Here is a 72,089-nt window from a genome sequence, read left to right as displayed (position 1 = left end):
TGATGATTAGAGATTCCTTGAAAAGAATGTGTTTCGAATATTATGCGTATATTGAGGGATATTTAGAAGTGCTTGTAGTATGTTGTTGAATTGGAGGTTTGGGGGTTTAAAAAAAAATTGGAAGTGTGTATATTTTCTTTGTGTGGCAAGTAAATTTTTAGGGGAAACTCTTGTGAAATTTTCGTAGGAATTTTCTTAAACATTATTTTTGTAAAAAAAATAAAAATTAATAATACAAAAAAAAAACTGGTAATTACTTGCCTCCTTATGAAAATTTAACCACTTCTAATTTGTGATCTAGCTTTTATAGTGACATAAGATGGTGCTCCGGCACCGATTGTGGCATCCACCGTCTGGTTCTCTGAGATTGGTCTGTGGGTGTTACAACCTCCACCACCTGAAGATTGATTATTTTTGGTTCTTTTTCTTTTGCTTTCTATTTTTGATTTTTGTTCTTCTTTATATGTATTAAGTATTTTCGATATTATATTTTTTTGTTTAGTGTTTTCTGTTTCATAGCTTTGATAATTTTCAGCACCCGGCTCTTATCATATTTTTCCTTAAATCTTATTGTATTTCTCAAATACAATGATGGTAATGGTTCCCACACTTTCTTATTCTTTTATTATATTATTGATAATATGATAAGTTTGGGGAATTGCTTTAAAGCTCATTGGGGACAATGTGCTAGATTAAGTTGGGGGAGGAAAAATTTTAGCTTTAGTTAAAATTTTAATTTTCTTTTGTTTCATTTGTTTAATATGGTTGAAATAATTGTGAGCAAGTTTAAAAACTACCATAATTCATTAACTTGCAATGAATTTAGTTGTTTTTCGAAGTTAATTATTTTTAGTTTAAATTTTAATTTTTGACTTAACATTATTCTTTAGTTTAAACTATTTGTTTCTAAGATTATAAACACTAATTTTTATGAAATTTATGATATATAGGCATGTTTTAATCTAAAGTTATTTAACCTTGGCATTCCTAGAACAAATTAGAATTTCCTTTGAGGAAAAATTTTAAATGCTTACATTTAGAAAGAGATGATTTAGGCTTTTTTTGTTGAACTTCATATTTAGCCTAGGCCACCTAAGTTAAAAATATGACTTTTGCAACCAATTTGAAGCCTATAAACCATAAAATTTTCTTGTTTATCCTTCTTAAACCTAGCCATTAAACCAATTTTAATTCTTATCCTGAGTGCAATAATGTATAATTGAAGGATTTGATTTTTATTAAAACATAATGACAAAAGGGAGAAAATTCCAATAATACTAGCAAGTAAAGCAAGTAGAAAAATTCAAAGAGAAACACCCCATAGAAAAAGCAAAAAAATCAAGAATTCAAGTTTGGGAAATAAAGCAAGGAAGAAATTATCAAAAGTATTATGAAGAGTCCTTGCCAAAATTATCTCTAATATTGAGCTAGTGAAGAACTTCAAGTTAAATCTCCCTTTACAAATAAAAATTTGTTTTTAATATAAATGAAAATCTTGATATTATGCATTCTTTGTACTTTTGTCTACCATGTTAACCTTTTTCTTTCAAAGGATCCATTATATCCCTAAAACCCCATTACAACCAAAGTAAAGACCTTTTAATCTTTTAAAATTGTATGTATTTCAATTGTGGAGAAGGGAGACTAATTTTGCTTATGGAAATGTTCAACTTATATTAAAGGTTAAGTACTTTTTCAGGAAATTCATATTCTATTTGTCATAGGTTGAATAATTATTGGTATTGAACATCTTATTAACTTATGTTTAAATTAAGGAATGTGTTTTATTGAAAATTGAATCTTTGCTAGAATATAATTAGCATAGGAAAATACTTGATTTATTCTAATGTTAATGATTTTTGATACTTTTGAAATTATGAAATAATTATCCCCAACCATATTAAGCTAGCTTTGATAGTTTGTTTAGCTTGTAGTCTTCTTTAGTTTTTAGTCTTGTTGCTTGAGGACAAGCAATGGTTTAAGTTTAGGAAATTTTGATACGTGTTATTTTTATAGTATTTTTAATTAGTTTTCATTAGGATTTTTCGTATTTTATTACTTTAATTATTTTTTATTTTAGTTTTATTTCTGTTTTTGTTCAAAGCTTCCTTGAATCATAATTCACTTGATCTTAAGGAAATTTGTAGAGTTTTGGCACAGAAAAGAGCAAAATAAAGCAAAACGCTCAAGCTCTAGCACGCCCTGCTCGTGCACCTCAGCACGCCCGTGCTGGATTCAAGGAAAATCAAGTGGAGACTTAGACTCTAGCACGCCCAAGCCATGCTATTTGGCACGCCCATGCCAAAAGAGGACATCAACCCAAAGGCGTGTTTGCTTAAGCACGGCCCGTGCTGCATCTCATCCTGGAAACTCAGAGCCTAGCATGCCCTAGCCGTGCTATATGGCACGCCCGTGTCACAAATCCTTATCTAGGCATGCCCCTAAGCTCGGCTCGTGCTGAACCTTCCTTAGAACTGAAGCTCCGGCACGCCCTGACCGTGCCGCATAGCACGCATGTGCTTCGAATCATGTGTTGTCTTGAGTCGAGAATGCCAACCAGTCCCTATCACTTACATGGGCCCACCTGAGATATTTTCCTGGCACGCAAATCAAGTTCTACTCCTATTTAGGCGCATGGAAGAGTCTTAATTATGAAGAAACTCAAAGCCTAAACAGTTTCCTACTTCCAAAAAGATTTCTTACTTAATAAGGACTCTATTTCCCAAATGGAGTCAGATTTTCTCCCATGAAAATCTATATATAAATAGAAGTCATTCATTGTAGAGATATCTCGGGTTCTACCATCTTTTTGTTCTATAGTTTTTCTCTTTCTTTAAGTTTTCAAGTGCTCAAGATTTGTGTCAAGATTCAAGGAAGTCGTCCACGTTATTTGTTAACCAGTTTTTATCTCTAAACTCTTAATCTTGTTTTATCTTTCATTATTCAGATTGATTATGGAATTATTATCAAGTTTAATTAAGTTTACTTAATTACTATGTCGAACTAAATTTTCATACTAGAGATTTGATGTAGCTTAATTTCTATTCCAATTTATAATATTAGATTTGCTTTTCCTTGTTCATGATATAATTTATTATTGAACTTAATGCTTCCAGGCAGAGTTTCTCCCCTGGATTGATTTATTTCATTAATCACTATCGGGAGAAAGGTTTTTAATATGAAAAAGGTAGTAAATTACGTAAGAATAATAACTTGATGCGGAAGCTATATGGTTTGACTCGTGGAGGGTTTTCATAAGTTAATGATCTTAGGTTATGAATTCACAAAACAAACCATAAAACTTAATGATTTAATTCATATTTGATTGCGCTATTGGAAGATAGGTAATTAGACTAGGTTAAAATAGCTAACAATACATCAGGAGATCTTGTTAGTGATTTTAGGGTTGTTTCCCCTACTTGAACAATTAAAATTGATTATCAAACTAATAAAATAAATTGGATAGAATTAAGTGAAGTCAAAATCCCTAGTAGTTTTTAATCCCTAATTTCTTTTTGCCAAATATTGTTACTTAATTTCTCCTTGTTCTGTTTTATTTGTTTAATTTAATTTCTTACAATAATTCCCCTTATTGTCATTTAAATAATAGTAGGTTAACATAATTTTAGTACTTGGTATACAATCCCTGTGGATACGATACTCTACTCATTCGATATTACTTGTTGCGATTTCGTACACTTGCGGAAATCACTGTCAAAAAACAATTGCAAGAAGCTCCTTTTTAGCGGTGGCATAATTTAATGCACATCATTCAATGTATGACTAGCATAATAAATGACATGCAACATCTTTTCTTTTCTTTGCCCAAGAATAGCTCCTATAGCATAATCACTAGCATCACACATGAGTTCAAAAGGAAGGCTCCAATCTGGTGTAGCAATGATAGGAGCTGAAATCAATTACTTCTTCAACCTATTAAAAGTATTCAAACATTCTTCGTTAAAATCAAAAGGAACATCTTTAACCAATAAATTACAAAGAGGTTTTGTGATTTTTGAGAAATCCTTGATAAATCTCCTATAGAAACCTGCATGACCAAGAAAACTCCTTACCCCCTTCACTGAATTTGGAGGTGGTAGCTTTTCAATTACCTCTATCTTGGCTTTTTCCACTTCAATCCCCTTTTCTGAGATTTTATGCCCTAAAATAATACCTTCATTAACCATAAAATGACATTTTTCCCAATTTAAAGCAAGGTTCGTGTCCTCACATCGCTGCAGTACTAGAGAAAGGTTATAAAGACAAGAATCAAAAGAAGAACCAAACACAGAAAAATCATCCATAAATACTTCAATGAATTTTTCAACCATGTCAGAAAATATGGATATCATACACCTTTGAAAAGTTACAAGTGCATTACACAACCCAAAAGGCATTCTCCTATAAGCAAAAATATCATAATGGCAAGTGAAAGTAGTCTTCTCTTGATCCTCGGGAGCTATGGGTATTTGAAAATACTCTGAATAACCATCTAGAAAACAATAGTAAGGATATCATGCAAGTCTTTCAAGCATTTGATTAATAAAAGGTAAAGGAAAGTGATCTTTGCGTGTCGCTTTGTTCAACTTTCGAAAATCAATACACACACGCCAACTTGTGATAGTTCTAGTAGGAATCAACTCATTATTTTTATTAGAAATAATTATCATACCTCCTTTCTTTGGAACGACTTGAATGGGGCTTATCCAACTACTATTCGAGATTAGATAGATAATGCCAGCATCCAAAAGTTTAATGATTCTAGCTTTGACTACTTCTTTCATGTTTGGATTTAATCTCCTTTGATGCTCAATTGTAGGCTTGTAGTCTTCTTCCTTCAGAATCTTGTGCATGCACACACTTGGATTGATCCCCTTTAAATTTGAAATCGACCCCCCTAAAGCTTTCTTATGCTTTCCTAAAACCTGCAACAACCTTTTCTCTTGATCAAGTGATAAGTGAGAAGAAATAAGTAGTAAAGGGAGTTCTAATTTTGCCTTAAAGTGAATTCTAATTTGTTCTAGGAATGCCAAGGTTAATGACAAGCTTTTTTGCAAGTGAACGAAATCGCAAACATGTAATAAAGAGTGAGTAGAGTATCGTCCCACGAAGATTATATACCAAGTACTAAATTTGAGTTAACCTATTATTATTTAAACGATAATAAAGAGAATGTATTTGAAAATAAAAATATTAAAGTAAAGACTATAAGAATGAGATCAAGCAAGAAGTTGTTGAAAAGAAATCAAGGTTTAAAAGTTAATAGGGATGTTCACTTCACTTAATTCTATCCAGTTTATCCTATTAGTTTGATAATCAATTTTAATTATTCAAGAAGGAGAAATAACATTAAATTCGCTAATAAGCTCCCTCAATGTTTTATTAGCTATTTTAACCCAATTCAATTACCCATCTCTCAATGGTGCGACCAAACATAAATTAAATCATTAAGTTCTTATGATTATTCAAGAATCTACAAATTAAGACCTTTAATATTATAAAAACCTTCCACGAGTCAAACCATTTAGCTTTCACATCAAGTTGTTATTCCTATGAAATTTATTACCCTGTTCATATAAAAACCCTTCTCTCGATAGTGATTAATGAAATAAATCAATCCATGGGAGAAACTCTGCCTGGAAGCATTAAGATCAGTAATAAACTTTACTTGAATAAAGAAAATCAAATCTAATATTATAGACTGGAGTTGAAATTAAGTTACATCATATCCCTAGTAAAGAGATTTAGTTCGACATAGTAAATAAATCAAACTCAATTAAATTTATAAATAATCCCATAAAGAATAGTAAAAAAAAAAAAAGAGAGAGAGAGTTTAGAAATAAAAATTAGTAAGCGAATGGCTTGAGCAGCTTCCTTGAATCTTGACCAGCTTGAGTGCTTGAAGTCTTAAAGAGAGAGAAAACTATATAGAGAATAATAGAATAAGAGATAAAATATACAATTGATGGAATAGACCCCAGATTATGGCTAGTCTTTCTCTTTATATAGACTTTCTGGAATATCTTCGAATTCGTTTAGGAAAGTGAGTCTCTATTAAGGAAGAAATCTTTTGAAGATAGTAAATTGTTTAGGCCTTGTATTTCTTCCTAACTAAGACTTTCTCAGCATCTAAATAGGGCTCTAGCTTTAATAAGGTACGTCCCACAATATCTTCATGTGGACATCACAGGCTTAATATAAAATTTCGACTCAACTTGAACCATTCAGAGTAGCACGGGGTTGCTGGGCAGCACGCCCTATGTGTGCTACTTGTTGGAAGTCTTTGACAATTGATCTTCTTTTGCATTTTTGGCTGATTTCCTATGAAAATCTTATAAAATTTCTCAAGATTAAGTGAAATATGATTATAAATTAGGTACCCGAACTCTTCTGAAACCCATTTAGAAATTCATTTTTACTACCGAACCTATTCAAACCCAATTACAATTACTCGTTTAAAAAATCCGAACCCGTTTAGCATTAATATTTTTATTTTTAATTTTTTAAAAAATAAAAAGCAAGTAAAAATTATAAAATTATCTATTATGACTTAATAAAAAAAATAATATAATTATTTAATATAATTATAATATTAATTATAACTAAAAAGTGTGTTTGTGTGTGTGTGTGTGTGTATATATATATATATATATATATATATATATATATAATTTGTTCTTTTAAAAAAATAATTATTTTAAAAATTTTTTGAATATTTATTAAACAGGTAGTGGATATCCGAGTCTTTGAATCCAAGCCCGATCCAAACCCAATACGGATAGTAAAAATACTATCTGAATCCATCTCAAACCTATTTATTTACTACTTGAGTCCATTAAAATTGAATGAGATTGGGTCGGATATCATCGAATCAGATAAAATTCCCATCCGTAGAGGGAATGTTATAATGGGCCTAATTAAAACATGAAATACTACCCTAAATTTTTTTACTAGACGGACTTAGATATACAAATTATAGAGTTTGAAAACCTTATGCTAAATTAAAATTTAACTGATTCATTTTTTGCTTTAATTTTGTTTTTCTATTTCATATTGATATTTGTTATTAAATAATGAATTAGTTCTATTTTCACTCATGTATAATTATGTTTATTGCAAGAAAACAACTTTTCTAATAATATATTTTATCTTTTGCTCATATTTTAAAAGGACAAAATAAATTGGTCCTTAAACTATAATTAAATTAATGTGAAAGTACTCTATTTAAAAATTAATTATGAAATCCCTAATTTATAATTTCATTAAATATTTTTTTTTTTTCAAAATAGAGCGAATAAACTATTAACCAACCATAAGTTTTGAGCTCTATGAAAAGTGTTACGAACTAAAGTATTAAAACATTGACAGAAAGGGTCAATGGAATAATAAATTATCCACCTCATAATTGGTTTTTAAAGCAAAATTTGATGTATTAATTAAGTCATTTGTGCAATTTGATAATATTAATTAATGATCTTCGAGATTTACCTCCATCAAACCATTTGATCCTTTCATCTCTAGATTTTTCGGCTAAAATTTTTTAAAAAGACTAAAATACCCTGACACTTAAGAAGAAAATACTAAATTAACCTATGTTATAATACTTTATAAGGGAATTACAGTTAAGTCTTAATAAATTTACAATTAAAACTCTGCAAAAACAATGGATTTTCTTCTTCTTTTTTTTATTTTCTTTTCTAAAATATTCTTACTATTCCTATGGTTTACCTTTATTTCATTAGCTGTAGTTTGTAATGCCATATATAAAATAACTAATTTTCTTGAATATTGATACTTAAAATTAAATGCTTATTATTTTTATTGAAATTAACTCTATGTATATTTTTCTTTTTCATCTTTTTGTAGGTGGCTCAAAACAATAAAGTGATCAAAAATAATTTATTTCTTGTTTGAATATCAAAAAATCAATGTATACTCTGATTCTTAGTTTTTCCTCTACAGTAAATGAAAATTTTAACTGAAGTTGGCCTTTTTATTCTAAGTGTCAGGGTATTTTAGTCTTTTACGAAGATTTTAACACAAAAATCTAAAGAAAATTGACGGAAGGATCAAATAGTTTGATAAAGGTAAATTTCAGAAACTATTAATTAATATTATCAAACTGTAGATATTATTTAGTTAGTTTGATCAAACCTCAACCATGAATTAATTATTTTTCCGTAATTTTATTATAATTTAGGACCAATTTTAATTTTCCCTATCGCAAAACATAACGCCGGTAAACATAACATGTTCCAACCTTATCCTTTTCTTTCCCACATCAGACATCCTCTCTCCTAAGAGTCTGCAGAGGGAGAAGAGAAAGCTAATGGCTTCTATGGAAGGAGCACTGATCAGGCCATCGTTCTCGACATTATCACTCCCTTCCAAGGTAAAACTTCAATCTTCAAAAGTTTCTACAATGCTCACAATTGCTTTTCAGCCAGTAAGAACTAGTATCATTTCTAATCAGATAACAATTATTCAAACCAATTAAACTCTTGCAATTGTAAAAATAATACAATCCAAATAACTAAATTGTTTCGCAGTTATTTGTTTGGCTTTCTGGGTTTTAGTTATCTTTCTCTTTATTGCTCTAATGATTTGTAAATTTTTCTTTTTTTTTTTTTTTTTTTTTTTTTTTTCCTAAGTCATTATGAAATGATAATTTGATGTTTAAAAGATTTATCTGGGTGATTTCTTATATATGACTATGAAAGTATTCATTTACTTAGTTTACTGGTAATGCATTGTGTCACAAGTTAAAATATAATTGCAGCAGCTTTTACATTATATAATTTGTTTTTTTTCTGCTCAGACCAGCATGATATAGTTTCAAACATCCAAAATATAACCCTTTTTTTTATTGCTAACATGGTAAAATTTCTTCAATATGTGAGAATTTGATTTTAATAGTTATGTATTGCGTCTGGTTTGCAGATTGATAGTGTCTTTGAACAAGCCTCAACCTTTACATCTTCACTTATTCCAGTGAAGCAAACCTCCCATTTCCCAGTTTCCAAACAAAATTTCTACCAAAATCAATATTATTTTTCATACTCTAGGCCTGTATATGCAACCTTGAATAGCCCAAGAGGGTTTGGTCCTCCTCCAAAGAAAAGTAAAAGAAGCAAGAAATCAAAGACAGTTTATGATGATGAAAATGATGACGACGAGAATGATGAGGATGATGAAGCAGATGCTGGCATCATACCTGAGGTAGTGACCAACAGGATGATTAGCAGGATGGGGTTTTCAGTGGGAATTCCATTGTTTATCGGTCTGTTGTTCTTTCCATTTTTTTACTATTTGAAAGTTGGTCTAAAGATTGATGTCCCCACATGGGTGCCTTTTATAGTTTCATTCTTTTTCTTTGGTTCTGCTTTGCTGGGTGTAAGTTATGGTATTGTGTCCTCTAGTTGGGATCCATTGAGGGAAGGCTCGCTCTTGGGTTGGAATGAGGCTCAAAAGAACTGGCCTGTCTTTTGGCAGTCTCTTTGGGGTAGATCTGGCAAGAAATAGGGCTTAGGTTTCTCTTGTATGTTTCCCTAATTTGTGTTGACATTTCCTTTCCTCATTTCCTTCTATGTCAACAAGTTCGAATGATAAAGAGAATTTTGATAGCCTTGAGTTTGTAAAATTTTGACAGCCTTCTGTATGTGAATTCTCGTGTTTACACTTCTTGCTCAAATATATAAATAAATTGGCACTGAGTGATTTACTTGACTCTATTGCACAGAATTCTCCATGTCTAACCAACATCTTGTGATCAAAAGTTGCAAATAAATAACTGTGATAGCTTGCCGCTTTCATTCCAAATAAAGTAAATTAAATCAATATTGCTGATGACGGAGCAGGAGCAGTATCACCTCTCAAATTTATAGCCTCAACTCTCCTATTTTCCCTTTTGTGTCCGTTTCTCTTTGCTCACCTTACTGTTAAAGTATTTGATTGCTCAAATTGCTCCTCTTTCAATCTCTCAGCTCTTGTTGAACAAGTTTCCAAGATTAGGTTCTCAAAGTTGACTTAAATTTGCATGTTATATAGCATTAGTAGCATATGAACTTGTAGGAATGCATGAAGTTTAAGGAAAGGGCTCAGCTTTTGATTTGTTTCACTTATTCAGTAAGCTTCTTTTGATTGTTTAATTAATTTGTTTTTGATTTTTTTGCCAGCAATCAAATTTTTTAATTTGTGACATTGTAGGATTGAGTTTGTTGTGAGATGAATCATGTTTGACTTCTGGAATTAGGGTTTGGGGTTTCAAACTTATAATGAGTTTGTAATTTTGGCATGTTGTACAATCAGTGGACCTGATTAAGTGCCAAAGCTAGTTGTTTAATTTTCAGGCAGTTCTTTTTTTTTTTTTTTTTTAATGCAAGTATAATCAAGTGTATTCCTTGCATTTTTTTTATGGGCAAACACTATTATTTGAACAATGATAAAATTTGAACATGAAATTCAAAGAACTGGTTGTCTGGAAAACATTGTCTCTATAAGTTTAGACATAGAATTGTGGTTATATTTGCAAGTTTAGAACAAGCTTAGTGTAGTGGAAGTTTTTGTTTGAGCTATGTACTTTATCAACAACTTGGATCTGCTCAATAATCTAAAAAGGCTCCCTTGGCTTCTCCACAAGTTTGTATTTCCTATTTTTGGTCTTCATTTCAGTCTTTCATCGTTATGCTTCTGGTTCTTATTCCACATATTGGCTATCAGACAGTGATTTCTAATCCATTATCTTTCCTGTACCAAAAGAAGTGCTAGAATTGTGTCTTCAACTAGTGATCAGATTACCAAATTTATAAATATAGACAGAATCTGCAAATACATGTTCTTGTGATGATAAATAATCTCAATTCCATTCCCTTACCTATAAGTTGGTGTTACAGAGAATAAATTCTTAATATGTAAACTCAGAGCCAAACAACCCCATCAAGCTCAAAGACTCAATGTCTTTAGGATGGGGGAGAAAAAAAAACAAGGAAAAGAGGCATTAAAAAAATTGCTCTAAAATTACAACTGACAGAATAGGCAAAAATGGAGACATTTTTGGACATCCCAGTGAACTTTGGCATTACAAAGTGAAGTTGTGGTGAAATGAATCATACTGAGTTAAAAACTAGCAGAGGTGGTGACAAGTCCTTTTTCACTTTAGCAGCAAGATTCTTGCCATTGCTTGGTATGAAACAAAACTGAATAAAAGATCTCTTTTCTTTTCTTTCTTTTTTGGTGAGTTTCTAGGGGATATCCAACTGCACCCTCAATTCATTCACTTCATTTGCTACTTGCTAGCCTTGTAGGTTGTGTAAAAATTGTATTTTACAGGTATTGATTTTGTATTCTCTCTCTGTTCTCTTCCCACCACAGCTTTGCGTGCACTTCCCCAAACTTTTCTCGGCTGCAAAAAGTGAACAAAAAAAATTAAAAAAAAAGGGTTTGAATCAAGTTTTTAAGTTAACTAACAAATGTAATCATGCAACAAAGGAAAAATTATGTTATAGAAGTTGCTAAAAACTTAAAAGATTTACTATTTCTGGACATTGACGAGGATGTGGCTATAAATAAAGCAGAATGGAAACAAATGATTGATATAGCCGATCTCAACTAGTTTGAGATTAAGGTTTAGTGTTCTTCTTGTTGTTGTACTAAAAACTTAAAATTGGGGTCTTCCTATCACTTCATTACACTCTGTATGCATTATAACTCCCAAATTCTAATAAATTATACTATTTTATCTTCATCCTTCGATTAGTCATGAGAATAGGTGAAACACCATTATTACCTGAATCTGACTCGTCGAAGCTCCCTAGTGCCATCAGCTAATTGTCTGATGGTAATGTAAACCCCGGGCTCATCTTGCTCAACCCATTCTGTCTCCAATTCACTTGCATTGCTAACAGAAATAGAAGGCTCATCTCTAGATGATGTAGTTGTTCTTGATGCATCTAAAGAAGACTCGCCTTTTAGACCGCCTGCACCATAGCCACTTGAACCTGCATGGTAATGTTGTTCTGCAAAATCAGATGGAAAGAATCCCTTACTCGCAGGGGGTTTATAGTGGTTTCTTGGTGTATATTGTGGAACCATGGGGCTTTCCCTTGCAGATCCCAGTCTTGTATAAGAAGAGTCTCTTTGCTGATCAAGAAAATAAATTGTTAGAATTTTCTTTTGGATTCTTTGAGGAAAATGTGCATTTTTGAAGGTATTCAACCAACAGAATATTGTTTACCTCATCTTCAGACCTTGGAGGAGTATGAAGTGCTTGACGATTAAATCTCTGCACATTATACAGCTCCATTATTCTGTCATAATTTTCGCCCCACCATTGCTGAGCTTGCCATTTGTTGAACATCTCTCGGCTTCGGAAAAAAAAAAGGCTCAGATAATGTCAGTTTGTGGCTAATATAACCCTTCAAACAAATTTACAAGTTTATAGCTATCATTATATGTATTATGTTAAAGATAGAACTTGTTTGAACTAAAACTGAAACTGTACCAAATCTCAGTTCTAAATTGGATGGAACCTATGAAACAGGAGGTACTGGTTTTTCCAATTCAAAAAAAGAAAAGACAGAAGATAGAGGGGAAAAAGGGAGAAGCGTGAGCATACCTGAAGCGAATGCGCTTTAGATCATTTCCTCCATTAGGAAGAGAGACAAAAGTAATGTGAACTCCTGGCTCTACCTGTGCCATCCACTCCTTATGTTCTTCCTCATCCTCTAACACCACATCACAGACCGACTCTGAGTCAGCAGCTCTTGTGCCGCCGCGATGATGACCGGCACTTGTAAAATCCCATGCAGGTGTAGAGCTACAGCTTCCACCTCCAAAATACGGATATGGAACACCTTCAGAAGCCGTATCAAAGTCAGGGTAAGGTCTATGTCCTTTCTTATAACTGCTTGATCCTCCTGTGCAAGGCTTACATTGCCTACCCGAGAATTTCAATGCCATATCCTTTATCTGAAAATAACATTCATTGCTAATTTCAAACGTAGCGTCGTGCAATCAAATTACTTTTTATTGAACAATAGGAAAAGAATGAATTTCGAAGGCTTTTAATTAGAATATGAATCAAATGGCGATGCAAAAGTTCCTCTACCACGAGAAACGACAATGTAGAAAAGCTCACAAAGAGCCCCTGCAAGCTGTGTGCAAAGTGCAAACAAGAAGTGGGTAAATCTTGCAAGGTAAAACCAGAGTCAAGCCAGTGGTCAACCTAAAAAAATGTGGAGACCAATGACCAGCCCACTAAAATAAGAATTTTCCTTTTTTTCCCTGTACAATATAGTACTTTTAAAGATACAGAGGATCAGACAAGAATTCAATGGTGGGTCAGACCAAAGGACATTCTAATATAAATCACCCAATCTTTTCCAAAGACCCCCACTGTTGGCCTAATCTGAGAATACTTTTGTTACCATTCTGTCCTGCACTTACATTACAATTTGCAGGGTTGAAACCAGTTCACTAAATAGATAATTCCGGTTCAATCGGATTAGAAATTAGGACTAAAATGAATCCTTCTAGTTTCAGTTCGGTTTCGGTCCAATTCGGAAATGGGTGAGTACCAAATCCAATTGGAATATTCAAATTCTACTGCACAGAGAGAGATGAAAATAGTGCAGAAATCCAGGAAATGATTTGACTTGCTAACTGGGACTGTAGAAAAGGGAATTGAAAATATATTTGGAAGGAAATAAAAGATACGAGCACTTGTGAGGCCTTATTTCTTGTTGATGTGCACTGCTACTGCTGCTTTTGGCAGTGGTTATAGCCACTCAGACTACCCAATAAGCCTCACAGCTATACAAGAATCTATAATCAATTTCAAAGCTACTCCTTTTGGTCCTTTGGACTTCAAATAAAATAACCAAAATTTTCTAAAAATATAAAATCAAATTAATTAACAACACGACATGGGTACCATATGCGTCACGTGACGGTCAACCATATCAGTTAGACACAGATTGACCAACAACATCAATCGGTTAACTGTAAAAAACAGATAATACAGAGCACAACACCCAATAATTCCCCCTCTAAATATAGATTATTTAACAATGTTTTTAAAACCCAATTGGATTGGTTGGACTATTTAGTCTAGAACTGTCCCTGATTTCTTCTTCAAATCGGACTAGACCACCGTAAGTCCACAGTTTAACCGGTTTGATCGGATTAATCTGGTCCGATTTTAGAAACACTATGGTTTCCTAAACATGCATAAATTTATAATATTTATACACACTGCAGGTGAAGGGAGCGGAGCAGGAACAGTACATAGAGCAGTAAGACATGTGTAAACGTGAAAGATGCCAAAGGGAGAGCAAGTGTGGTCCTACAGGTGGACCCCACCGTATCGATTGGGAGTGATGATTTTTATTTTTTTGGTAATTAATTAAAAAAAAGCAAAAAAAATAAAAATTAAATAAATATGATAGAATAGACGAAGTAAGGACCTGCGCCGTCAGGCTTTTGACGGCTTCTTTTGTACTTGGCGTTCCACTCCCACGCGCTCCTTCTTCTCCTTCCTCTGCCACTGGTTTTGTACACGCTATGCACGTAAACATCTTCTCCTTCTCTTTATTTCTTTGTATCTCTTTGTTACCTTTCTACCCCTGCTTGTTACATCATATTACACAATTGTAACTTTTTGCAGAATAGGAACAACTGAAAACGACATCTGCTACATACTTACAAGAATCTTGCAACAAAAAAACAATATTCCAGATGGATATAAAACAAATTAACACAAGCAGGATATAAATTTTAAAACAGTTTTCCGGCATTTATCGATTTTATATTAAAATGACCTTCTTTTTTTTTTTTTTTTTTTTTTTACCCAAAAATAATATATTCATCAACCTTTGAAATTACACTTATTTATATAAGATATACTTTATAATAGATAAATTTAAATTACCATTAGAATAAAAGGGTAGATTCTGACAAGGGCAAAATTGGTAAAACAGATATAGAAACATTAGAACATTCTGCATATCTATATACCCTTGATGGAGCAGACAATATTTGTGCGTGTCCTAATTCTAGTCCTAGGACACATAAATATAAGCATATATACACGTAATAAAACAATAAAATTTTCTACTTGAATTGATTTTTAAAAAGAAAAAGAGCAAAAGGGTCAAACAGTCCGTGTTTGTTTCCCGAGAAAACAAAAGAGAAAAAACGCACCAACAACCCATATTCATTCGAAGGAATTTGATGCCTTGAAAGCAAAGAAAACCCGACAGAATCAATCAAAAAGAAACGAAATGTGGGTTTTAGAGAAAGACAAAAGAAAAAGATTAAACAAAAAAGAAAGAGAGAAACTCGGGATCGGAGAAGAATGGACCAACAAAAAAGAAAACAATTACAACTTGAATATTAGTAACTTTGAGTCAATGATGGAAAAGAGCAACAATGGCCAAATGGGACATAGCCATTTCGAAAGTGGGTCTAATAAGAGACTCTGCCTGCCTATGTGTGTAAATGCTTTAATAATTTATATGTACAAACCCAATAAAGAATAACAGCCGAAGTTTCTGACAGATTCAATAAATTAAAAGAACAAAGAATCAATGAAAATATTGATCATTTGCCTTTTTTTAATTGTTTTATTTCCTTCAAAAATCATGAAAAAAATCCAAAAAAAAATGATGGACCAATCAAGAAAAAGAAAAGGAAAAACAAGAAATGGAAAAGAAAGATGAAAGCGTTGTTTGAATGGACAAGGAGACAAGAGTAGGGAATAATATTAGGAAGAGAAGAGCAAGCACTGATAGATTCTGTTTCAATTGGATCATTATTATTTTGAAAACGACTTATCCAAAGCAAACAACACACCCAAAAATCCTTTTATCTATTTAGTCTGTAACTCATGAATTCTCGAGCCCTTTCCTTGTTTCAATTCCCACCAAATCAGCTGCAGTGAAGAGATCTAAATCAAGAGTAAAATCAATTTAAAAACGATAAGGAAATGCAGAGCTTATCAGAAATCTTAAATGGGTGTCTGCCAAAATCTTTTTCTTAAAAAAAAAACGGAAAATTAAAGAAAGAAAGAAATGAAATACAGAATTAAAGTGATGCTCTGTTTGCTTGCCGAGAAAGTTGAAAGAAAAAGTTTTAAGCAACAGAGAAAGAGAAGGAGAAAGAGAGAGATTGAAACTCTTTTTCTTTAGCAACTCCTCATCTATTGACTAAAAAAGCATTCTAAGCAAAGAGAAAAAGAAAAAAAAAAAGGAAAGTAATGCTGTGTTTGGCTGGTGAGAAAATGAAGGAAAAAGCTAAAAAAGATAAATTTACCAGATAAAGAAATAGAAACTCCTGCCTTAATAAACTTCCCATTTAATCAAAACTGATAAATATATACACAAAATGCAAAGAAAAGCAGCAAGTAAGAGTAAGCCCACCTTGATTAGCTCAAGCCCCTTTTTACTAAAAAAAAAACAGAGCATAAAATCTCCTCTAAACCTTCATCTAATAAATTCGCTCTTCAATGCCACACCGAAATCGCTATCAAATCGAATCCCTTTAATTTCGCCGATTACCAGAAGTAAGCGGTGGCGATATATCGGCGAAATGTATTAAAAATGGAATGTTTCGGATTTGGAGAGTCTCGGCTTGACGTTTGAACAGGCTAGCTTTAAATGGAGAAAACTTAGAGAGACAAGGAAAAAAGAACAATTTGGGATCCTCTTATTTATATAGGGAGATAGACTTGACGGCTTCCAAGTATCGCCGTTAGTTAACGGTGAGTTATTTTTGGATTGTAATGTGTAAGAACATAGACATAGACAGAAGGTTGAAGAGGCCGTTAAGGAACATAGGAGCCCACATGTCCAGGTAATGTAGGGGAAGGATCTCTTACGTGTATAGAAAGTAGGCGACGTTGCATAGTGTGATTGAGGAGTTGACGAAAGGCCTTGTTTTATCTTAACATCTTTTTGATAGCTTACGTTTATTGATTTTTTGAAATATGATACACTTTTTTTAGTTTTTACCGTTTTAAATAATTTATTTTAATGGTAAACTGTAATTTTTGGAATCAAATATAATTTCTAGATTGGAATGCAAAAAGATATTAAATTTAAAAAATTTACAATCTAATGTACAGAGAGTAAAGTGAATATATTAATAAATTTCGAGAGTTATTTAGTAATGTTATTTATAGAAAAAAAGAATGTCTTAATCAAGTTATATTATACACGTGTAGAAGTTTATAAATTTAACTAATATATCTTGTGGCCTAATCTAAAATTTATTTTATTGTGAGTTGCGTAATTTTTCTTATTGAAATTTATGATTAAGAGCATTCTCGTCTCTGCTTATCGCAAAATAATTTTCTTTTTCTAGATTCATTATAACTTATTATATAGATTTATTGGAAATTTTAGCCATTTAGGAGATAGCAATTATGATTAAAAAGGAAGAAAGTAACTTACCAGGCAATACTTGATCTTAACAAAATCAATCCAATAGAAGAAGAAACCATTAGCTGAAAATAATCAAATTGCCCAATAAGAGATTGGAAGATAAAGCTAAGTTTGGAGCATATCATCCTCCACCTGAAGAACGAGCTGGAAAAAACTATTGGAAGTGGCTCAACTCTTAGAAACATTCTGCTAACAATTTTATTTATTTTACAAATATTGTACACAGTTCAGCAAGGGCAAATTACTTAGCCATCGAAAGGCTCTGATGGTAGAGACGATCTATTTTCTAAGATAATAATTGATAGATATATCAGTCAAACCATTAGGAGCTAACATTGTACAAAAGAAAAAAATCTATACATTAGAAAACTGAGGGAGACTAATTTCAAAAAAGTTCCACCAAAACTTCATGATAAAGATTTTAGTTCATGGTGAATAGAAACGAGTACCCATTTTGCTGTTCTTTTGGAAGTTATGATCTTTTGTATTTGATTTTCTTTCGGAATTTATTGGTTCAGCTACTGAGTTTTGTCTTTTTTAATTCATAGAGAATGGGTAACCATTATATAATCTTTGCAAGTTATGGTCTTTTGCAATTTTTTCATATGAGTTTTCAGTTTTGTGATGTGATTTATTTTGCTATACTCATACTTAGCTTCAACTGTGCTTGTGTGTGTATTTATTGTATTCTTGATAAAGGCATTAAACCTCGATAGGGTTTTGTTGAATTGAGTTTGAAGAATTGATGATTTTTTATATATTGGTTTCTAAGTTTTTAACTTGGAGCTCGAAGAGAAATGGGAAACAGGAAGAAAGAGGGGATTAGGTCATGAATCGTGAATGAGATGGTGAGTTGGGAAAATTGTTTGGAGCGGTAATAAATTGGGTGTTAAATGAGTCATTTTATTATTTTGCCATACTATCAGCCTATACAGATTAAATGTCAAGTCATGTAAGCAGACACTTAAGTAAATATAGGTTGCACTTCGTCTCATTAGACATTCCGACTGTCCATGTCATCATAAGCCACCAAATTAAAAAACAAAAAATACAAATTTGGACATTTATATTGTCATAATTTTCTATTCGGTCACCAAACTTTGAGGGTCATTCTTAACGTACCTTTGAGTTTAGGGGTACATGAGGATTGTCTTATTTGGCATTTTGATAAGAAAGGGGTATATAGTGTTAAATTGGGATATTACTTGGCTTTAAAGGTCTTAGGAAGGGAGGGAAGCGATTGGAGGGGGGTTGTTTGGGGGAGATTATGGAAGATGGATGTACCACCAAAGATTCGTGATTTTATGTGGAGGACCTTTAGGGGGATTCTTCCAATTAAAATAAAACTCTATAAGAGGGGGGTACATATGGAGAGGAGGTGTGTGAACTGTAACTTGGAGGAAGACAGACCATGTGTTGTTGGGTTGTAATAAGGCTAAGGAGATATGGAGAAGACGAGCAATTAATCATAATATCACTGCTTTTATTAATTTTTTTGTGCAGGTTCTCAATACCCAAGACCCTCGGCAGATTCAGGAAGTGGTCTTCCTTGCATGGGCACTATGGAGGTGTCGCAACAGGCTTATATAGACTCAAATCTATATAACTGCTGCTCAGGTGGTGTCATTGGCCTTGACGACATTACAGGGATGGTGCAACTCAGTCATAGCTACAGACCAGGCGAGATGATCCCAACCCTAGCTAGTTGGTGTTGTCCCTTCTTGGGGCTCTCTTGCATCTGATAGCTAGCAATGCTTCATTGATAGGGTAGTCTTCTACGAGCTTCACTTGGCAAGTTTTGGCGTCATTTTTGAACAAGCTGAGGGCCAGTTTATTATTACTATCTCAGGGTTCCTTGATTCCTACGGGGATCCTTTATTAGTTGAGTTCTTGGCCCTTCGAGCTTCTCTTATTTGGCTTCAAGAGCATTTGCTCTCTCTAGGATGTATATATACGGACTGTCAACCTATTCTTTATCTTTTGAATTCGGCTTCTTTGGATTTATCTGAAATTGGTATTATTTTAGGTGATTGTAAGAGATTATTAAACCCTAGACCTAACGTGGCTCTTAAATGAATAAGAAGACAAGCCAACATAGGTGTCCATTTATCAGCTCGGATATCCTATTCTTATGCTCATTTTAAGTTGTGGATTCAATTCCACCATGCTTGTTACCTTTATATGATTATTAATGTAAGGATTTTGCTTTGCTTTCCAATATATATATATATATATATATATATATATATATATTTTTTTTTTCTTACTTAGATTAAATTATAAATTAGAAAGATAATTATTGTAAGCAAATATCAAAATTTCGAATATGGTCGAAATCTTAATTTCAAGAAGGGACATTTACATATTATTGTAAATAGGTTTACATGAGGATGTAAAGGAGGCGAACTAACTCTCGAGTTTTTTTTTTTTTTTTTTTTTTTTTTTTTTGTGAAAGAGACTTTCAAGCTATTTGAATATTATACATGATGATGTCGGTTTAAATTATAGATGGTAAAAATCCATATTTTATTAATAAAATATTATCTTTTATTTTATTATTAATTTTCTGAATTAGAACTAAGAAAGAAAAATATGAGGAATATTTAAAATTAAAAAAAAAAAATTGGACATTCCTAATTTAGGGCCCTTCTCCCCGAGCATTTCCAATCAAGACACCAGAATATGGTACGCAACTATGTACTTATTGTCTTATTGGTCTAATCTTCTGATTGATGCAATTCAGACGAAGGAATCACAATCCAAATTGGAGTGTAGGAAAGATTTCTAATCACAAATAATGCTAATTAATTAATTAATTAATAACAAATTCTGACCAAAATATGGTCAATGCATGCAATTCAAGAACTCCTTTTCAATGGTCAGTGATACTTAGTACGGTAAGTAGACATTTGGTCACTGACTAACCGGCTCCGCCCGGTGACTACACAGTACAACATTGGGCAGAGTAGATTATTTAAAGACCTGAGAGATGTTTTGTTTACTGGCTATTGTCGGTTGTCAGTACTGCTTCGGTAAATAATGCGGGCAAGTGTGTATGTAGTGTACATATCTCAATGGGAGAATTACTATTTAGTACCTGAAAATTTACCAAAATTAATTTTTTCCTCTTTTTCTGGAAAGCTTAATAGATTAAATGAATATCATAGGCTATATAACAACAATAGTATTCTTTTTTGCTCACAAATTTAGAGAAAAATCTTATCATCAAGAAAATTTAAACTTGAAATCTCTTGTTTCTCGTTGGGGACAGACTGAGAGGAGGATTGTAGCCCCTCAAATTAAAATTGTTTTTAAAATTTTTATAGTGAAATTTTTGAAAAAAAAATAGTTTTACCTCCTTTAATTTTAAGTAAAATTATTTTTTGACCCCTCCTAACTATTTGGGTTGATCCTGTTGCTTCTCACGTTTAATAAAAAGATCAATTAAATCATACTTTATTAACTTTTAATAATTTGTCTTTGCTGTTTCATAAAATGATTGATTTGTTTCTAATATTTATCTCTATTAAATTATTTAATCATTTTATCTAAACAAAAGTTACTTTAACCGAAATTATTCAAACTGTTTTGGGCGAATTAATTTTGATTATTAATCGAACTGAAATTAAAGAAAATGAAAATTTAATTAACCGATTAAATTTAACCAAAATTTATAATTAATCAACTTTAATCGAAATAAAAATTAATCGAAGTTATTAATCACTACTTAATCAAAATAAAAATTAAAATATTTTTAATTTTTAATTTTTAAATTTATTATCCACGTAATCAAAATGATGTAATTTTTAAATGTCGATCAATTTGATTAATTTAGTTAAATTAACTTTTAATTGATCACCAAAATTTTAATATTTTTTAATCAAATATTTGTTCACTAAACTGTGTTGGCCAAATTAATCGTATTAGCCGAACCGAAGGCTGAATCTAGTTTTGATGAAATTTGAAAACTAAATAGTAATTCTCCAATATCTATTTATGTGCGTGCGGTGTGTGTATGCTTTGGTTGTGTGCTTTTGAACTTTAGTTTGGCTTAGCCCACTTCTCTGTTTTTGTCCTTAGCTTTATTCCTGGGGCTAACCTGTCTTTAAGCAAGGAATGCTTGGAATTGAGGGACAAAAATACCAACTCATACAATAATATTATCATATGTGGGAATATGATTTTGCCACGTGGCAAGATATAGAGATATAAGCTTTTAGCCTAAAAGAGGTTGTCACAAGATCTTCTTATGCAAGAAAAGCATAGTCAAGGTCCAAAAAACCTCCTCATGCCCATCACTTGAGGATTTTTATTTCTTTTGGAATGAAAGAAATAAATTCAAATATCCAACACTTTAAATTCCAACTTTCTTATTTTTTTTCTCATTATCTTTATCTAATACCTATGTGAGTACAGAGAGATCAATAACGGGAAAACAAAGTACTAACTTATTGTTGTCTAGCATTGCATGTTAGATCCTTGGATGGATATGTTTACCTTGAATTTTTTTTTTTTTTTTTTTAGTCTTTTTATTCACTCCTACAAACATGGGTTGAGGTGAGCAAATGGCCAGATCGGTTCAAATCGAAACGAACCAAGATTAAAAATACAAATCAAAATTTTTTGTTAACAGACCGAACCGGTCACATCCAAATAGTTTTAAAATTAATAAATTCAAAATATAAGATTATTTGGTTGTTTTAGTTTATCTTTACTCTCTATCACATCCATATAAACTGATTTCTCACAATTAGTTTCAATTGAATCACTTGTAAATATTAATTTTTATAGCAAAAAGACAAAAGAATTTAATTAATTAAATAAATTTCTTTTTGGAAGAGGCACCTTTCATTCGAAATGGGATGGGTAGAGCAGCTGAATCTCTTTAGATCAAAGTGAAAAAATATATATATATTTATTAAAAAAATGTAAGGAAGAAGGGAAACAAGAAAGGAGAGAGGTTAAGATTAGACTTTGTTTTAACGTTAGGAATGTTTGGGCATTGAAGCAATGATATAATGTACTTTGAAAAGTGATTATAAAGACATTTAGCGATCCATTCCTAAAGCAAAGATTTGTATATCTCTAACTCTCTCACTCTTTTCCTCTTTCCAATGTAATGTTTGATTTCCATTTTTTTTTTTTTTTTTTTTTTTTTTGTTTCAGATAAAAACGTTACAATTGTTGCCCCATGGCCATGTTAAAAGAAGAGACCAACTGGACTATGTTTTTTAAAACTAAAAATCTTATGTTTGCTTTTAATCTATCATGTGTCCGTACTCTTTTTTTTTTTTTTCAAATAATACATTATTTTCAAACCCTAAATTATGGAGACATTTTCACAAAAAAAAAAAAAAAGTAATAAAAATATAATGTGTATCAACAACTACAATTGTGGCATTGAAGAGTCTTGGCTCCCCCTTCTCTTTATGTAAAAAACTAATTTTTTTTCAAATATATTAAATTAGCTTTTCAATTGTAATTTTTTAAGATCATAATTCATTAATATATAATAATATTATATATTATAAATAATCGATTAGATCATATATAGAATTTTCTATTATAATTAATAAAAAATTCGTTAATTTTTTAACAAATTAAAAGAATTATATACATTCTTTTAAATAATAAAACTAAAATTAAAAAGAGCCAATATTAAATTTTTGTCACTTGAAGTTGACGACATATATACTTTTTTTATAGCAAGTCGGTTCTTTATTTAATTTGGACAATAAAATAACTTTTCTGGATCGTTTACACTTACATTGTTTTTCCAAGAACTTATTGCATATAATGTACAAAGATAGTTCTCCCATTATGCGTCAATAGCATTAATGGAAGAATATGTCGTACTACCAAACTCCATTAATTAAAAATACATATATGCAAATCAAGATCTAAATTCTTCAATCAAATGAAGTCAAATGTTATACATTTATTTAGTACCAAACTCTCACAAAAAATAATAAAAAAAACTCCAAATGTAGAGAAAAAGCAACATTAATAAAAAAAAAAAAAGAAAATACAAAAAATAATATTGGTGATGAGTTTCCTGATGATACTTATTTAGATTATACTTATTCGTATCTTTATCTATAAATAATATATTCATCATTTCTTTGTTAAATGATTCAAAATATTTTTATTTGTCCTTTTGCTTTTCTTCGTTTGATTTCAAATTCTTGATAGAGTCCATGTTGAGTTTAGAAAAGTACATTTCATTATTAAGAATAATTAATAATTATCAACTGATAAAGGTCCAATGTGCCATTACCGTGGGCCTACAATTTGGGCCTAGAATCTCAGCCCAAAAAGGCAGATGAACTCATGAAATGCTATGGTCATCGGGAGAAATCTCAAACAACTTTAACTTGCTCAGTTCCTTTGAACTTATCCTCACATGATGATTCAATGAGAGTAAACTTCCAATTTCAAGTGATTTTAGGATTCGTCACTGTAATCAAATGTAATATATATAAATAATTAAATACACTAGAAATATATTTGATTTTATTATATTAAATTCGATTACGGCTAGTTCCTCTGTTGCTACAAGTTTCAAAATCATTTTGACTTCGATAATACGTATGTAGAGATGATGAGAAAATGAGAAACCATAAATGGCAATGATATAATTGTTGTGCTCTGATTGCTTCACTGATTCTATGTAGCGAGGATTCTTTCGAAATATTCTCCGGCGGATCACCAGAATACTCATTGAATTTCAAATCTTCAGCTTTTATCAAGAATCTTTTGCTAGTTTCTTTGAAGATGAAAGAAATTTCGTGCCTAGATTCAATTATTTGTCTTAGTTCCAATCTCGCTTTCTATATGCAGATTGTTTTTTTAGTTAACTGTAATTAGAAGAAGCTTCCTCCTCCAACGATTCTTTTTCTTTTTCTTTTTTCAGAAAGTATGTGAAATATTTCTAGTATTCTGCAATCAAAGTATAGTTTTATAGCTTTTGATTTTACAATTTATTTTTTAGCTTAATGACAAAAAAAAAAAAAAAAAAAAAAAAAAAAAAAAAACTTTTTTATCAATTCTAACCAGTTCTTTTAATTTTATCGATCAATGCTGCGTATTTAGTTTTTTATATTAATTCTAGCCTCCGTTTGTGGAACAGACAATTCTAGCCTCTGGTGGATCTGTAACAATCAGAGGATTGGAGGAAGTAGTAGTCGCTTGGGGACTAGACATCTGCATCACATGTGCTTTATGCTCCGCAAGCTGTCTCTCCTGGTCATCAACACAAGCTCTCAATGCACTAATCTCGTCGGTACTATGTTCGGGCTGTGGTCGTGATGGTGGAGCACCAACAGCATTTGAAGCTGAGCCGCAGTAGAATTATGATGCCTGGAAGCCGATGCCATACACCTTTCTCTTCTTTTGGCCTCCTACTGTGTCTAAAATTATTAGGCTTCACCTTATGTTTAAGTTAAATTTATTAGGCTCAACTATTTTTTTTTTAAATTTTAAACTTCACCTTTCATTTTCCTTCTAAAATCTAAGATCCTAATGTGGGATCCTTCTTAACTGCAATTAATAAACTGAATAATAGATGAATAAAAATCAGAAACTTTTACTTAAATAAATCAATTAACAAACATAGAAGAGTTGGAGGATTACTTACCCAAATTCAAAAACAAGGAATCCATTAAACACAAATAAAATATCAACAAATAAAGTATCAATAGCCAACATTGAACACAAAAGTAATGATTAAATCATCAAAGAAATGAAATATAACTAGTAATTAAACAACAATCACAACAAAATAAAAAAATAAATAAAAACGCAAAAAAAAGGAACCTGTGCTGTGTGACTGTGGTCGCGTGAGAAGGAGGAGGCAGCTGGAACCACCGGCGGCGAGAATAATCCCGCAGAAAACCACCTCGACGGTCGGCGGATGGCGACGAAAGGTGAGGAACAGGCGCGCGGATTTTTGAAAGAGAATGAATACTGTGACTATGGTCACACGAGGAAGGAGACAGGTTTTTTAACCCTTAAAAAATTGCGACCAACTAAATCGATCTCAATTTTTATTAACGCATCAATAAAATAGGTTGCAAACTTATAAGGGTTGCGCAAATCCGTCGTAGAGTGTTAAACAGATAATTACATGTGCGACTTGGCGAAGTGATGAACTTTGCAACCAATTAGATTGGTCGCAAACCTGTAAATTTATTGGCGGTGACAAACCCGTCAGCAATAAGTGCTCACCAATTTTTCCTGTTAGAAGTCTACTTTTTTATTTGAATGTTGAACAGCTATAATTCCTTTCTCTTCTCTTTATATTCTCTCTTATCACTTAAATCACGTAATATCTTTTTTTTTTTCTCTCTATTTTCTTTCAAATCTCTTAAATCCCAGAATTTCATTTTAAATGACTATGCTTTTGAAATTTTTAAATAATTTCAATTTGAGAAATAATCTTGAATATATAATCTGCTTTTTTTATGTTTTTTGTGAAATAATTACAATTTTGAAAAACAAATGAATTTTTAGAGCTTGAACACATAAAATTCAATACTATTGCAAATGAGTTTAATGGAAGATTTCCATAAATATAGTAAGTTGTCCCGTTTCAAAACTTTCATCTTTAGAACATTTGACCATGTCCATGTATCAATCCAAGATTATCGTAATTTATATTAACATATTCACCTTACCATCACTATAAAATACAACTTCAACAGGGGAGAATAGTGGACTATTTTAGAAGGTGAAAAAAGCGCTTACCAAGAATGTGATTATCCTAATTTTCTTTTACACAATTACAAAACAAAATAGCATAATGTATAATAAAAACTAAAAAAAAATTAACTAACCTGTCACGACCCATTTCCATGGGCCGGACTGGCACTAGGGCCCAGGTAAGCTTAAGGCCCCCGAGACCCGTAGTAAGCCTGAAACACTACAAATTTGCTATCTCAATATAATTTTAAACATTTACAAATTTCACTATATTTAATAAAACAGGCTCACAGAATTATTCCATCTATAATAATACACAACTTAAAAGTATACAAATTCTATAACTGCGGAGTTCATTGACGGATGTATACATATAAGTCTTCGGACATTTATCTATTTAATTGATCAATACGAAAATTAGCAAATTTCTTTTTTTATAGTGAAGAGCAGAGTTATAGCTGAGATTTAGAAAATGCTACTTCCTGAAAGATTTAAACAAAAGAGATGTGAGTTTATTAATGAATAATAATTATTGCACAACACAAGCATTCACACCATTGTATAAATATATCAACCTAGTCATCCGACTAGGTATATGCTCACACAGCCAGTCACACAAATGGCATATCACCAGCACTCACAATTATTAACATCTTCATATAATCACATCACGTGGAAATTAGTCAGTGGAGTCACCGAACCCCCGATGAGCCGTCCTCCCGCATGGCTCATCCTCTCACATGTGCACCAGGGAGCCGATCCCCCATACTGGCCGACCGGTCTAATCCTCACTTGACCAGCCCTCTCATTTTTCTTTCCATTCTCTCTTTTCTTTTCCATACCAACAGGAGGCAACCCGGTCGTCTCCATCAAATCTAGATCATCAGGCGCTCACAACAGGAGGCCACCCTGCGGGCTGCGATCAAATCTAGATTATCCGGTGCGCCCAATAAAGAAGCCAACCTGTGGTTAACAGTAACGGTAACAGTAGGTGCACACGGGGGCGCCGATCTCCCATTTACCCGGCTAACAGAAACAGAATCAGGATCCATATAACAGAAATCAGAATCAGGATCCGTATAACAGAAACAGTCTCACAAACCCATGGTGACCCACTTCATCCCAATTCCACACAAACAAAGCACAGCAATATCACAACACAATAAATCAAACATTGCATTCAAATTCAGACATATTATTCAATTAGACATCGTAATGCAATGCACAATTAAACATCCAAAATCAATGCAAATAAATAAATAAATAAATAGTATTAGCAATTAACAACAATAATAAAATAAATAAATGAATATGTAAATAGTTAAATGAATAATAAAGATTATAAACAACCAGAGCACTATATTTATTATGTACCAAATTATAGAACTAATCTAAATAAACTTATTAATTATGTTGTTAATTAAAATTTAGTCTAATTTCTATCAAAATTTCGGCAGCATCTCCCCTAAAAATAGGACTATCTACCTGTTTAAATATCACAATGATATTATATATTAATCAATCAATGCACACAGCCCATCCGTCGGGCGATCAAACAGTTAAATTTCCCTTCCTCCATCCAAATAATAATGTCAACATTCAACTATTAATTCACAACTTATAATAACCTTCAAACATATCCCACTAATATTATTGAACATTCTTTGCTTCACATAATTATAATCAGCTTCTTTAGCTAATTGACAAATAAATGAAATCTTTCATACATATACATATAAACAGAAGTTATACCATTAAGTTAGTTAGCTTCTAACTATTATAAAACTCCTTATTAAACCTTTATTTCATCATCCTTGCTTAAGGTATAAACAACGTCTTTAAACATTTACTAAAATTCTAAACTAGCCACTAAGAACCAATGCTTCAATTAAATTACAATTTCATAAATACTTCTACTAGGCAACCCGACTCACAACTTGAACGTATAACTAAGGCTTCCTAAAATTCCTTCATCTTGCCATGAAAATACGATTTCTAGATTATAGTAGATTATGTTTACCATCGAATCGTTACCTAACAAGATTGAAGCTATTGAGCATTAACCAATGGTATCCATCACAAAAATATTGAGAATATATCCATTCCTATGTTAGTTCATATAAAAATGGCAACGATTACCCTCAATAGCTACTCCCCACCAAATGCAATAGGTTCTCCTTAACTTAGACTTATACATATATGCACAAATTTCACTCATTTCCCATCAAAACTTAGATTCTTAACATCCTATAATCCATATCAAGCAATGGTTTATAGAAATAATGAGAAATAGCTGCTGCCATTTTAAAATTGCTCTAATTTATTATATAGAATATGCAGCAAATACATTAGCCTACACATACTTTTAAAAATTTCAGTCTGCAGCTCATTTGGAATGATAAAAGTTTAAGATTTCCTTCCTATCATAGTGAAAACTCAAGCAAATAACCATTAAACTGCTGCCATCTTTAAAGGCTTATCAATTCCTCTAACAAATTGTGTAATTGGAATATGTGTGCACTGCTATTTTGTAATAAGAATAGTTTAAACATTAAAGCGGGAAAGGGACTTCGGGCTTCAAATCTTGGGTCTCTTGCACTGCTATTTCAAGAACGCCTTACCCGAGTATTCTTTTTTTTATTTTTTATTTTTATTTTTTTCTGTAGTATCAAGTTCTTTTTATTGTTGGTATATACTGAAAAAAAAGAATTTATTTTTAAAAGCAATGAAAAGCAATAATGAAAAGCAACGATTTTATCTTAGCACTATATTGTCAATAACGTAATTAACTTTATATATTAGAAGCAAATATCATTTGTTTTTTTTTTATTATTATTATTTTTTTTTATATAAACAGTACCTGAAAATTCTAACTACAAAGATCTTGAAATTTATGCAATTTAATTTGCAAAAGAGTGAGGAGGGAGGATAATCGGCTTACCTTATCGGCGATAGTCGCCGGAGTTGCTCGGAGAGAAGGACGAAGACGCTATCTCGATCGGGCTGAAGTCCCAGCCTCGCCGTGATTTTTGCGCTCACCAGAAGCAGAAACGGGGAGAAGGGAAAGGAAGGCCGGGTTGCTGCGGCAAGGAGTCGACGGTGAGGAGATGAGATCGATCGGCTCTGGTGGCTGGAAACGGGAAGGGAAAGAGGAGGAGGAGGTTGCGCGCTGGCACTAGCGCAAGGAAGGAGAAGGAAAAAGAAAAAAAGAAAAAGGAAAAAGAAAAAGAAAAAGAAAAAAAAGGAAAAGAAAGAAAAAATCTTGGGCTTCTAGACCATTCCGGTTCGATTCGAACCGGTTTGGTCTAATTCTATGATTTGGCTCAATTTGCTTGGTTTTCGAGTTTTTCGCTTGGTTTTTGAAAAATCGAATTGGGTTACGGGTCCAGTTTAGCAATAATAAAATACTAGCTGGTATAATCTCATTGGTTGAAATAAAAAATTTAGTTTTTAAATGAAAATTCTTCGAAATTAAATTTTCGGGTCGTTTCATAACCTAGGATAACAAATAGATTATAAAGATCCCTCATCATCTATCATTTTGCCGCTCATAAAAGACCAACAAATCATGGAGACTTAACCATCCTTTTTTCTTTTCCATTTTTATACAGCCAAAATAATATATTAATCTACTTTCTTTAACGTTAACAAAAAAAAAGAAAATGAAACTTTGCTTGTAAGAAATGAATAATTCCATAAATTCATTTGATTTTAAGATAATTGAAATTAATCTTAATTCTGGCATTTTGTAAATAATTACTTCACATTGTATCATTTTGTATATCATGAAGAGGAAACAAGAAACATGAAAAAATTAGTTGTTTTACTTACAAAATGAATTAGAAACAGTGATGTTATTTGGATAGTTTGAAGAGAAATAAACAGAAAGAAGAGAAAAGATCTTGGTATGAGATAAAAGCTAAAAGACATGTCAAACTTGTATTCCTACATGTTATTTTATTTTCGATTAAATTATCCCAATCAGCGTCAGTATTATTCACGCATTTCTGTCTACATGGAGAGGTGCAAGACTAATGCAAAAAAAAAAAAAAAAGACTTGGGGGTGCATAATTGATCCCTCGCAAAGTTGAGAATGCCATAGATTTTTTTTTTTGAAGTTCAAGAACAAATTTATGTATTTGGCCGAAGAAAAATTGCCCCTATAATTATAAAATAACATAATTCCATGCTCGCCTAACATGAAAAGATAAAAATTTTCTCTTACAATTAAAAATATATATTCATTTATCATGGCATTTCAGCTTTCAATGCATATGGGTTTGCTTTTGTTAATGATTTTTAATTGGCCGAATACATAAAATTTTTAGAAACTTTTTTCAAATGACCATTTGTGTCCCTCAACTTTACGGAAAGATCATATGTGCATCTTAACTTATATATATATATTTCACCCTTTGCAGTTTATAGGCTTGCTAGTTATTAGATTTTAACTGGTACCTGTTTATATAACGGTCTAATCAGAAGTGTTCGATAGCAATAACTGTTTAATTAGTTGGTTAACTTAAAATGATAAAAAAAGATATTAGCCGTTTAATTAGCTAAATTCGAAGAAAATTTTTTTTAATTATTTCATGTGAAATGTTAAAAGCTTCCTCAACCTCCAAAAAAGCTATTATAAGTATTATATTACCGAACGCTATAATTAACATAAATAGAATTTTAATTTGATCAAAATGTAAAAATTGGGCGCAAAAAATGTTGCCGAAAAGGGCCTTCTTTATGCTCATATTACTCTCGAAAACAAGTTGAGAAAGCTATCAATTCACTGGAACTCGACAACTTCTCGTTCATGATAGAACATAAATAATGTGTTAAATTTATTTTGAAGGATATATCTCCTTATTAACGATGAAGACATAAAAATGTTTAATGAAAATTTATGAAAAATGAGAAATATACCATTGATAAATAAGATTCTCAAATATTTAGTTATATATTTCATTTAATGATCCGTTTGCTATAAATGAATTTCAAATATGAAAATTCATTTATAAATGAGCCATGTTATAACTTGAAAGACATAATTCAATTGAATTCTACGTAATTATTTTTAAAACAAAATCTAAATTGAATATTTCATTGTTTTTACTTCTTAAAATACACTTAACATAATAATGTTATAAAACAAACAATAAATATCAATTATATTTATTTTATATTACATAATAATCACTTTTCGATTAAAATTTAAAAAATTAAAAATAAATTGCTTTAACAATACTTATTTTATTTGACAATAATATTACTTTGTTTATAGAAAGTAGAATAATTTTGTCAACAAAATATAGTTTATTTAGTTTTATAAAATTTATTTGCAAATTCTATCTATTTTGATAGTTGAACATTATAAAATTGAATTCATAAAGTTGAAATCTTTTTTATTTTTCATTCCAAACCTGAAAATTTTAAATTTTAAATAAATTCCATAAAATTTTATAAAATTTATTTGTTTTGAACTGGCATATGAAACTATTTCAAGCAAGAAAAAATTCCACATTGCATTTATCATATTATAATTTATAATGGAGAATTCAATTGAACAAACGTACAAGTTATGTTTGGAAAACATTCATTCAATTCACCTCTGTTTTTTTACATTTTTTTTGTCGTTTTATAAGGAAAATAGAAAAATAAATAAGAGAAAAATTTAATAATTTAAACAGTACATAAATTGGAACAATGAGATACAATAGTTTGTCTTAAGTTCCAAATAATTATAAATATTTTCCATTCAAACACTAAAATAAAATAAATTCAAAAATTCATCATTCTATTTATAGGCAATTACATAAAATGGAATTAGTAAAATTTTCAAATTACTTTCGATCTAAACAAATAAAATACAATATTCATTTCAATTCCATCAAAATTTATAAAATTCGATACAATTCATTTAATCCACATTAATTTATTTAAAATACGTAACAGTTACACCCTAAAACGGCTTTAACCCCAGATGTCCCAATTACAAAGTTTGGTTATAATTAAGCATGGCCACGGTTCCGATTCCGGAACTGGCGGTTCCGGTTCAGAAAAACTGGAACCGGAACCGAACCTAAAAGGTCCGATTCCGGTTACAAAACCGACGGTTCCGATCGGTTTTTCGGCGAATCGTATAATTTTAAATTTTAAATTTTGAAAATCGGTTTTAAAATATATATATATTTGAACATAAAAAATTAAAAGATACACCTAAAAAATTAAAAAATACTTCAATTAAATTTATTTTTTTTAAAGACTTGAACATAATTTTTTTTTTTTTTAAAATTTTCAATTGAATTTATTTTTTGTTTAAAAAAGTTTGAACATAATTTTAAATTTTGAAAACCGGTTTAAAAAAAAAATATTTGAACATAAAAAATTAAAAGATACACCTAAAAAATTAAAAAATACTTACAATTAAATTTATTTTTTTAAAGACTTGAACATAATTAAAAGATTTCACAACAAAATTTAAAAAAAAAAAAAACCTAACAGTTTGGCTAGAACCGGCGGTTCGAACCGACCGGAGAACCGACGGTTCCAGTCGGGTTCCGGTTCGGTCTGATTCCGGTTCTCACCGGTTCCAGTTACGGTTCAGGACCGGTTCGAACCGACGGTTTCGATTTCCGGAACCGTAATATGGCCATCTCTAGTTATAATTATGCCCCAATTTAAAATTCAGGTCTAAAAAAATAATAAACAAATAAGAGTTGGGACCCACGCCTGACGTAAGGTTAGTTTGTAGCCCAACTTTGGTTACAAACCAAAACGCACCGTTTAATAATTAGGAGAACCCCAGCCTACTTCCTCTTTCTCAGTAACGATGGCCTGAGGGGTTTTTAGTTCCAAAAACCCTAAAGGCTAGTTTCCCAAATCGCGTTGATTTTGTTTATCTTTCTCCAAATACGACCCCTGAACAAAATCCCTCTCTTTACCGTGAATATCGTCGACTCCATTGTATGATTTGCTTTGAAGGATAGTTCCTCCCTCCTGTGCGCGGAAGGAACTGCAGAAGAGACGTGGCGACATAAGAAGCACTGGTAAGTCGAAACCCCTTCTCTGTTATTGGGATTTCTCTCTTTTTGCATGTGTAGTGAAGTGTTTTGAAAATGTCGGTATGCTTTATAGTGTTAGTAAATACCAGAGCGGAGAAGCACGAATTTCTTGTCTCATTTCAATCTCTACTATGGCTAAAAGCTTCACATTCCAGCCTCCTAGCGATGAGGAACCCGAATTATCTTATGCTGAAGAGGAAGAAGAAGGAGAAGAAGAAGAAGACCACGACGAAGAATTAGAAGGGGAAGGAGAAGAAGGTAAAGCGGAGAAGAAACCTTCAAATAGGAGTACTCAATCACCATGGGACTTCGCTTCTTACTCCGAATCGGTCGCGGAGGAACACGCTCGTCGAAGCACTACCTCCATCGATTACAAGATCTCCAAAGCTCTCCAACAGCGCTCCTTCCCCGTTACCACCGCCGACGATGACGCGACCTCCTCCGACTCGGAACCTGACAAACAAGTATTTGAATCTCTCTTTCTCTCATTACCTCTTTTCCAATTTTTTATGCAATTGAAATCCTCACTATACAAATTTGAGTATACAGGAAGATTATAGACCGGAAGAGGATGACGATGCGCCTAGCAATGCCAGAGAAGGTAATTCATTTTTTGCACCGTCAGATGGAGCTTCATTCCATGCCAATTCTTTTATAGAGCTCAATCTATCTCGCCCATTGCTTCGAGCTTGCGAGGCTTTAGGATATACTAAGCCTACACCAATTCAGGTTTCAATTTTATCTCTAATTTCACTTTCTTATACAACTTCTTTTATATAGTCTCGCCCATTGCTTCTTATACAATTTTTTTCAGGCGGCTTGCATACCACTAGCCCTTACAGGTCGTGATATTTGTGGAAGTGCTATTACTGGTTCTGGAAAGGTACATCTTTTGTTTAGTTAAATTACAGCTCGAACCGCTCCTATTTGATTGCTAATAGTGCATTCATTTTTTTTTTTTTTTTTTCGGTTCTTTAATCTTGTAGACGGCTGCCTTTGCATTGCCTACTTTAGAGAGACTTTTATTCCGTCCAAAGCGTGTTCAAGCAATACGGGTTCTCATTCTTACACCAACCAGGGAGTTGGCAGTCCAGTGAGTGTTGCTTTCCTCGTTCTGTACACTTCTTTATCTATTTAATTGATATCAAGCTTAGATAGATTTCAGCTTTGAAACATGATTTTCTGGGTAAAGTTGTCTCTTAATAAATATATGCATCATATAAGTTATACCATTTATTTTTACTGGTTTATCATTTTATTTCGATTGGTCCAATGCTTTCTTCTCCTTTTCTTTTAAGCTTTAGATTGTTAAGTAGCTAGCCACTGTATATTTTACTCTGTATATTTATGGCAGGGTTCATAGTATGATAGAGAAGCTTGCACAGTTTACAGACATCAGATGCTGCTTGATTGTTGGTGGCCTTCCTACCAAGGTCAGCTTATTAATTTAATCTGGTCAACTTCCATTACTTATCATCTTGAATGTGAATGCAAACTGATCTTACTTTTGGAAATTTCCCTTCAATTATTCTTCTGCTCCCCAATCTTTTTTAGTTTTACTATTTCACTAGGCTTACTTAAAACTTAAGGGCCCATGCCATCTGCTTAGATTCTAAAATTTGTGTGTTTAGAATTTTTTTTTCAGATCCCTGAATTTGTGAATGTGATAAATTTTGCTACATATTTGTTTTAAAAATGTTCTCTACGTGGTGCTTTTATGAGAAAATCAAGGGTCTCCATTTTGGTTTTTTGTTTTTTCTGTGAGTGTGCCATAGAATAGAATAAATTTTGCTATATATTTGTTTTAAAAATGTTCATCTAGTAGGCCTCTTTTAGGAGAAATCAAGAGTCTCCGTTTTGTTTTTTTTGTTTTTTTTGCCGTGTGAGTGTGTCGTAGAATAGAGCATGACGGACATTATGTTTCTAGGTGCAAGAATCTGCCTTGAGATCAATGCCAGATATTGTTGTGGCTACCCCAGGGAGAATGATAGATCATTTACGCAATTCTATGTCTGTGGATTTGGATGATCTTGCAGTTCTAATCCTTGATGAAGCAGACCGTCTTTTGGAGCTTGGATTTAGTGCTGAAATTCATGAACTGGTATCCTTCACTTTTTATTATTTCGTCCATATGACAGTTGAAACTGCAAATGATAATTAGCTGCTTTGGAAGTGGGGTATTCTGCGAATCAATCACTTTTCTTTATCAATGTTTCCTAATGACATTACTAGCCATTCATATTCCTTGAGTACCATTGCATTCTGTTAAGGGAACATTTAGATATATTGTTGAACATAAGACATATCCCATGCCATTTCTTCCTCAATACTTCGTTATGCTAGCGCTCTTCTTTCCCTATAAGAACACTGAATGCACCTCAAGAAGTGTTGCCCAAATTTACCCTGCTAAAATGTTTCCCTAGGAGTTACAAAATTTATGCGTAGTATAGGTAATGGAATCAGACAAACTACAATGCTTTTCACTACCTGTTTTATGAAAACCCAAGTCTAGGTCATCACGAGGGGCTGAGCAAATGTAGAATAATCCAGTAATTGTTTGTTTCTGCACTTCAATTAACCACTTCTGCTTCATGTCTTATTTCCTTACAAGTGGAGTATGTTATTACCAATTCAATATTTTCTAAGAAGTTCCTGATTTATTGGCAGGTTCGTTTATGCCCCAAAAGGAGGCAGACCATGCTTTTCTCAGCTACCATGACTGAAGAAATTAATGAGCTTGTCAAACTTTCTCTGAACAGACCACTGCGTCTCTCAGCTGACCCATCTGCAAAACGACCAGCAACATTGACTGAGGAGTAACTCATCTGATACCACTCCCCAGCGTTTTTCTTTGCTTTTGTTTGTTATTTTTCTTTTCTAATAGAAGTTGTGTGGATGATATCATGTCATCCTTCTCTCTTGGAGAGCATGGATATGATTGCATTTTTTTTAGTTATATACATATTATTTTTTTAGAGTTAGCCCCTTCTTTAAATTCTAACCTCTAAAGTTTTTCGCTTCTCATCTGCAGAGTGGTCAGGATACGCAGAATGCGTGAAGCAAATCAGGAGGCTGTTCTTTTTGCACTGTGCTCAAAAACTTTTACATCTAAAGTGATTATATTCAGGTTGTTATGGCTTATTATAACTAGCATAACATGTTTTCTTTCTTGAATATATTATGGTTGCTGAACAATAATGTGCCTTATGTGAATGATCCAGATGTTAGAAAGGTCCATCTGAATTTAGTTTATTTGCCAAGTCATTATAATACAATGAGATAAATGGATGGTTTTTCTTAAAGTTAAAATGAGGAAAATGTTAAATAAAAATAAATTATCATCTTATGAAAATGGATTATTGAAAATGAAAAGAAAGTTGTAAATGGCAATAATAATATTGTTAAGCAAAATCATTGGTCAAATAACAAAGCTTGTTTGATGACTAGATCAAAAGTTTGGATTTTATATTTCCACATTTTGATTTATATCTATCAACATCAAAATTTATTGATTGTTTGGTCCATTTAATTTCCCTTTGGGCAGTGGTACTAAGCAAGCTGCACATAGGTTGAAGATTTTGTTTGGATTAGCAGGCTTTAAAGCTGCTGAGCTTCATGGAAATCTTACACAAGTTCAGCGTCTTGACGTGAGTAGCTTATTTTGAAAGAATCTATTGCGTTTGGTGTGGGTCCATCACAGGATTAATTTGAAAATGTTGTCCTATAATGTGGTTCCTAAATGTTAGATAGTGCTTTACCATCGTAGTTTATTAAGATCCTTATTTATCTTTAGATCTGACTAATGGTTTCCTGTTGTAGGCTTTGGAACTTTTCAGGAAGCAGCAAGTTGATTTTTTGATTGCTACCGATGTAGCTGCTCGTGTAAGTGGAGATGCCCTGTGCTATATCCTTACAGTTTTCTTGGACCTCCATATGTTATTCATCAATGGTTTTTGCTTGTTCATATAGAAAATTACTTCCTTGCTGTTTGTGCTTTAATTTTCATTTTTTTTTCTTTTTAAATGTTTAGCCCTTTTGAGGTCAATGGTAAGTTAATTACATGTTTTGAATAGTGCTCAAGTTTTGCTTTTGATATGGACTTAAGTCTATGATGCCTCTTTTGCTCATCTCTTTTATTTTTCTTCTTTATTTTGAAGTATCAACCTTTGCTTATATTTTCTTATTGCCTTTTTATAGGGACTTGATATTATTGGTGTTCAAACAGTTATTAATTATGCATGTCCTCGTGACTTGACGAGGTAAACATTTATTTATTTTATCACTAGATCATGATATATTACCTATTCTTTCTTTTTACTCCTAACTAGAAACTTTGTTCATTGTATTATATTACAATGTGTACAAGTTCGTTCAAGCATATCGTAATCATTTGTTTCTTCATGCAGCTATGTGCATAGAGTGGGTCGTACTGCAAGAGCTGGTAGAGAAGGTTATGCTGTTACATTTGTGTCAGATAATGATCGCTCTCTCTTAAAAGCCATTGTGAGCCAAGTTCTTCTTCCACCTTATGCGGCTTGTTTTTGTTTTGAACTTAGTTTTTGAAAAAGATATATCAACAGTATTCTTTTTTTTTTTTTTTGTGCATATCGGATATAACTTGGTAGGCCACAAATTTTGGCCAAAAAGCTCATCCTAGCTATTTTATCTGCTTGAGTAATGTTAATTTTGCTTTATTGAGCATATGGATACTTAGTCTAATTTTGCCACAAGGCAGATTTTGTTCCTTTTTTAGTTTGTTCAGGCAACTGATTTTGATACTTATTTCGAGAGCTAGATGGTCATCAGTAAAGTTTAGCATAGAATGATTCGTACAAATTGTAACTTTTTGTTTTAGCTTTTATGGAATATTTTTTTTTGTTCATTTAGCTATTATATTTCTAAAATATTATATTTCTAAAAAAATAAAAAATATATTCGATGTTGAGAAATGAATTTTTTTTCACATTTGTGTTGAGCATGCTAACCGTCTAGTTATTACTTGTTAATAGTTCGGCGGAAATCCAATTTAGAAATTAACTGAAGGATTTAACTAGAGAGTTGGTTAAATAGATTTATTAAATATAAATAGTTCCCTAGTTATATTTCCTTTGTCTGCATCACCAGTTGAGCTTGATATGACTCACCAAGAGGCTCTGTCAATGTAATAGGCTAAGAGAGTCGGTACAAAGTTGAAAAGCCGTATTGTTGCTGAGCAATCAATTGCTAAATGGTCTCAGATGATTGAGCTAATGGAAGATCAAGTGGCTGCCATTCTTCAAGAAGAGAGGTTTTGATTGGCTTCATCATTCTCAAAGATCTTTTGACTAAATATTGGTATTCTTATTTGGATTGAAATTGTAGATGTTGAATTGCTGCAGGGAAGAGATAGCTCTAAGAAAAGCTGAAATGGAAGCAACAAAGGTACTTCCTTTCCTCTGTCTATGCTCCTTTGTTTTCTTATTTTTCATTTTTATGACTCTGGGATACACTTCCCTTATTCAGTTGTCACAGTTCAAGCGCCTTGTCAAAATACATTTTCCTGTGATGGCATTTGCGAAGTGTCATTATTATTAGTATATTGTCGCTGCTGCCCATCATAAGCATTTACAGCTGTGAACATTATTGGCATTAAAGAGCAGTGAATATAAGTTTATGCACTTTTGCAGGCAGAAAATATGATTGCACACAGGGATGAAATATTTTCCCGCCCGAAAAGAACCTGGTTTGTAACGGAAAAAGAGAAGAAGCTTGCAGCAAAAGCAGCTAAGGTAATTTATAACATATCACAATTGTTTTGGTTTTTGGTTTGTATTGAGTTTTATAGCATTAGCAGTTTCATATGTGCATAAGTTGGCATGTAAATGTTAGGGATGATTATTTGAAAATCTTTTAAGTTATTGCTGAGAGTAAATTACTGATTCTTCTGCCAAAAAAGGTGATACAGGGCCAAATGATATTTGCTATTTGACTGGAGCAAACCATGATCTAAAATACTTTCTGTTTAATAATTAGGATATGATATTTTCTCCAACTAATTACATGGTGCTCTCAATTCATGTGACAGGCATCAGTAGAGAAAGAAAAAGGTTCTAGGACTGAGGTTGTTAGTGCCCAACGGGCTGAAGAGCTTAAACTGAAGGAAAAGAGGAAACGAGAGCGTGAGGTACTTTTATTTTTGTTTTTCAGCAATTTAATCTTATCATCTTTTGATTGTAAACTTTTCTTGAGGAATTGATGTAAGATACAAAATCGTTGGACAGAAAAATTTGCCCAGGAAGAAGCGTCGAAAATTACAAGCAGCCAGAGAGATGTTGGAGGATGAAGATCAAATTGAGAAATCAGTCGTACGTGACTGCTCTCTTCTATATGCATAATTTCATGCATGTGATGTGGTTCTGTTACATTATTACCTTTCTTTTTTCTGGATAAGTGGGCCATGTCAAATTCCATGGTACACAACTTTTTCTATCCAAGTAAAAGAACTTGTGCGTTTTTTGTATGTGCACATACGGGCACTCTCAATTTTGCATATATCCTTAAGCTAAAATGTCTGAACCAGCATTTTTCAATGGATTAAGGTTTTCACTTCATTGCAGAGTGACATTTGTACTGACAAAACACTGCAGGGCGGCGGAAAAAGTAAAGAAGAGAAGGCTGGAATGTCACTGGTTGACCTGGGTTACCGACGGGCAAAAGCAGTGAAGGCTGTAAAGAGGGCACTGGATGCTGGAAAGATTGTGCAGAAGGCTGGCAAGAAATCAAAGCATCCTTCCCTAAGAACTCAATCAAGGAAAGCAGAGATGCAGGAGATATTCCAGAGTGACATGAGTGAGAAAAAGCAGAAGAGAAGCAGTGGTGGAATGGGAAACAAAAAGTCAAAGAATTCATTTAAGAGCAAGTCACGGTATAAAATGATTTTTCTCCCTTTCCAAGTACTGAGAGTTCCAAGTTATTCTATGCTGTTGAATTGGTCTTCTAGCATAAAATCAATGATATTACTATAGATTGAGGATCTTTGTTTCATTTGTTTATCATCTATGTCAAAACTGTCAACAATGTGTATTTGGGGAATGAGATACTTATCTTGAGGTATTTTCTTATCCAGGTACAAGCGCAGGTAGCACTGTCAAGTCTTTGCCTGATAGTTGTTCTACCTTGGTTTTGTCTTGGGAGGTCCATACACTGATACCATATCGGAAGTGGAAAGGGTAGTTATCGTAAAGAAATGTCGGGAGTTAGATGAACGGATAATATTAACGAGGGTAAATTGTCATAAATTATTTTTATGTATTCTTTTTCAATATGAGAATCAATTTCTTGTATAACTATATTGTTGAGATACCTTATTGTGATTATTTTGAGATACTATATTGTTGTCAGAAATTATTTTTATTAGGATTTTTAGTAGTTTTAATTACTTTAATTAGTTTTTATTTAGTTTTATTTATGTTTTTATTAAAAGTTTCCTTGAATCATAATTCGATTGATTTCTGTAAGATTTTGGCACAGAAAAATAGAAAATCTTGGCCCAAAAAGCTTGTGTATTTTGTCTCTTATCCCGCCATACCATCCATGGTTGACAACTTAGACATATGGGCTTTTTTAAAACTTGATCAGCCCCATTTATTGAAAGTAACATTTTAAGGCGTGAAAGAAACTAATGAGAAATTTCCAAATCAGAGTGTCTGTCTAAGAAAGAGTTATAGTTAAACCTAAAATGCCGTAATAATCATCCCCTCAACTAAAACCCTTTCTGAACTCGCACAAAACCCTTCTAACCAGAGCGGGGAAGCACAAATTTGTCTCATTCTCATTTTAATCTCTACTATAGCTAAAAGTGATAAGTGTTATTTTTATAGTATTTTCAATATAGTTTTTTATTAGGACTTTTAGTAGTTTTAATTACTTTAAGTAGTTTTTATTTAGTTTTATTTATGTTTTTGTTAAAAGCTTCCTTTAATCATAATTCGCTTGATCTTAAAGAAATTTGTAAGATTTTGGCATAGAAAATAGCAAAATAAAGCAACACACTCAAGTTTTAGCACGCCCTGCCCGTGCACATCAGCACTCCCGTGCTAGATTCAAGGAAAATCAAGTGGAGATTTAAGCCCTAGCATGCCCCAGCTGTGCTATCTGGCACTTCTGTGCCACAAGAGGATATCAATCTAGAGGCGTGCTTGCCTAAGCGTGGCCCGTGCTGCATTCCGTCATGGAGACTCAGAGCCTAGCACGTCCTAGCCGTGCTATGTGGCACAACCCGTGCCACAGATTCCTCTCTAAAAGTGCCCCTAAGCACGGCCCGTGCTAAACCATCCTTAGAACTCAGGCTCTGGCACGCCCATCCCGTGCCTCACAGCACGCCCGTGCTAAAAATCAAGTCTTGTTTTAGGTCGAAAACCCCAGCCAGTCCCTACCACTTGCACGGACCCACCTGAGATACTTTCTTGATGTACAAATCAAGTTTTAATCCTATTTAGGCGCATAGAAGAGTCCAAATTGAGAAGAAATTCAAAGGCTAAGCAGTTTCCTATTTTCAAAAAGATTTCTTACTTAATGAAGACTCTATTTCCTAAATGAAGTCAGATTTTCTCCCAAGAAGTCTATATAAAGAGAGAATCCATTCATGGTATGGGGGATTCTCTTGTTTTCTTTCTCTCAAAGACTTCAAGTGATCAAGATTTATGCCAAGATTCAAGGAAGCCATCCATAATTATTTGTTGACTAGTTTTTACCTCTAAACTCTTATTCTTATCTTTACTTTTTATTATTCACATTGATTATGGAATTATTTTCAAGTTTAATTGAGTTTTATTTAATTACTATGTCGAACTAAAATTCTCATACTAGGGATTTGATGTAGCTTAATTTTTTTTTCCAATTTATAATATTAGATTTGTTTCTCTTTGTTTAAAGTATAATTTATTATTGAATTTAATGCTTCCAGGCAGAGTTTCTCCCCTGGATTGATTTATTTCATTAATCATTATTGGGAGAAGGGTTTTTGATATGAAAAAGGTAATAATTTACATGAGAATAATAACTTGATGTGGAAGCTATATGGTTTGACTTATGGGGGTTTTCATAAGTTAATGACCTTAGGTTATGAATTCACAAAACAAACCATAAAACTTAATAATTTAATTCATGTTTGATTGCGCTATTGGAAGATAGGTAATTAGACCGGGTTAAAATAGCTAACAATACATCGGGAGGGCTTCTTAGTGATTTTAGGGTTGTTTTCCCTACTTGAACAATTAAAATTGATTAACGAACTAATAACATAAATTGGATAGAATTAAGTGAAATCAAAATCCCTAGTAGCCTTTAAACCTTGATTTCTTTTAATCAAAATTGCTTTGCTTAATCTCTTTTCTCTTTTACTCGTTGAATTTAATTTCTTAAAATAACTCCCTTTATTGCTGTTTAAATAATAGTAGGTTAACATAATTTTGGTACTTGGTATACAATCCCCGTGAACACGATACTCTAATCATTCTATATTACTTATTGCGATTTTTTACACTTGCGAAAACTACTGTCAAGTTTTTGGCGCTATTGCCGGGGATTCACGTTACCAATATCAATACTAATTACCCTATTATTAATTTAGACATTTAGCTTAAATTTTAAAGATTATTTCAGTTGTTTATGCAAAGAAGATCAGGTAGAACTGAGCCTTTAATCTTTGATCTAGAAATTGAAAGGACTTCTCATAGGAACAACGCTGCTAGGAAACCACGTGAAAGCAAACCCAGACAGCAAGCAGACATGGTTGATCAATTCAATCTAGTAGATGGACCGCAACATCCTTTCTGAACCTCGCGAGATTACACAACTCCTTTTCTTAATGGAGCAACCTCAAGTATCACTAGGCCTAGGGTGGAAGCTAACAAATTTGAGATTAAACTTGCAATAATTCAAATGCTTTCCACCTTAATTCAATATGGAGGTCTGCCCAGCGAAGATCCTAATGCCCATATCACAAATTTCCTGGAGATTTGCTATACATTCAAACAAAATAGAGTTTCTAAGGATGCCATAAAATTAAAACGCTTTCCTTTCACTCTAAAGGATAAAGCAAGATCTTGGTTACAATCGTGCCTTGCTGGAAGTTTTACTATACGTGAGGAATTAGCCTAGAAATTTTTTGCAAAATTCTTTCCATCTTCAAAGACCACAAAGCTTCGCAATGAGATAATGACCTTTGCCCACCATGACTAAAGGAGTTTGTATGAAGTTTAGGAGAGATTCAAGGACCTACTGAGGAAGTGCCTACGTCACAGTTTACCCAAGTGGTTACAGGTACAAACTTTTTCTCTCATTACCCCCTTTCCAATTTTTTATGCAATTGAAATCCTCAATGCAAATTTGAGTATATAGGAAGAGTATAGACCGGAAGAGGATGACGATACGCCTAGCAATGCCAAAGAAGGTAAATCATTTTTTGCACCGTCATATGGAGCTTCATTCCGTGCCAATTCTTTTATAGAGCTCAATCTATCTCGCCCATTGCTTCGAGCTTGCGAGGCTTTAGGATATACTAAGCCTACACCAATTCAGGTTTCAATTTTATCTCCAATTTCACTTTCTTATACAACTTCTTTTATATAGTCTCGCCCATTGCTTCTTATACAATTTTTTACATGTGTACACTCCTTTCTCGATCTTTGTGGTGGCTCCACTCCCAGGCGTCACTTTTCTCAATCTTTACTGCTTTCATTTTATCATCATTGGCTGGACTATGCTCGCACTATCTTGTTCTGTAGTTGGTAGCTGCAGTAGTTTGCATGTAAGGTAGGGGTCACAGGGGCATTTTGCAGTAAGTATGGACTCATATATCAATCAAAATTTAGAAGTCTTCCTCAGTCACTTTGCTGTGAGATTCTGGTTGGTAGATTTCTTTTTCTTCTTTTTGGCCATTTCATAGATCTTATTTATTGTTTATGGTTGGTCGATTCAGCATTTAAACCCATGTGCATATGCTCTAGTACAGGAAAGATGAATGTAAATGTTAATTTCGACTTTTTTTTTTGAACTTTGGAAATTCTTAAAACCCACGAGTCACTAGCTCAAAATGTTTGAACTTGAGATTCGACTTTGAGTTAAAATACTATTTCTTTTTAATTTGGTACATTGCAATGGTGGATGAGAAAGCAGAGATGTTCAATGTGGTTGAGTAATTCTTAGTTTTGCATGATATTTTCAATTTTTAATTAAGAAATATAAATCTATTTCCGTTTTAAAAATCAAACAGTTGATTCATATAATCGGAATAACAGGCCAATGAATGGGATTTATCTGTGGTTTTTGTTTTTTCTTTTCCTTTTTTTTTTTTTTTTTTTTTTTTTTTTTTTTTTTTTTTGCTTTGCTCGCGAAATACTGTTTCATTTTTGTAAATTTGAACCCCACCTCAAGTGCAATAATATTTACGCCTCAATTGGGTTCATTCTTAATTCTATACCGTGGTCCAGTTGTTTTGATTGAGACGTGAATTAACTGAACAACCAACGACCCAGCGATGACATAATTCATGGTTCGTTTCTTAAAAGACATAATTTAGGCAAGCAGTTCAATTTCCATAAGGAGCTGTCATTGTCATATAAATGAATGGTCGTTTGGCACGAATATTGCGAACAACAAAATGGATTTCAATGCAAGGTCCTAATGTAATTAAAAATAATAATAATGAAAAAAACCAGAGTGTCTATCTAAGAAAGGGTTACAGTTAAACCTAAAACGTTGTCGTAACAACCATCCCCTCCTCAACTAAAATCCTTTCTGAACTTGCGCAAAACCCTTCTAACTAGGGGTGGCCAAATAACGGTTCCTAGAATCGAAACCGATGGTTCGAAATCAGTCCGAACCGAAACTGTAACCGATCCAAACCGAAACCAGAACCAGAATCGGTGGCCTACGGTTCGGTTCCGGTTCCACCATTTCTAGAACCGCGAACCAGTAGTTCCAAGAACTGGCCGGAACTAGATGGAATCGCCCGTTTTTCCAGGCAATTCCAAAAATATATGAATTCTGTTTCTAATAGCTAGTTCGACCGGTTCGAACCGGTTCTAGCAGGCAGCAGCTTTTTTTTTTTTTTTTAAATTTTTTTGTGAAATCCCCAAATTACCCCTCCTAACAACTGTAAACGGCTACATAACAACTAGTTTCAAGGGTATTTGTGGAAAATGATTTTTTGGATTTATTATAAATACCCTATTCCATTTACAATGTCCTCACACAAAATTATCTCTACTCTCTATACTCTATATTATGGATCATTTTGGAAGCATTTGGAGGCAAAAACATCTAACAAAAATAGGAGTTGATCGCTCTCAAACACAAATTTCCGGGTACGCATCTTCTAACATTTCTTTATCTCAATATTCTGAAAAACAACAAAAGAAGAATTAGCTAAAATGATTTCTATAGAACATTTATCTTTTAGTTTTAGTGAAAAAGTAGATTTTAATCAATATTGTCAAAAAGCTTTAAATCCTTCTGCTAAAAAAGTACCAGAAATACTGTAAAACGAACTGTTATTTCTTTATATAAAAAAGGAAAAAAAGAGTTAGAACTTTTATTTTCTCAAATGAAAATTCGTGTTTCAATTTGTTGTGATATTTGGAGTGATCATTGGCAAATGCATTTTTATATGGGCATTACATGTCATCGGATTGATGATGATTAGAAAATTCAAAAAAGAATTATTGCATTTCGTGCTTTTGATCATAAACATACTGCAAATAATATTTATAGAATAATTGTTTCAATTTTAGATGAATATAAGTTGACAAAAAATTTTTTTTCAATTTCATTTGATAATGTTTCTGCTAACACTAAATTAATTACTGAACTTAAATCAATTTGTGAACCAAATATTAGTAGAAAATTTTTTCATATAAGATGCACTTGTCATATTTTAAATTTACGTGTACAAGATGGTTTAAAAGTTCTTGAATCTTATATTTCTCCAATTAGAAAAGTTATTTCATATTTATGGGGACTTCCGCAAGTGATGAAAAGTTGGGCTAAATTTTGTAAGGAAAATAATAAAAGACCAAAACATTTTCCAAGGGATGTCCTAACTCATTAGAATTCAACATATGAATTACTGAACGAGTCTTTTTTGTATAAAGAATTATTGTGCATTTTTGTTACTAACAATATTGGAGAAATTAATTTATATCCACAAAATTGGGATATTTGTGCAAAAATTTTAGTTATTTTAAAAATTTTAATGATTCTACCTATACATTTCATGTGGTTTATGACAGTGATTTTCGCAAGTGTACGAAATCGCAACAAGTAATAAATAGTGAGTAGAGTATCGTTTCCACATGGATTGTATACCAAGTACCAAAATTATGTTAACCTACAATTATTTAAACAGTAATAAGGGGAATTAATTTTAGAAACTAATTTAAACAATTAAAAGAGAATAGAAAGTAATCAAGCAAGAAAATTTTGATTAAAATAAATCAAGGATATAAAAGCTACTAGGGATTTTGACTTCACTTAATTCTATCCAATTTATTTTGTTAATTTGATAATCAATTTTAATTGTTCAAGTAGGGGAAACAACCCTAAAATCACTAACAAGCTCTCCCGATGTATTGTTAGCTATTTTAACCCGGTCTAATTACCTATCTTTCAATAGCGCAATCAAATATGAATTAAATCATTAAGTTTTACGGTTTGTTTTGTGAATTCATAGCTTAAGGTCATTAACCTATGAAAACCTCCATGAGTCAAATCATGTAGCTTCCGCATCAAGTTATTATTCTCATGTAATTTATTACCTTTTCATATCAAAAATCCTTCTTCCGATGGTGATTAATGAAATATATCAATCTAGGGGAGAAACTCTGTCTGGAAGCATTAAGTTCAATAATAAATTATACTTTGAACAAAGAAAAATAAATCTAATATTATAAATTGAAAATGAAATTAAGCTACATCAAATTCCTTGTATGAGAATTTTAGTTCGACATAGTGATTAAATCAAACTCAGTTAAACTTAAAAATAATTCCATAATCAATATGAAAAATGAAAAGTAAAAACAAGATTAAGAGTTTAGAGATAAAAACTAGTCAACAAATAACGTGGATGACTTCTTTGAATCTTGAATACTTGAAGTCTTGGAGAGAGAGAGAGAGAGAGAGAGAAACCATAGAACAAAAGATGGATATATACAATGAATAGCATCCCCGCGATAGTGAACCAGAGATCGATTCTCTCTTTATATAGACTCCCTGGGAGAAAATCCAACTTCGTTTAGGAATAGAATCTTCATTAAGTAAGAAATCTTTTTTTTGGAAGTAGGAAACTATTTAGGCTTTGAATTTCTTCTCAATTAGGACTCTCCCACGTGCCTAAATAGGAGTAGGATTTGATTTGCACGTTAAGAAAGTATCTCAGGTGGGCCCATGCAAGTGGTAGAGACTGGCTGGCATTTTCGACTTAAAACAAAACTCGATTTTTAGCACAGGCGTGCTATGGCGCACGGTCTTGGCGCGCCGGAGCTTGCTTCTACGGATGGTTCAGCATGGGCCGTGCCCCCTGAGAAGATTATGTGGCACGGGCGTGCTAACTAGCACGACTTGGGTGTGCTAGAGTCTGAGTATCTATGATGAAATGTAGCACAGGCCATGCTCAGGCAAGCACGCCTTTGGATTGATGTCCTCTTTCGGCACGGGTGTGCCCGATAGCATGGGAAGGGCGTGCTAGAGTTTGAGTCTCCACTTGATTTTCCTTGAATCCAGCACGGGCGTGCCGATGTGCATGGGCAGAGCGTGCTAGAGCTTGAGTGTTTTGCTTTATTTTGCTCTTTTCTGTGCTAAAATCCTACAAATTTCTTTAAGATCATTTTAACAAAAACATAAATAAAACTAATTAAAATAATTAAAAATACTAAAAATCCTAATAAAAACTATATTAAAAATACTATGAAAATAACACCCATCAGTTTATTATCCCACATCTCATTTATTTTTGCCTATATGCATTAATATTGTTAGTGCACTCCAAGATTTTCAAAATGATTTTGTATTATAAAATTGTGTTTTATCAATGGAAAAAAAAAGGTTGTCTTACTTTTAAAAATATGTCACCCTGTATCTTGTTGCTTGTGTATTTGATCCTAGATGTAAAATTGAAGTTTTGTCTGAATATTTGACTCTTTATTACGAATTATTAAATCTTGATATAGAAGATAGTGTTAATATAAATGTAGTATTGTATGAAGTCAGACAAAATATTGTAGAATTATATAGTGAATTTGTTCAATTTTCTAGTTCATCTACTTCTTCTAATTCTTCTCAATTCAATAATCAATTATTTCCAACTGAAAGGGTAAGTGTTGATGCTGCTGAATGTATTTTACTACAAAGACAAAAAAGACCTAGGGAATCCGGTTCTTTTTCTGAATTTGATAATTATCTTACCACTTCTTTCTAGTTTGGTGATAGTTTTGCAGATAATAAATTTTCAATTCTAGATTGGTGGAGTCGTCACGCTAATACATTCCTAACACTTTCTCTAATTGCAAAATAAGTTTTAGCAGCTCCAGTTTCCACTGTTGCGGTTGAACAAGCTTTTAGTCAAGGATGAAACATACTTGATGAAACACGATCTAGTATGACACCCGATTCACCAGAAGCACAATCATGCGTAGATGATTGGAGCAAGGCCGAAATAAGAACACAAGAAAATCTCAAAGAAAATGAAGATTTATATGATCTTTACGATGGTCCTCAACCGGTGGTGGAAATAGCGACTAAGGTAAAAGGGATAAAATTGGTACAAGGTAAGTAAGAACTACGTGGGTTTTGATTCCTCTAAACCCCAAGAGGATACGTACACACAAGCCCTTTTTTAAAAAAATTAAGTTCCAACTTTTTTAAACAAAAAATAAATTTAGTTGAAGACTTTTTTTTATAAAAAAAATTAAGTTCAAGTCTTTTTTAAAAAAATAAATTAAATTCAAGCATTTTTTAATTTTTTAAGCGTATTTTTTTTAGAAATTATTTCACAAATTTTTAAATTTTAAATTTTGAAAAAAGGTCTTCAAAATTTAAAATTTAAAATTTAAATTTTGAAAATTTAAAATTTAAATTTAAAATTTAAAATTTAAAATTATGCGATTCGCCAGAAAACCGATGGAAGAACCGGCCGGAACCATCGATTTTGGAACCGTTAAGGAATCAGAACCGAAACCGTTCGGTTTCAAACCAGAACCGAAATCGAAAATTTTAGGTTCGGTTCCGGAACCGTGGCCACCCCTTGTGTTAGGTTTTTTTTATTGCTTTTTAAACTGTGTACTGTGGATAGTGGATAATATTTACTACTATCTAATAAGAATATTTTAATAGAAAATATAAATAATAGAAAATTTATGGGGTTTTGTAATGAAAATGTTGTCTGCCATTCAATGAATATACATTCCTTTAAAAGTACATGACAATTGTTTTTTAATTTTGTGTAATAAATTCCTAGTTGCAGTGGTTGAGATGAGTTAATTTCGTTAAAATGACACATTAAAGATTATTTTTATAAAACAGGTTCCCTATTGAGATATCTGTTGGAGGTAAAATGAGTAATGACAGGGAAATAAACTACACTGGGGGCAAGGTGTCGAGAGAGTGGAATACTCAGAAATACTTGAAAGAAATGTCATACAAGGCTGTCGGTGATACTATAAGGGAGTTTGACTGTGATGAACTACAGAAAATAGGTTATTTTAACCCTACGGGAGATTGGAGAAGCTTGTGCATTTGTAAGGATGATGAGTACATCGAGATAATGTTTGAAAGAGGGAAGGCCTTCAATTTTGTCAAGGTCTACATAGAGACAGACATCCAAATTGAAGAAAACAGCAGCTTTGAACACAAGAATTTTGTTGATGAGTTGGAATGGCTTATGGCTAGCATGGAGAGGGAGGAGCTGCTAGTAGATACAGAAGAAGAAGAAGAATTAGAAGAGCATGACGCTGGAGTTGATGATGTTGCTTAAATTAACACACAAGAACATGTAAATGAATTAGAAGAGCATCATGGGGGAGTTGATGATGTTGTTGAAGATAACATAGAAGAACATGTTGGAGAAGTTGATGATTGTGTTGAAGTTAATATAGAAGAACATGTTGAGGAAGTTGATGAGCGTATTGAAGTAAATATAGATGAATATGTTGAGTTCCCAAATATAGAAGAAGAAGAAACCAATGTGAGTTCACTTGCTCTCTCTGATAATGACGAGGAAAGTAGGATTACTAAGGAGAACAAGTTGAAACTAAAGACTGCTATAGTTGATAATTTAGGTGTTCATGCTGTTTCGGGTAATAATGTAGGTGTTCCACCGGAAGAAGATAATGATGGATCTGATGTGGCACATTCAAGCACATGTAGTAGTGAAGAAGGTAACCCTGCTTGTGATCACAAGTTGTTGAAGTTTGTTGTTGAGTTGCTTGATTCCTCACTAATATCCCCACCGAGTTCCATTTGCATTAATAACCTTCACCGCTCCATTCGCTCATCACGCACACGGAAAGGAGAATCCCCAAATGGCCAGCAAAATGGTTAGGGAATTTGGAATTGGAGCTTTTCACGCCATCGCTAAGAAAGAGGAGGTAGGGATACTGTAGGTTACAAACTAACCTTATGTCGCGCGTGAATCCCACCTCTTATTTGTTTATTCATTTTTTTATTAATTTTTTTAGTCGTGGATTTTAAATTAGAGCATAATTATAACAAAATTTTGTGATTTTAAATTAGAGCGTAATTATAACAAAATTTTGTAATTGGTGTGTCTAGAAAATTAAAGTCGTTTTCGGGTGTAACTGTTACAGTCCGCAAAATTCAGGGTATTTTAAATGAATTACTCTTTAATCCAAGCCCTAATGCAGAAGAGCCAGACACAATTCGCATTATTTTCACTCCCGGACGAACGTAGTCATAATTTAAAACAGCACCAAAGCAAAATAGTAAAAAACATTACAAAAAGTATGTTTAATTTTATTACTCAATAGGTTAAAAAGCACACCACATTTATTAATAATAATAATAATAATAATAATAGGCCAACATCAACTTGACAGTAACTCGAGCACTCTTATGTAGTCATAGTAACACACATCACAGCAAAACTCAAAACTCAAACACAACAAAACTCAAACAAATGTACTACAAAGCAACACACATCACAGCATACCATTAAACAAACCCCGAGGGGGCCCTTAAAGTCATCCCACAACTTTCCGGGTATAAGTTCTGCCGGTCTGGAATTGATGGGTAGGTCGGAGAAACATGTCCCCGGATTCAGAAGTCCACTGCACTCCAGCCTTCATAGGGGGTGGCCTAGGCTGTACCCCAGTCTGCACCCCAGTCTGCCTGTGAGAACCCATCGTCATACTTGCAAATTTATCAGTTGTTTCCAATACCCCACGTGAAGCTCTACCTCTGTTACTAACGATCGCTGCCAATTAATACAAGTTTCAAGTTAAATTTCAACTTGATTGCATTTTAAATCTTAATTACAAAATTTCATCTGATGAAAAAACAGGACTCTAAAATTCTTAAATATAACCAACAGCAAAATATAAGTCAACTACTACTTTTCGACATTAGTGCGGATTAAAATTGAATCAATTTATTTAACGCATTACAAACCAAGAGAGCCAAGAAACTTACATGGGCTTTTCCTTCCTGGTGGTCGATATTTCTGTTGTTTAGCAGCAGCATTCTTAAATGACTTTTCATTCCTGTTTGCATCCTGCATCCAATAAAATAAAAAAGCCAATTAAACTCAGAATTACAAATGTTGCAGTCATAAAAAGTAATTCAACCATGCCGTCCTAACCAGTAATCTCATATGGTCTCCAAGTTAATTACATATACACCTAAATAATGAAATATAAATCAGGTCACAACTAGACTTGAAATCAGGATAAGGTGAATTTGCACATCCAATGAGATGCAAGTGATGTACTAGATTTGTAAGATTTAGGGGTTACCATGCAGTAGAGGGTAGACAAATATTTCAAAACTAGACAAGAAACCGTAATACTTATGAAGCAGAGCATATAGCTCATTTCCTGGCTCATAACTAATGACCTGCATGAAATATCCTAAGCTAATTTCTGCATCAGAAGGGGAAACCTCAAGATCTTGACCAACACAAATGACCACCAAAAAGTGGACTAAAACCTAATCAACTATATTTACAAACCCTTCAAGATTTATCACTCCCAAGCTCAAAATAAAGTAAATATATGAAACAATAGCCTATACGATTTGATACAAATAAAATAGCTCCTTACCTGGTTAACTAGGTCCAGTTTACGTTGCACACCTGCCACATTAGGCATCATCAGGATCAGCAAATTATATAGCAAACAATCTTAAATTTAAAATGAAATTGACAATTATTCAAGCAACAAACTTCTCCACTAGATTTATAGAGGGTCTTTTAACATTGCAATGGAACCATGTGCTTTTGCATGCACGCGCACACACACAACAGTGACCCAAAAATGAATCATCTTAATATTTTTACAAAATATAGCAACACGGGTCACTGTGCATCTTACATGCAAAAAACATGGAAGGAACTTATATAACAAAATAAATAATAAACACAGCTGATGAAAGTTTACATTCAAAGTGCAAGACAACTTAAAAGTTCAAACACCAATTAAATTACACCCACCTGTGCTCAAGGAAGTGTTTAACTTCGGAGACAAAAAACTATGACTGACTTTTGAATTAGACAACACCCCTGAATGCCTCCTAGGACCTTGCTGCTCCAAGGTGCCTTTTGATCCAACTGCAGCAGCACATCAAAGAAAGTTAAGCCACAACAATATGCTTACTTAACAAACAAGCATTCTAGAATAGAAATGCATTATTGCAATTAAAATTTGAGAAACCATTAATGCTATTAAAAAACAAACCTGAAGGAGGAGTTCTAGTAGACGGTAATCTGGAACGAAGGGTCGGTGGAACATAGAAGCAACTCTGCCATATCAAATGAACAAACTTCTAAATGAGTAATTGACCATGAAAATTGGAAGTTCATCATTATATGCATATGATCAAGAAAACAATACCTGGAAGAAAGGATGTTGAAGTGCTTCTCCAGCTGTAGGCCTCTTGTGTGGATCCCAAGAACAAAGCAACTGTATATTGAAAAGAAAAAACCAGTTACAGAGGAAGGAAAGGTCAGGAAAGAACCTCCTAGAGGAAAAAATCGTTCTATCCAAAATATCAATACCTTAATATTGGACGTTGCTGCACATATGGCAAAAGAAATAGTAACACAACTACAGAATTCAAGAACTGATACTAACCTTGATAAGGTTGACTGCATCCTCACTGGCCGATGGTATGTGTACAGACAGATGGACACCAGCCAACTGAAATTTCAAATAAGAGAATCATTAAGTAGTGTATAAAACTAGCATTTATGTTTAAATGCTGGCTACTAGTAAGGTAGATAGTACAAATGTTCAAATTTCAGCACTTTCATAAACCATGTTCTGTCAGGATTTCCAGTTTTAGAAACATCCATCCAGCAAGGGGCAAGCACCCTCAGGCACACGTGAACGAGGTAGAAAACTAAAAGAAGTAAGATAATGGAAATCTAACCTGTGGAAATTGATAGTTGATTGCCCTTGCAAGACCAAGTCCATCAGCCCAGGAGTCCTTCGTTGGACTCCCTATTATGCTGCATATTTTATAGATTTCATCTGCTTCACTGTACGGATAACATAATAGATGAGAAAATTTTAAACACTAGAAGTCCACAAACTTATTTACCATATCTAAAACATATTAAGATTAAGTTCAGATATTGTACCTAGTACCAGGGAAAAGAGGACGAAGGGTGAATAACTCAGCCATGATGGCACCCATAGCCCACATATCTGCAGGTAGAGAAATGCATGCGTTATGCATGTAGCATGTACTTAAAACTTAATGTAATTATCAGCTTATGTTACTTACCAACTTTAGAACTATATAGAAATGACTGAAGCAACACCTCTGGTGCCCTATACCTGGCATGTCCAGAAAGAAGAGGTCAGCAAGCAGCGAGTCACGTAACATTTAGCTACCTACCATCAATAGTAGGCATGCATTCAAATAAGAAGAGAAGAGACAAAGGCAACATACCACCGTGTTGAAACATACTCCGTATAGGGTGGTTGCGAATTGATTTCTCGTGCGAGACCAAAATCAGCTATTTTAATTAAATCTTTGGTAACCAACAAGTTCTCTGCAAAGAAATGTGTATGTAAGTAACTTTTAATCAGAGATTAAGGAAATTGGAAAACACCAAGAGGATGGTCTAAGGAAATCACAAATCCAGTTGAAACTAAAGGCTAATGCTTAATTTCATTATCACCAACTCACAACTGGAAGAAATAGCCAACTCAAAAGAAACAATAGAAGAATGACAGGAACATGACAAAGGTTAATCAACTAGAGAATACACAAATAAAATAAAATAAATCAAAATAAGAAAAGAAAAAGAAAACAGAAGTTATCGTACCAAAAAAAAAAAAAAAAAACACAAACAATGTGCTTTCACTTAATAATGCTTCCCAAAAATTGATTTATCCTTAACTACAAATATACTGTGAATGCTTCTTAGACAAAACATTGAGCAACTCCTTGCATTTATTTCAAATTCAAATTTAAAGTTGCAAAATACGTTACCTGGCTTCAGGTCACGATGAAAATATCCTCGCTGGTGCATGTAAGCAAGACCTTGGAATACTTGGAAACACCAATTCCTGACGTCAGCCTCTGTGAATAGTTTTTCCCTGTCTTTAATGAGTTGATAAAGGTTGAATTCCTAAAAGAAACATCATTAAAATAAAAATTAAAAATAAAAGCACACCCTTTCTCAATAAGCAAGGAATCCAAACTAAAAGATTGAAGGAAAAGCACATACCATGTACTCAAAAACAAAATACAGTATGTCATTCTCCCGTATGACTTCCTTGAGTTTCACAATATTTGGATGATTCATTTTCCGCAATGACTGTAGTGAGGAAACACACATCCTTAGTAGGCTCATACAGTGAGGCCAACAATAGGAAACAAAAATGTAAAATGAACACTACCTTAACTTCTCTCAGATTAACACACTCTTCCCATGAATAATATTTTTTCTTCATCTTTTTAATAGCAACCTGTTAAAATTAGAAAGAAAGCATTTGATTAGAAACAATAAGATCCATACCTCATACAAGTTATATCATCTGATTATATACATGAGAATCTATAGAAAAACACTTACAACTTCACCAGACTGCTTATTAATTGCTCGCCAAACACTTCCAAATGTACCATCACCAACTTCCTTGATTAACTTGTACCTAAAGTAAGATGCCACAAGTGTTTAGTGGAAATCAACAATTATTACAAGGATAGCAAAGAAACTAAAATGTGAATCCAACTAACCTCTCCATTCTCCTTGTGGAACACAAAAAGAAGTTTTCCTTTATTCAAGAAAAGTATCGAGTCCCAAAAACACTATATGACATCTAAGGTAGATTAACCCTAGTTGAATTAGATGATACAGGAACGACCACGGTTTCAGAAAGTACGAAAGACTACCTTGGTTAAGCTAATCTCCGTTAATTTTCTGAGGTAACTGAGACTACAAAACCAGAATGCTTTTGAGGGATGGGCTTCACAGCCTTATTCATAGCTAGACTTAAAACTTTAAGGTAGTAAGAAAGCATCGAAGGCAGGATAAAACAATGACTACAAAACATATCGACACCAAATAACAAAGTATTGAACCAACCAGAATGATTGTTCTAGCCAGAAGGAAGGATCCCTAAGCTTAAGACAGACACCCAAGGGTTCGATATCAAAACAAAAAGCTACCTCATCTACACTACGTAGAAATTGTTCAGTGAACTGATATCCCAACACTCAAAACCAGTACGCCATGAACTAGTCTTCACAGATTTTTGAGGTAATGGCTTATCTAAATATTAACTACCTAAGCAGCTTTCAATTGGTTCCTTGCAGACTTTAACCCTGCAATAAAATCACAAAAGTTAGAGCAAAATTACTCCAAACATGTGAATCAAAGAACAGAAAAAAGATGATGTAATAGATTAAAGTACCCCGGAAGACGTGTTCCCAAAAACTTTGACTGGATGTTGCATCAGCAATGCACTGTAAACCATGTAACTTGTTAGAAAAAGCCTCTGAAATAATTTTTCAGAATGAAACGAATAACTTGCTTACTTGAACAAGTGCACTAAAGATCCAACACCTATCTCAGAATAAATTTGCATCACGTCTCCTGTTCTGCTCATTAAAGAGAAACTGACCACTAAGTGCAATTAACAAAGGAAACCAAAAGAAAGTCTCCAAGGACAAGAAACCGCCAGTCGAGCACTTCTTGAAATGAAAAAACTCGATGCTGGAAGCAATTTGACCAGAAGAACACTTGCTCCATGTCTCAAGTAAGGAAATAAAGCTATTTAGATCCAAGTCCGGCACAACCTACCATTGAAATTGAGGAATTAGTTTCAAAATAAAACAATTTGGCAATAAAATAATCAATTTAGTAATTTACAATTCAGATTGCTAAAGACTGAGTCTCATACAGGATGCAAAAGCATGAAAAAATGAAGCAAAAATTACATCAACAAGAACATTAAAGATATCATTTTATTTCCATTTTCTTGCTAAAAAAAGCATCTCAGTGTATCATAAAACGAAGATTATCCTAGAAAATCAATGTCAAAAATCTAATAACTGAAAAAATAAAAAACGATGCAACATCGCTGTTTCTGCCTACCACCAGTAAATCATGCAAAGATCAGCATGGAAAATCCCGCCAAATAGAAAGCCGGATTGAACTTCAAAAAATTGTTAGGAAAGATAAGCAATAACCAGGAAGATCCGAAGCGCTTTTGGATGAATAGATCATAATCAATTAATTAATGGTTCCATAATCTGTGCTTGCTTAATTAATTAAAGAATAATCCCAACAAATATTGCTTACAATAAATAAAGCCATTAGGTCAAAACCAAATCCCTAATTTCTTAATAAGGAATCAATCAATTCAAGAACTCACCGATCTTCCAATGACAAAATTTCTAGCACAAACCCTAATTCAAATTGAAGTGAATCGTCTAATCAAATCAATACAAACACTAAGAAAAGAAATCAATCAGATAGCAAAAGACACACGAGGGAGATCTGATCAGATCCAATCCAATCCAAATCAAAAGCAAAACAAAATACAGGGAAACATATTAAAAGTATAATCATTGAAACAAATACCTGAAAGCCAACCGGCATATGAACCGTCGCTTAGGACGGAAGAGGAATCCAGAGCTTCTCTCTCAATCTAGTCGGTTTTTCTATATTTTTCTGTACCTGTTTTCTCTCTACGCGAGGAGACCAAATTGCGAACAAAAATAGCGCACCCACCACCTACAAGTATGCCCTTCTATTTCTCTCGTGCGTACCAAGAAAATACCTAATTTCTATGTCAAGTGGGCCTCCTCGCCTATTTATAGCGCACTCTTTTTTTTTTTTTTTTTTTTTTTTTTAATTTCGTATTTTCCTTGCGTTATGATATTTTATTGGGATAATCTATATATATGCCTATACTAATTTTTATGATATTTTACTGGGACGATCCATAACTATGTGTACACTAATTTTTAACTTTTTATTGAAGCGTGTGCTGCTAGTTTATTATATTTACTTGTTATTCAATTATTTGTCTATCAATATTATAATATATTAACATAATATTTTAAATCTTAACTTTACTATAAATTTTAAAACTAAAATAATTAATTTAAATTCAAATGAGAATTAATGTTTGAATTGTAAAATGAAACTATAAGATTTTCAATTTTCACTTAACTAATTGCCTTGTAAGATCTTTCATTTAAAAATAAAAATATTATATATCGCTACTTTTTTATTTTTTAAGATCAAAATTTATTTTTAGTAAAAATAATTAAATATAACAATTATAGCTCTAGATTTAGTTGGAATATTTTTCTCATCAAAACCTTTTATATAAGGCAAATGAACTATATGTTGTTTTCTAGACCAAAAGGTAGTTAGAATATTTGAACATACTTTTTTATTTAAAAGTTCTTCAAAGTCTTTAATTTTTTTTTTTTTTTTTGTATGTGAGTTTGTTGTAATTGATTTTCAATTCTAATATTATTAATCTCTTGTTTCAAATAGCTAATATGTTTTTGTTTTTGTTCAATTAGATTTATTTCTTTATATATAGAGATATCCTATATAGTACTTAAATCCTTTTGTCTAATTGGTTGAATAAATTTAAAACATTTTTGATTATTTAAGATATTTGTTTTTAATCCTTCATTATCTACTTTAAAGGGATAGATTGTAGCTAAAAGGGTGTTCCTAGTATTACTCCTATAGTAAGGTTTTTAACTAGAATAAAAGGTGTTTTAAAACAAAAACCGTCAGCACATATTTTTACTTTTGTTAATTTATATTCTACTCTTAACTTACTACCATCAGCTGTGTAGAGCCTTTCTTTAGTTTTTTCATAATATATAGTTGGAATTAATTCTTCTTGTAAACAATTTTGATCTGCACCAGAGTCAACTAATGCAGTCGTAGTTAAATGAAAATTATTATTAACTACTATTTTAACTAAAACTATCCATTTCTGAAAGCTTACTCTATATATTACATTAATAAACTCATCATAAAACAATAATTATACAAAAGAAAGCTTTATTACTTACAAGAAAAGAGAGTACAAAGCTTTTTGAAAGAGCAGGGTAGAGATAGCACAAGTATGCTTATTCTTTTCCAACCTCTGCCTTTCTCATATCGTACTTAGCTATTTATAGAAGAGTATGGACTTTATTTGATTTAAAGTCCGGATAGTTATCATCTAAGAAGATAAACCTTATCTACATAAGATAGATAGGCCTAATATAGACAAATAGGGTAAGGCCTAATACAGACAAAAGCTTGATAAGCCTAATACGAACAAAAGTTGGATAGGCCTAATATAGACAAACAACTTTACATATTCATAAGGTGACCAAAGAGCCTAATAAATCAAGCAACTTTACTTGAACATATCTAAACTGGATAGACTTTAATCTATCTGATTTATATCATAACAATCGTCTTCATGGAGAGGTGAGTAGCTAGAAGTAGCTTCATTTTCATCTTCGTCGTCTTGTGATACTTGACTATTTATATCTTATAGTGTTTTCTTGAATTCTTCAATTGAACTGACAGTGGCAAGATCAGCTTGCCATTTGCTCTTATTCGTTAAAAAATCTAAATTCTTTGGATTTTTCGCCAAAGGTAGATGTCGCTTAGAGCTGAAATATCTTTGAACAGCTTGAACACAGGCTTGGGTCTGGTTTTAATCTTTCCACCATTTGTTACTGAAAATCCTTACCAGCATAGGAAGAAAGGGTACTGGTTGAACTTGTTTAATTTGATAATTCCAGGATAAGATCAATGGAATTCCAAAAGTAGCTGCAAATGAGAGTAACTTATCTTGTCCGAAATTGGTTAATTGTTTATCATAGAGTTCAAAGCCTTGTAGCATCTTTGTAGGGAAAGTTTTAATTGAACATCTGAAATATTTGAACCATTCTTGAAACCAATAAGGAAATTCTGTAATTGAACCTCGTGGAATCATTATGAACCACGAATGATTATGATTTCTTAAATAAAACACATCATACCAAGCTTTTTTATAATCCTCATAGTTGAAAGAGCTTGGTACAAAGTTTTGACTAAAATTTCTCTCAGTGTATGGATTCTGGTTCCAGTCAGAGAGAGAAAAAAAACCTTTTTTATTTGAACTTTTGAATATAAAACCTTTTTAACATCTTCTGGATCATGAATATGTTCAAGAATTATAGAGTCTGTATCAACTAATATAAATTCATAAAACTTTTTATTTTTTGAAAGCGACTCGAGAACAAAATGGAAACTAGAAGGAAATACCTTTTGAGCGACTTCTAAAAAATTTGAACTTTTGCTATATTCCTTTTCTATGTAGGTAATTGGTATTTCTATATCCTTATTAACATAAGGATAATTAATTGTAGAAGATGATGATGCATCGGTAAGGGCGTCGTGGTAATTGATTGGTTTATTTGTAACAGAAGTAGTTGAAGCAAAAGCTGGTATTGGTAATTGAGTTGTTGAAGGGCCAGGTAATTGAGAAGAAATACTCACACTCTTTTTTTCCATAACTTTCTCTTGTAATTTTATTCTCAATGGGAGTGCCCATTAAGTTTTGCTTAACAAATTCTTCAAATAAAGGGAAAAACTTATTTGTTTCTATCTTTTCCCTGCAAAAATTCACGAGTAAGAAAATCAAGTAAAGAGTTAGAAGTACCTTTGATGGCTTCAACCTCAAAATCGAAACACGACAAAATGGTTTGCCATGGAGCAAAAATTTGTTTTGAAACAATATTTTTAATATCTTTTTCTAAAACATTTTTGGTTGCTGAGTAGTCCATTTGTAAAAGGAATTTTTCGTTAATTAAATCATCTTTAAACTTTGTAATACATAAAACTATTGAAAGCAATTTTTTTTTAATAGTTGAATAATTTTTTTTGTGTATCATTCCATACTCTAGAATGGTACCTATCTAAGGATTCAAAAGATTGATTTGGTAATTTTTGTTTAAGAATACCTCCATAGCCTATGTCTGAGGCGTCTGTTTCTACTATAAGAAATGAATCAGGATTTGGTATAGAAAGACAAGGAAGGCTTTTAACTTTAGATTTTATGGCTTTAACAAGCTGGGTATGTTTTTCAGACCAGGGAGAAGAGTTTTTCCTAAACCTATTGAACAATAGTTGACATAAGATTCGAATATCTTTCATGAAGTCAGCAACATAGGTCAGACATCCCAAAAATCTTTGTAATTGATTTTTATCAGTAATTTTGTCTGGAAATTTTTCAGTAAAATTAATTGACCTGTCAATCGGTTTAATAGCACCTCGAAAAATGTCATGTCCTAAAAATCTTATTCTAGTTTGAAATAGTTTAACTTTTGGAGAAGAAACAATTAAACCGTTTTGCTTAACTATATTATAAAACTTTTTCAAATGAGAAAAGTGTTGATGTAACATCCCTTCCGGGTCCACCCGTTAACCGGAATGAACCGAGCCGAGACGCTACAATCTGGTTGAACTTATATCCTGTCATGCTGATATCATCCTGTATGCGAAATATGAATATAAAACACTCCCAATTAAAATTTCAGACTTCCAATATCTCCAACTAATCATCATAACACAACAACACTTTATATAGATAGTCATAACTGTATAAATCCTCAATAGCATTTAATATCCAGTAAAATATTTGCATTCATGATCTCTATCAAGTCTTCATGACCTAATCATACCAACTATAGTAAAATATTTCATATTCAATCATTTCCTCCAAATACTTACACCATAATAATTTCATGCTTCAATTATATTTCCAATTACATAAGCTCTAACAAATGTAATAATCATACATGCCATAAATCTTAATACATGCCATAATTCTTAATTATACAACTCTCAATCTACTATGACTAAAATAGTCACTTCTGTTTTGATGGTACTCTTTTAGTCTTCAAGTAGCAACCACGATCTTCAACCTGCGCGTGATAAAAATCGACGCGCTGAGTATAAAACTCAGTGGTGCTCATAATTCACATACTTAACAAAGTGTGGTGGCAATTAACTTAAAATACAAATTTCATAAAGCATTGATCATCATAGAATCAGTAAATTTCAACATAAATGTCTCTTTATAGCAACGAATAAACTTCTAATTCATAAACATCAATAATTTAGTTCTAATTATCTCATAACTCCTTTACATGAACCTGTAATCACACATTATGATACTAGCATAATCTTACCTGCTGTTCATTGTGTTGTATGGATGAGATCAATAAACATGTAAGAATACATAACAGTATGTGTTCATTGTCTTACTTGCTATTCATTATGTTGTATGACTTATGCACTTTTAGTCACATCATATAAGTTATGATTAACAACATCTCATGATTGTATGGCTCCTTAAAGATTCAATAACTAAACTTGTAAGCATATATAGCATTATACTTTCATGATCTTACCTGATGTTCTTTATGCTGTATGAATTCTGCAACTTTGATTAAACTCAGTGAATATCACAATGAATAAAGAAACATATAAGCACATACATATGTAGAAATAAACATGTACTCACATATGGAATGTAAGCACACATATCATGATACTTTCATTTTACCTTAATGATCTTTCTTGCTGTTTAGTATACTGTATGATTCATGCAATGTTATGTCAAGATATCTGTATGGCTCCATAAGGTTATAGTGAAACCGAAGTGATAAGAAAAACTGTATGAAACTGGATGAAACTGTATGCTTGGCTGCTATGGCCTATTTAATCATATCCACTCAACGGCCTGTAGCCGGAGTACCAAACTGTATGGGGCGCAGATCTGCTATTCTATGTCGCGACATAGCCTTATCTACATGGTTTCTACCTAACCTCAATGGAGCATATTAATGGAATGACAATAGATAAAACAAAAGCATAGTAACTGTGTCGTAATTTGCATGCTTGCATTTTGTGTTTATACATGTGTTCATGTTGTCTTTTTGCTTTAAAGTGGTTGAAGACATACAAGTTGAGAAAAGGAATACAATTGCATAGAATTCATAACTTCATACACCATTTCACATCATTTCACAATTGCATAGAATACAATTACAAGTTGTGTTTACCTCATTTCACATCATTTGCATGCTTGCATGTTGTTTTGATGCATGTTCTAATGTTGTCTTTTTGTTTTAAAATGATTGGAGGCATATAAGTTGAGCAAAGGAATACAATTGCATAGAATTCATAACTTCATACACCATTTCACATCATTTCACAATTGCATAGAATACAATTACAAGTTGTGTTTACCTCATTTCACATCATTTGCATGCTTGCATGTTGTTTTGATGCATGTTCTAATGTTGTCTTTTTGTTTTAAAATGATTGGAGGCATATAAGTTGAGCAAAGGAATACAATTGCATTGAAAATGAAGTCAAAAGAGCATAAAAACATAAGTCGCGAGCGCGCAAATGAAATTCGCGAGCGCGCAAAGCACCAAAAGAGAGTCAGTGAGTTTACAGGCCAAGTCGCGAGCGCGCAAATGAAATTCGCGAGCGCGCGACGTGTTTTCCAGCCTGCGCAGTCTGTACTCTTTTGGCCATATCTCTCAATATATAACTCCGATTTGGGTGATTCAAAAACCCATGTAAAGCTAACACATAGAGGAACAAATAACTCTTCTATGACACTTCCTAATTCCATCATTAAATGGGGTAAAAATCAAGGTGAAGTTACTGGTAACTTTTCCAACAAAACTTGTTTCAGCATGAACTCAATATCTACTTCATTTATTCATTTCATCTCATGCTTTTTCACCATTTTCAGTCATCTTACTCAACATGAAACAACATATTTTCTCATTATCAACACACCACACAAATTCTCATGCAAGGAAATTAATTAAACGAAAAGAGATAGCACACCTTCACTTAACAAGCTTGGAATCTTCTTCTTAGCTTCCTTTTTACCTTTGAGCTCACCTCTCCTATACATGAGAATTCTTATGAATCATCTAAAAATATCACCAAATGATTCAAGTATGAAATTCAAGAAGGTTTACTTACTTGGATAGAATAGAAGTTGAATTAATGTTTGAATCCCATTAACATCTTCACTACCATTAAAAGTGATGGAGAAAGGAAAGTGGAAGAGGAAAGTAGAGGAAGAAGATGAAGATAAGGATGAAGAAATGACAAGGAATGGAACTCACAGGTACATCTCCAAATATCATGGATTTTTATGTGAAAATTACCAAATGGTACCTCAAGTGTCAAAATGGTACAACTTAATACCTCAACTTTATATTTTAGTGCAAGCAAGTCCTAATCCTTATACTTTGATCTTTTTGTTTCCTTCAAGTAAGTCCACTTCTTCTCCTTATTTCATTCTAGCCCACTCTAGACTCTAATGGCTCGAACCGGGTTTTGGAGCAGCCCGACTCGACTCTAAGCAACGACTCGATTCAATAGAAAAATGAGACGTTACAATTCTACCCCCCTTAAAGAATTTCGTCCTCGAAATTCACTTACATTAAACACTTACAACTCTCCTAATAGTTTCCAACTCAATTTGATTCTTCGTTCATCGGCTAGCACTTACTAGCCTTATGTTCTCCACATGATTCTCCCAAATGAACATCCATACTAGCTAATATATCCAGTCCATATCAGCACTCAATCCAAAGACCTATATATTGCCCATTCTAAACATATCAGCATATCATAGACATATCATATCATCATCTCATATACATATCAAGGCATTTCATTGCAATAGCCTATTCAAAGATTTGCATAAAGTAAATTCTCATAAAGCATGATGAGATTATAGAAACATATCCTGAGATCACATAGTTTATGTTCATAACTGTGTGAATAACTTCATGTCGTCATGGTACTTACTTTTATCATGGTACTTCTTCTCATCCACTGTCATGCATATATACATATAGTCATACATGCATACTTGCAAGTTCCACTCAAGAACAAAACAAAATGAAACCAAAGTTCCAAATGTCAATACATGAAAGTGATTATACACAATCACAAAGTTATGCAAATCATGCAATGTGCCATATAGATTATCTCAACTTGACCATTTATCCATAATGATTTGGTAGTTGCATCCAATTAGAATTCACTAAGTGATAGCAATTCCACCTTTCTCTTTCTCTTTTTTTTTTTTTTTTTGACTCATAGATAGCTCACATAAATCCATAAATCATCTGTGACTTATAAATACTTCTATTAACAAGTAACCAATCTTTTCTGTTTGAAGAATGATCACTTATAAAAACATAGTGAGATCAACACGAACCACAATTTGTACATATTCATGAACTCTCAAAGTATAGTAAGTCTGATATTGTATATACTCTGATGCATCATTACTTTATTTCCATCAAATCTTAATAACCATGATTCCTAATTTGTCACAAAAACTCTGAATGATTATCATCTCATTTAAATCATCCGAATTCATATTCCTTCACCTCTTTAATTGATGCTTTTATGACTAGATCCATTCGTACTTACCTAATGTCTTGGTATAACGTCAATTCAATAGTTGGACAACTATCTCTCCATGTCCAATGTCATTCATCATTTCACTTAATCATCATGGTCCAATATTTATATAACATCATTATCTTCATTTGGTGTTTAGGAGTCGTTTACCTTTTTCCTCGGATCATAGACTCTCTCAATAAACACAAATTCTTATGTATAACTTACATAATATCTAGCATTCAACAAATATTTTAAACCTCAAAAATTAAATCTTGTTCAATATAATTCACACTTATACCATATTAACCCACAAGGTGCCACAATTCATACAGCTTCACTACTAGGCTCATCAAGAGTTAAATAATTGACTTCATCCTAAGAATCACCATACTTTTCTTATAACCATAGTACTTTATATGATTCCTGATAGTCATACATTTGCAAAATAGCTGATGAACACCACAATATACTTGACTCCACCAAATAGTAAGTATCTCTCATAAAAAGAAATCACTTCTCATAAATGGCTTGAAATAATGACATTAGTTCTTATGAAAACTACTCATCACTCATTCTTATAGCAAATCACATCGAATCATTCATCATTAAGATCATATATGTAAATACACCAATGAATATATGTATATATGTATTCTATCCAGCAAAATGCTTATCTCAATAGTCATAATAAGTTCCATTAACCAAAATCATGTAAACATCAATACTGTTCTTAACTAGATTCTAATGTCCTTAAATCCGAATCAGTTCGTTTTCTTATTATATAAGACTAGCATCTCATCCTCAACATACTCCTTCCATAGGCACATGTACACACATTCATGCATTTTATGCATGCATTTCACATTCACATCATTTCACCTTTATACTCTTAATCATGCATAACTTAATATAGCTTTGTGCTTACACAACCATACAAGTGTACACTTCATCTTACATCTGTATCTACATATATGTTATTTTCTTGTTTAAGCCATAAACCAATATACTTCATAGCTCATGAATTTATACAAGTAACTTCATTGTCATGTATAAAACAATCCTTCATTTATCAAAACTTTAGAAAACCACACTTGAAATTTTTTTTTTTTTCAAAGTGTTCAGAGAAGAAGAATTTTCATAGCAAAATCATTTGTTCATAAGCAGCATAAACTATGCTTCTTCTGGAGTCAACATGAACAAACATTTTTACAAGTCATTCACGCTATCACAATCATGGATAAAAATCAGTTTCAAAATACATCTCATAATACTTATAACATTAAGAACTCATATCAACTTACGAAAATACACAAATCCTTAACACCTCAATAATATTTCATCTCCAATAACCACTACCTCGAATTCCCTATTCATTATTCTCTAAGAATATCCTCCATGCATAATGATCTAGAAGGATATAACCAGTAATCATCAATAGGAACCTCAATATATACTCCGCTTACCACAACACCATTCTCCAATGGCTAGTTGTTTCTAAGCAAACCAATATGGCATGTCTTTAACTTCAATTACTCCTATTCTCACTGCAAAATATATAACTTCCTACATATATACACATACAGTCCGAGAACCGCCTAAACCTGGGCTCTGATACCAAAAATTGTAACATCCCTTCCGGGTCCACCCGTTAACCGGAATGAACCGAGCCGAGACGCTACAATCTGGTTGAACTTATATCCTGTCATGCTGATATCATCCTGTATGCGAAATATGAATATAAAACACTCCCAATTAAAATTTCAGACTTCCAATATCTCCAACTAATCATCATAACACAACAACACTTTATATAGATAGTCATAACTGTATAAATCCTCAATAGCATTTAATATCCAGTAAAATATTTGCATTCATGATCTCTATCAAGTCTTCATGACCTAATCATACCAACTATAGTAAAATATTTCATATTCAATCATTTCCTCCAAATACTTACACCATAATAATTTCATGCTTCAATTATATTTCCAATTACATAAGCTCTAACAAATGTAATAATCATACATGCCATAAATCTTAATACATGCCATAATTCTTAATTATACAACTCTCAATCTACTATGACTAAAATAGTCACTTCTGTTTTGATGGTACTCTTTTAGTCTTCAAGTAGCAACCACGATCTTCAACCTGCGCGTGATAAAAATCGACGCGCTGAGTATAAAACTCAGTGGTGCTCATAATTCACATACTTAACAAAGTGTGGTGGCAATTAACTTAAAATACAAATTTCATAAAGCATTGATCATCATAGAATCAGTAAATTTCAACATAAATGTCTCTTTATAGCAACGAATAAACTTCTAATTCATAAACATCAATAATTTAGTTCTAATTATCTCATAACTCCTTTACATGAACCTGTAATCACACATTATGATACTAGCATAATCTTACCTGCTGTTCATTGTGTTGTATGGATGAGATCAATAAACATGTAAGAATACATAACAGTATGTGTTCATTGTCTTACTTGCTATTCATTATGTTGTATGACTTATGCACTTTTAGTCACATCATATAAGTTATGATTAACAACATCTCATGATTGTATGGCTCCTTAAAGATTCAATAACTAAACTTGTAAGCATATATAGCATTATACTTTCATGATCTTACCTGATGTTCTTTATGCTGTATGAATTCTGCAACTTTGATTAAACTCAGTGAATATCACAATGAATAAAGAAACATATAAGCACATACATATGTAGAAATAAACATGTACTCACATATGGAATGTAAGCACACATATCATGATACTTTCATTTTACCTTAATGATCTTTCTTGCTGTTTAGTATACTGTATGATTCATGCAATGTTATGTCAAGATATCTGTATGGCTCCATAAGGTTATAGTGAAACCGAAGTGATAAGAAAAACTGTATGAAACTGGATGAAACTGTATGCTTGGCTGCTATGGCCTATTTAATCATATCCACTCAACGGCCTGTAGCCGGAGTACCAAACTGTATGGGGCGCAGATCTGCTATTCTATGTCGCGACATAGCCTTATCTACATGGTTTCTACCTAACCTCAATGGAGCATATTAATGGAATGACAATAGATAAAACAAAAGCATAGTAACTGTGTCGTAATTTGCATGCTTGCATTTTGTGTTTATACATGTGTTCATGTTGTCTTTTTGCTTTAAAGTGGTTGAAGACATACAAGTTGAGAAAAGGAATACAATTGCATAGAATTCATAACTTCATACACCATTTCACATCATTTCACAATTGCATAGAATACAATTACAAGTTGTGTTTACCTCATTTCACATCATTTGCATGCTTGCATGTTGTTTTGATGCATGTTCTAATATTGTCTTTTTGTTTTAAAATGATTGGAGGCATATAAGTTGAGCAAAGGAATACAATCGCATAGAATTCATAACTTCATACACCATTTCACATCATTTCACAATTGCATAGAATACAATTACAAGTTGTGTTTACCTCATTTCACATCATTTGCATGCTTGCATGTTGTTTTGATGCATGTTCTAATGTTGTCTTTTTGTTTTAAAATGATTGGAGGCATATAAGTTGAGCAAAGGAATACAATTGCATTGAAAATGAAGTCAAAAGAGCATAAAAACATAAGTCGCGAGCGCGCAAATGAAATTCGCGAGCGCGCAAAGCACCAAAAGAGAGTCAGTGAGTTTACAGGCCAAGTCGCGAGCGCGCAAATGAAATTCGCGAGCGCGCGACGTGTTTTCCAGCCTGCGCAGTCTGTACTCTTTTGGCCATATCTCTCAATATATAACTCCGATTTGGGTGATTCAAAAACCCATGTAAAGCTAACACATAGAGGAACAAATAACTCTTCTATGACACTTCCTAATTCCATCATTAAATGAGGTAAAAATCAAGGTGAAGTTACTGGTAACTTTTCCAGCAAAACTTGTTTCAGCATGAACTCAATATCTACTTCATTTATTCATTTCATCTCATGCTTTTTCACCATTTTCAGTCATCTTACTCAACATGAAACAACATATTTTCTCATTATCAACACACCACACAAATTCTCATGCAAGGAAATTAATTAAACAAAAAGAGATAGCACACCTTCACTTAACAAGCTTGGAATCTTCTTCTTAGCTTCCTTTTTACCTTTGAGCTCACCTCTCCTATACATGAGAATTCTTATGAATCATCTAAAAATATCACCAAATGATTCAAGTATGAAATTCAAGAAGGTTTACTTACTTGGATAGAATAGAAGTTGAATTAATGTTTGAATCTCATTAACATCTTCACTACCATTAAAAGTGATGGAGAAAGGAAAGTGGAAGAGGAAAGTAGAGGAAGAAGATGAAGATAAGGATGAAGAAATGACAAGGAATGGAACTCACGGGTACATCTCCAAATATCATGGATTTTTATGTGAAAATTACCAAATGGTACCTCAAGTGTCAAAATGGTACAACTTAATACCTCAACTTTATATTTTAGTGCAAGCAAGTCCTAATCCTTATACTTTGATCTTTTTGTTTCCTTCAAGTAAGTCCACTTCTTCTCCTTATTTCATTCTAGCCCACTCTAGACTCTAATGGCTCGAACCGGGTTTTGGAGCAGCCCGACTCTACTCTAAGCAACGACTCGATTCAATAGAAAAATGGGACGTTACAGTTGATCAATATCATTTGAATAAATAAGCACATCATCTATGTAAACTATTGAAAACTCATGATAATTGTTAAAGATATCATTCATAATATTTTGAAATTCAGAAGGGGCATTTTTCAGACCAAATGGCATAACATTCCATTCATAATGACCGAAGGGAACATTAAAGCCAGTTTTGTATCTATCATATTCATACATTTGTATTTGCCAAAAACCTGATTTCATATCAAATTTAGAAAATATAATTGCACTATTTAGAAAATATAATTGCACTATGTAATCTTTTTAACAAATCTCTTTTATCTGGAATATGATACCTAATCCATTGCAATACTTTATTTAAAGGTTTGTAATTAATAACCAACCTAGGTGCTCCTCTTTCTATTTCTGCCGCATTCTGGACATAAAAAGCTGAAAAACTCCAAGGGGACTTAGATTTTCTAATTAATCTTTTATGTAATAAATCGTTTAACAATATTCTTGTAATTGTTTATTCATCTGTATAGCTCTGGATCTAGTTGGAATATTTTTCTCATCAAAACCTTTTATATAAGGCAAATGAACTACATGTTGTTTTCTAGACCAAAAGGCAGTTGGAATATTTAAACATACTTATTTATTTAAAAGTTCTTCAAAGTCTTTAATTTTTTGTTGTATGTGAGTTTGTTGTAATTGATTTTCAATTCTAATGTTATTAATCTCTTGTTTCAAATAGCTAATATGTTTTTGTTTTTGTTCAATTAGATTTATTTCTTTATATATAGAGATATCTTGTACAGTACTTAAATCCTTTATCTAATTGGTTAAATAAATTTAAAACATATTTGATTATTTAAGATATTTGTTTTTAATCCTTCATTATCTACTTTAAAGGGATAGATTGTAGCTAAAGAGGGTGTTCCTAGTATTACTCCTGTAATAAGGTTTTTAACTAGAATAAAAGGTGTTTTAAAACAAAAATCGTCAGCACATATTTTTGCTTTTGTTAATTTATATTCTACTCTTAACTTACTACCATCAGCTGTGTATAGCCTTTCTTTAGTTTTTTCGTAATATATAGTTAGAATTAATCCTTCTTGTAAACAATTTTGATCTGCACCAGAGTCAACTAATGCAGTCGTAGTTAAATAAAAATAATTATTAACTACTATTTTAACTAAAACTATCCATTTCTGAAAGCTTACTCTAGATATTACATTAATAAACTCATCATAAGACAATGTTTCAGCTAAATTATTTATTTTCTTATTTTCTGAGGGTTCTGCTTGAACATCTATAATTTTATTAACTTATAACTGAATAATGTCTTGTTTAATTTTATTATGTTCTTGCGTTAATTCTTCTATCTCTCTTTTAACTATTTTAATTTCTCCTTGTAGGTCGGCTAAAGAAGGGAAAAGTTTCTCTTTATTGCTATTGAACCTATTAAATATTTCTTTTAACTCATAGGGCTCATATTGTTTTTCATCTTTGTGTGATATCACATTTTTAGTTTTAACAAATATTGTCTTTTAACGTCCTTATCTTCAATATTATCTATACAATCTAAAAGAAAATTTGTTTCTCTAGTAACTACGTTTATACTATTTATCTTACACATACAGGGACCATCGCATTCACAGTTATCTATATCAGTTGAACTATCTTCTGAATGACTAGATTCTATTTTATATAAATCTTGAGGGTTATCATTTATTTCTAAATCTGTGTCTTTATCGGTAAGAAGCAAACTCATCATTTGCTGCTTTAACTTATTCGATATATCTAAATTATTTATTTTTTCTCTCATCTTGCACTACGACTTATAATGTCCTACCTTTGCACACTTGTAACACACTATTTGTCTTTTACCTTTTCTTTTTAACTGTATTCTTCTTAGCTATTGGAGAGGGTTTATTATCTTTAAAAGTTTTGTCTCGAAAAGTTCTTGTTCTAAAAGGTTTCCTATAGGGATTTTCTTATGTTTCCTCTTATTTCTTGCAGAAGGAGGATGTAACTTTTCATATCCATACTGGCTGCAGAAACTTCTTAATTCTTTTCTACTT

General features: G+C 32.5%; 4 protein-coding genes and 2 long non-coding RNA genes across 8 annotated transcripts; 2 read left to right on the top strand and 4 right to left on the bottom strand.

Moving 5' to 3' along the window:
• The first annotated feature begins 8,228 nt into the window (after window positions 1–8,228).
• PAM68 (PAM68-like protein (DUF3464)) lies at window positions 8,229–9,726 on the top strand. The gene is made up of 2 exons (XM_089716532.1): window positions 8,229–8,392; window positions 8,941–9,726. Exons 1-2 carry the CDS (start codon window positions 8,330–8,332, stop codon window positions 9,520–9,522), a joined length of 645 nt encoding a protein of 214 aa, XP_089572658.1. The 5' UTR covers window positions 8,229–8,329; the 3' UTR covers window positions 9,523–9,726.
• Window positions 9,727–10,834: 1,108 nt separating this feature from the next.
• BRX (DZC (Disease resistance/zinc finger/chromosome condensation-like region) domain containing protein) lies at window positions 10,835–16,683 on the bottom strand. 3 transcript variants are annotated; one of them, XM_089716529.1, is made up of 6 exons: window positions 16,416–16,683; window positions 14,463–14,621; window positions 12,614–12,966; window positions 12,233–12,362; window positions 11,786–12,138; window positions 10,835–11,401 (listed from the first exon to the last, which is right to left on the bottom strand). In XM_089716529.1, the coding sequence occupies exons 2-6, from the start codon at window positions 14,571–14,573 to the stop codon at window positions 11,323–11,325; spliced, it is 1,026 nt and encodes a 341-aa protein (XP_089572655.1). In that variant the 5' UTR covers window positions 14,574–14,621; window positions 16,416–16,683; the 3' UTR covers window positions 10,835–11,322. The 3 variants fall into 3 exon arrangements, with proteins under 3 accessions (XP_089572655.1, XP_089572656.1, XP_089572657.1); XM_089716530.1 differs by lacking the exon at window positions 16,416–16,683 and adding an exon at window positions 15,850–16,208; XM_089716531.1 differs by lacking the exon at window positions 16,416–16,683 and adding an exon at window positions 15,199–15,824.
• Window positions 16,684–24,493: 7,810 nt separating this feature from the next.
• Window positions 24,494–25,822, bottom strand: LOC149492809 (uncharacterized). Its single transcript, XR_016318926.1, has 3 exons — window positions 25,254–25,822; window positions 24,928–24,991; window positions 24,494–24,841 (listed from the first exon to the last, which is right to left on the bottom strand). It is a non-coding gene; the product is annotated as an uncharacterized LOC149492809 (long non-coding RNA).
• A 603-nt stretch (window positions 25,823–26,425) lies between these two features.
• Window positions 26,426–29,392, bottom strand: LOC149492808 (uncharacterized). The gene is made up of 2 exons (XR_016318748.1): window positions 29,080–29,392; window positions 26,426–26,620 (listed from the first exon to the last, which is right to left on the bottom strand). It is a non-coding gene; the product is annotated as an uncharacterized LOC149492808 (long non-coding RNA).
• Window positions 29,393–32,954: 3,562 nt separating this feature from the next.
• On the top strand, window positions 32,955–40,579 carry LOC149492807 (DEA(D/H)-box RNA helicase family protein). Its single transcript, XM_089716572.1, has 20 exons — window positions 32,955–33,181; window positions 33,270–33,660; window positions 33,746–33,925; window positions 34,011–34,079; window positions 34,183–34,289; window positions 34,551–34,629; window positions 35,124–35,297; window positions 35,864–36,012; window positions 36,228–36,323; window positions 36,741–36,843; window positions 37,016–37,078; window positions 37,394–37,455; window positions 37,603–37,699; window positions 38,365–38,483; window positions 38,575–38,617; window positions 38,863–38,964; window positions 39,261–39,359; window positions 39,457–39,540; window positions 39,823–40,100; window positions 40,302–40,579. Exons 2-20 carry the CDS (start codon window positions 33,328–33,330, stop codon window positions 40,315–40,317), a joined length of 2,253 nt encoding a protein of 750 aa, XP_089572698.1. The 5' UTR covers window positions 32,955–33,181; window positions 33,270–33,327; the 3' UTR covers window positions 40,318–40,579.
• Window positions 40,580–51,181: 10,602 nt separating this feature from the next.
• Window positions 51,182–57,700, bottom strand: LOC149492806 (Protein kinase superfamily protein). Its single transcript, XM_089716377.1, has 19 exons — window positions 57,504–57,700; window positions 56,456–56,716; window positions 56,332–56,383; window positions 55,655–56,242; window positions 55,491–55,569; window positions 55,315–55,383; window positions 55,143–55,232; window positions 54,905–55,043; window positions 54,359–54,461; window positions 54,191–54,243; window positions 54,045–54,111; window positions 53,834–53,942; window positions 53,536–53,601; window positions 53,296–53,364; window positions 53,140–53,203; window positions 52,896–53,012; window positions 52,507–52,538; window positions 51,878–51,959; window positions 51,182–51,662 (listed from the first exon to the last, which is right to left on the bottom strand). Exons 4-19 carry the CDS (start codon window positions 55,660–55,662, stop codon window positions 51,430–51,432), a joined length of 1,380 nt encoding a protein of 459 aa, XP_089572503.1. The 5' UTR covers window positions 55,663–56,242; window positions 56,332–56,383; window positions 56,456–56,716; window positions 57,504–57,700; the 3' UTR covers window positions 51,182–51,429.
• Window positions 57,701–72,089: the final 14,389 nt, after the last annotated feature.

The sequence above is a fragment of the Jatropha curcas genome, chromosome 11, assembly GCF_041381405.1.
Source record: "Jatropha curcas cultivar XTBG-Jc1 chromosome 11, XTBG_Jcur_1.0, whole genome shotgun sequence".
Classification (NCBI taxonomy): domain Eukaryota; kingdom Viridiplantae; phylum Streptophyta; class Magnoliopsida; order Malpighiales; family Euphorbiaceae; genus Jatropha; species Jatropha curcas.
The sequence above is the reverse complement of the archived record's forward strand: the minus strand, read 5'-3'. Positions and strand labels throughout refer to the sequence as shown.

Coding starts and splice junctions, on each gene's coding strand:
- LOC149492806 (XM_089716377.1), bottom strand. Junction 55,384..55,490: donor ATAAGCAGTCTGGTGAAGTT/GTAAGTGTTTTT, acceptor TAATTTTAACAG/GTTGCTATTAAAAAGATGAA. Junction 54,112..54,190: donor TCTATATAGTTCTAAAGTTG/GTAAGTAACATA, acceptor CTCTACCTGCAG/ATATGTGGGCTATGGGTGCC.
- BRX (XM_089716529.1), bottom strand. CDS start 14,573: ATGTTTACGTGCATAGCGTGTACAAAACCAGTGGCAGAGGAAGGAGAA. Junction 12,363..12,613: donor CTAAAGCGCATTCGCTTCAG/GTATGCTCACGC, acceptor TTTTTTCCGAAG/CCGAGAGATGTTCAACAAAT. Junction 12,139..12,232: donor CTCCAAGGTCTGAAGATGAG/GTAAACAATATT, acceptor TTTCTTGATCAG/CAAAGAGACTCTTCTTATAC.
- LOC149492807 (XM_089716572.1), top strand. CDS start 33,328: ATGGCTAAAAGCTTCACATTCCAGCCTCCTAGCGATGAGGAACCCGAA. Junction 33,926..34,010: donor CTAAGCCTACACCAATTCAG/GTTTCAATTTTA, acceptor AATTTTTTTCAG/GCGGCTTGCATACCACTAGC. Junction 37,700..38,364: donor GCTCTCTCTTAAAAGCCATT/GTGAGCCAAGTT, acceptor TCAATGTAATAG/GCTAAGAGAGTCGGTACAAA.
- PAM68 (XM_089716532.1), top strand. CDS start 8,330: ATGGCTTCTATGGAAGGAGCACTGATCAGGCCATCGTTCTCGACATTA. Junction 8,393..8,940: donor CATTATCACTCCCTTCCAAG/GTAAAACTTCAA, acceptor TCTGGTTTGCAG/ATTGATAGTGTCTTTGAACA.